This window comes from Paramormyrops kingsleyae, unplaced genomic scaffold (genome assembly GCF_048594095.1).
Source record: "Paramormyrops kingsleyae isolate MSU_618 unplaced genomic scaffold, PKINGS_0.4 ups141, whole genome shotgun sequence".
In the NCBI taxonomy this organism is placed as follows: domain Eukaryota; kingdom Metazoa; phylum Chordata; class Actinopteri; order Osteoglossiformes; family Mormyridae; genus Paramormyrops; species Paramormyrops kingsleyae.
Window position 1 is genome coordinate 10943 of NW_027326079.1, and position 65824 is coordinate 76766.

The window sequence follows — 65824 nt, forward strand, 5'->3', positions numbered from 1 at the left end:
GAACCTGGTTATTTTACGACTCTCCCAGTCGAACCTGGATATTTTACGACTCTCCCAGTCGAACCTGGTTATTTTACGACTCTCCCAGTTGAATCTTTAGAAAGATACCGCAACAATTTTCTATTCCACAAAATTTGTCCTACCTTTTAGTCCGGTCGGAGTGACGCGGGACCGCAGGCCTCAGGAACTGCGATGGGTCAGGCTAAAATTCTCTGTCCTCGACTCCAGACGGGTACCTCGTCGTCCTTCTAGGACTCGCGTCCTTCTGAAGGTCCTGGCAGTCCCCGTGCAACCGAATCCCGGACGAGCCCCCAAGTCTGTTATGGAAATTTGGAGGTAGGAAGGAACAGATGAGTCCAATGGTTTAGCTTGGTTTCATTTATTGAGATATCTTTCTATGCGAGCTCGGGGAGACTCTCCGCAGACAGTTCTGAGAAGTTCTCCAAATAGCAGACGCAGCTGCTTTCATTTTATATTGACAAACAAATGACCCTTCTCTGCAACCACAACCGGAAGACCCATGTCTGCTTTTGCACATTCTATGCTCAGGACAAGCTTTTCGTCTAGCACATGCATCTTATATTTACCATATATGGAATAAAAATTCATCTCTTGTCTAGCTTAACATGGGTAAAGTCTAAAACCCCCTCCCCAGTCTCTTACATCTGTTCTTCAAGCATAGCAACCTTATTTTGCAGCCTAACTTTCTTAGTAACCATTGGACATCATGCTTGGTGGTAATTTTCCACTACACAATCATGACCATGACTTTATCCAATACTCCGACATTAATTGTATATTGTTTACAAATGTACTGATTTTTAATCAATTTGTAACAATAAAACGGTGCAGAAAATGACCGAACTATTACAACTACCATGGCAGCTCTTGCGTTATTGGAAGACAGCTTATGGAAAAATTAGATAGAGAGCGCATATTCAGGGATCATAGTGATTTCTTGGCCCATGATGATGACTGGCTTCTAAGTCGATTCATATCTCCAAGAGCAATCCTTTTGGAGTTGTGTGCTGAACTGGGGCCAGTATTACAAAGACAGAGGATGAGAAATTGCGCTATACCTGTTCCTTTACAAGTTCTGTCCACTCGCGGGTTCTTAGCCACAGGTGCTTTTCAGCGAGAACTTGCGGACCGATCGGGTATTTCTCAGTCAACACCAAGTCGCGCCATGGGACGGCATAATCCTCTTGTCACCCAGATACAGTGGTACCTCAGAACTGGAATTTAATCTGTTCAGAACTAGATTTTCCCCATAAGCAATAATGGAAAACCAATTAATTGATTCCCGGCCCCAAAAAATTACACCTAAATATGTTTTTTTTTAGCATTTAAATACAAAATGAACAGGATAAAACAAGAAGAGCATATACTGTACTAAACATATCTAAGCACATTTATCAAAACAGCAATTTGTAAAGTAAGAAAATAAATGTATCCAAATAATGTGTCCTGCCCTGATTGTCCGCTCCTTCGTTGTGCTACGCCCCCTCGTTAACCTCGTGTGGAATCCCTGCGTGATCAGCTGTTTCTGGTTGTTGTCATTAGTCCTCTTTATTTCAATTTGTTTCCCCAGACCGGTCATTGTATTGTCCGTCTGCGTTTTACCTGCCTTACATGTAATTAAACCCCGTATTCCCCAATACCCTGACGTCTGCGCCTTTGTCTCCATTCCGTCCCTGCTCGGTACGACAATATTATTATAATTAAATGTATTAATGGTTTATTATTAATATTAAAATAATGAATAAGAAATCTTTATTTTTAAATGTATTTTATTATATAATAATTACTGTTACTGTCTATCATTGTCTAAATGTATTTTTACTGTCTAAATACAGTATAATGTTAGGAAGGCTAACTTCAATTGTATGAGATTAAAACTAGAAACTGTGAACTGGATGGAGTTAAATAACGAAACTGTTGAAGAGGCATGGGAATTTTTTAAAAGCACATTATTGCAAGTGCAAGAGGACTTCATAACTGTTTCCAGTAAGAATAAATCTAGGAAATTGCAACCTAGGTGGTTTACTAGGGAAATAAAGTATAAAGTAAGGAGGAAAAGAGCTTTGTTCCAGAAATGGAAAATAACTGATGATGACAGAATAAAGCAAGAGTATCTAAATCTACAGGCTGAGTTAAAAAATTACATTAGACGAGCTAAAAGGAATGTCGAAAGGAAGATCACATTGGAGGCTAAGAATGACGTTAAAAGTTTCTTCCAGTATTTTAACTCTAAAAGAGCTCTAAAAGCTGAAATTATTAATCTGCAGGATAGTAAGGGTCTTATAATTGAAAACGACATTGATATAGTAAATGAGTTCAATGATAGTTTTGCACGGGTATTCACTGTTGAGGACACTAGTAACTTACCAGTTCTTATTACTAATCCAGCATCGTCTATAACTAATATATATATAACTGAAGCTGATGTTTTGCAAAGCCTAGCTAAGCTCAAAATAAATAAATCTCAGGACCCTGATGGCATCTTACCTATAGTGTTAAAAGAGATGAGGGATATTATTTGCCGACCCTTAACTTTACTGTTTCAAAAATTCTTATCTGAAGGTGTGGTACCTTCTGATTGGAAGCATGCAAACAAATCTGTTGGAGTTTTTTGAGGAAGCTACTCGGGAAGTTGATGATAAGAAGGCCTATGATGTCATCTACTTAGATTTCCAAAAGGCTTTTGATGTTGTCCCCCACAAGAGGCTCTTACTTAAACTCAAAGCAACAGGTATTTTAGGAACTGTAGCAACCTGGATTGATAACTGCTTAACAGATAGGAAGCAGCGAGTAGTTATAAGAGGCACAATGTCATAGTGGGGTACCGCAGGGTAAAATTTTAGGACCACTATTGTTCCTAATTTACATAAATGATATAGACACCAATATATACAGTAAACTGGTGAAATTTGCAGATGGCACCGAGGTGGGTGGTGTAGCAGATACTGAACTAGCGGCTCAGCAGCTACAGCGGGATCTTAATTTAATTAGTGACTGGGCCGATACCTGGCAGATGAAATTTAACATAGACAAATGTAAGGTACTCCATGTAGGGAGCAGAAATATAAAGTACAGGTATTTTATGGGACCTACTGAAATAAAGGTAGCTGATTATGAGAAAGACCTTGGTGTGTATGTTGATGCTTCCATGTCTCATTCTCGCCAGTGCGGGGAAGCAATAAAAAAGGCCAATAGGATGTTGGGGTATATCTCCAGGTGTGTGGAGTTTAAGTCAAGGGAGGTAATGCTAAGATTATACAATTCCTTGGTGAGACCTCACCTAGAATATTGTGTGCAGCTTTGGTCACCATATCTTAAAAAGGACATTGCGGCCTTAGAAAAGGTGCAGCGTAGGGCCACAAGAATGATTCCTGGTCTTAGAGGAATGTCATAAGTTAAGTTCTCCCCAAGTGAGCTCGATGGGCCGAATGGCCTCCTCTCGTTTGTATAGTTCTTATGTTCTTATGGAACAGTACAAGGTGGAGTCGTACAATGTCTGGCGCATAGTCAGAGAGGCGAAACGCAGGTACCGAGAACAGGTGGAGTCCCACTTCCAGCTTAACGACCCACTTGTGTCACAGTCTGCGCACCATTACAGACTTTAAAGTTAAAAACTCCACTGCTGTGAGTGCTGTCTCCGCTGTCCACCAACAGCCTGCCAACGCAGCGCGGGGACACCAGGGGTGAACTCCCAGTGTTTGTGACGCCACGCGACGTGCACGTGGCTCTGCAGCAAGTAAACACCAGGAAAGCTGTGTGACCGGATGGCATCTCCGGATGTGTACTGCGGAGCTGTGCTAACCAGCTAGCTGATGTGTTCGCTGTAGTCAGGGGCGGATTAACACACAGGCTAGATATGGCTTAAGCCTAGGGGCCCCACGTGTGCCAGCCTGCAAGGGGGCCCCCATTGGCACGGAGGGGGGCACGGTTCGGGGGCCCACAGACTACTGTAGCCTAGGGGCCTCTGTACACCTTAATCCGCCCCTGGCTGTAGTATATGGATCTGTTTCTTTAAGTGGATTCACTCCGGTAGTCATTGGTTTATCCTTATTGGTGATCTGCCATGCGCATGGATACTTTTAAGTTGTAACAAGTAAAAAGCGTGAATAATGGTTCACGAGTTCACCTGCCGCAACTGTGTGCGTTTTTTCTTAATATAAATATAATGTTGTGCAAATACACAACAAATTGGCGACGAGTAATTCAAACCTAAAACAACGATACAGAACAGGACGTTAACTGGAGTGAAGGAGAGACAAGAAAACAATAACGGCATTACTAGAGGGAAAGCGGAAACTAGCAAAAGACCCGTGAGTATCCGTGCATAGCATACAGTGAAACTACGCATAGACAGCAGCTAAAACAGGGGATGTCGAGTCTGAAATGGCTTTCGTCGGGAAAGTAGATGAGTTTGATAGCGCCAGTGAAGACCGGGAATCTTATATTGGAAGAGTTGAGCTGTACTGTGAAGCTAATGATGTGGAGGAAGAAAAAAAAGTTTATGTACTCCTCAGTCTGATGGGAGCAAAAACACATCATTTACTTCGAAATCTCGTGAGCCCGGACAAACCGTCCAGTAAGACATTTGAGGACATTAAAAATACATTAAAAAACCACTTGAGACCTAAGCCTCTAGTGATAGCGGAAAGATTCTGATTTCATAAGAGGAATCAGTCAAAATAAGAAAGCATATCTGAATATATGGCTGAGTTACGCCGACTCTCCCAGTATTGTGAATTCAAAGATGGACTTGGTTTGCATTAAGGGACAGACTAGTATGTGGCATGTATTGTTCAAGCACAGAAAAGTGATTACTGTCTGAAAAAGAATTGGATTTAGACAAAGCATTAGCAATAGCTATCTCAATGGAAACTGCAGCTAAGGATGCTATAGAGCTACAGAAGAAAAATACAGACTATGAGATGCATAAAATGTCCTTAATTAATTGGAAAAAGAGGAAATGCCACCGATATCATCTCATGATGCAAATGACTCTTGGTTTAAAGTAAAGACCTGCAGAAAGTGTAACAAGCAAGGCCACATAGAAAGAGTGTGGAGAACAGATGAAAAGCACATACAGACAACACAAATACTGATGAAAATGACCTATCACGTCTAGAGTTGCATAACATGACGGAAACGGACCGGAAAATAATATGGATAACAATAGAGGTGTCTGGTGTAAAACTGAAAATGGAGCTGGATACAGGTTCAGCTTTGTCTGTAATTTCCGAAGTCGACTACAACAGACTGTTTTCCAAGACACCCTTAGAAAAGACCTCAGTGATGTTGAAAACATACACCGGTGAGAACATAAGAACATAAGAAATTTACAAACGAGAGGAGGCCATTCGGCCCATCAAGCTCGTTTGGGGAGAACTTAACTAATAGCTCACCTAAAGACAAACTTAAGGTAAATGTGACCTATGGTGACAAAACACACCAGTTAGAGCTCTATGTGCTGAAAACAGCTGGACCAGCTCTTCTTGGACGTGAGTGGTTAAGAAGAATTCAGCTTGATTGGCATGCAATCAAAGCACTCAACAAAGAAGCTGGCCTCAAGAGCTCCAGTATCAGCTCTGATCAAAAATTGTCGCAGCTTTTACAGGCTAATGCACAGGTGTTTGAGAAAGGCATTGGTAAACTTAATCACATAAAGGCTAAAATTGAATTGGATTAAAAGGCAATACCTAAATTCCACAAAGCACGCCCAGTGCCGTACGCACTGCGTCCAAAGATAGATGCTGAACTGCAGAGCTTAGAGACATCCGGCATTCTCTCAAAGATTGACTGGAGTGACTGGGCTACCCCCATTGTCCCAGTGATTAAGAAAGGCAAAAGTGGAGGTGTGCGCATATGTGGAGATTTTAAGGTGAGCATCAACCCGGGCAGCGCACAATGCAGTACCCCCTGCCACGAATCGAAGACATCTTCTCATCTTTAGCTGGAGGGGAGAAGTTTTCTAAGATTGATTTGTCACAGGCCTATCTCCAAATGGAGGTGGAGGAGTCAAGTAGGAAGTTCCTGACCATCAACACACAATAAGGGTCAATACAATCGCTTAGTGTTTGGCGTTGCATCGGCTCCAGCTATTTGGCAGAGAGCAATGGATAAGGTGCTCCAGGGTATACCTCAAACACAATGCTACCTTGACAACATAATCGTGACAGGAAAAGATGACACTGATCACCTTCAAAACCTCAGCATGGTGCTCACCAGGCTAAATGAGTACGGCTTACGTGCAAAGAGAGACAAATGTGAGTTCTTCAAAGAAGAAATCTCATATTGTGGATATATCATCGACAAACATGGCTTACACAAATCTCAAGAGAAAATTGAGGCAGTGCTAAAGGCACCTAAACCAGAAAATGTGTCTCAGCTGAGATCATATCTAGGTCTGGTAAACTATTACCATAAGTTCCTCCCAAATTTTGCCTCAGTGCTGTATCCACTGAACGCACTGTTGCAGATAGGAACCAAATGGCATTGGTCAGACAAATGTGAAAAAGCATTTACAGAAACAAAAAGATTAATAACATCTGATGAACTACTTACCCACTATGATCCATCACGGCCTATTCGACTGGCATGCGATGCATCCCCGTATGGCATCGGCGCTGTCTTGTCACATACTATGGTTGACGGATCTGAGCGTCCAATTGCATTTGTTTCAAGGTCTCTGACAAGTGCAGAACGCAATTATGCACAGATAGACAGAGAGGCCCTTAGTCTTGTGTGAGGCATAAAGAAGTTTCATCACTACCTTTATGGCCAAAGGTTTACTTTAGTGACAGACCATCAGCCCCTTGTATCTATTTTTAGTCCTCAGAAAGGAATTCCTGTCATGTCAGCCACCCGATTACAACGTTGGGCACTGTTCTTAGGAGCCCATTCTTATCACATCAAGTTCAAGGGGACTAAGCAACATTGTAATGCTGATGGTTTGTCACGCCTTCCACTGTCAACAACTGAGGAAATAAAACCCTCATATCAGTATCCAGCAGAAGTGTATCATACTAGTGGACCAACTGCCAGTAACAAATGCTATGATACAGAGAGAAACACGAAATGACTCATCACTGTCAAAAGTTTATGACGTCACTTCTACAAGGATGGCCAGCCCATGGGAATCCCAATTTTTCTACGAGACGTGAACAGCTGTCAGTTTGTCAGGGAACTCTGATGTGTGGCTCACATGTGGTAGAGCCTTCAAAGCTTTGTACCAGAGTGTTAGAGAGCCTACACGAGGGCCACCTGGGCACTGTAAAAATGAAAAGCCTAGCCCGAAGCTACTTATGGTGGCCAGGAATAGATAAACAAATTGAGGACATAACCAAAACATGTACAGGATGCTATAACATTCAGAATGCACCCCCACAGGCACCCCTACATCCATGGGAGTGGCCATCTGCACCCTGGAAAAGACTGCATAGTGATTTTGCTGGGCCATTCATGAACTCCATGTTCTTAATAGCTGTGGATGCCCACTCAAAATGGCCAGAGGTCATACCAATGAAATCCACAACCACAGAAAAAAACATTCCAGTTTTGAGGAACATTTTTTCCAGGAATGGTCTGCCTGAGCAAATTGTAAGTGATAATGGGCCACAATATACATCCGATGGGTTCAAATTCTTCATGAAGAAGAATGGCATTAAACACTTTAAGTCAACGCTACACCACCCAGCTACAAACGGTTTAGCGGAATAGTTCGTCCAAACCTTTAAAAAGTCAATTGAAGCAATGGCAAAAGAAGACATCCCTCTGCAACACAAAGTAGACAATTTCCTTCTTGTGTACCGAAACTCTGTCCATACAACGACCAATCAAACACCAGCAATGCTGTTTATGAACAGAAACTTGAAATCATGCATTGACCTCCTCAAACCAAATTTACGGAGGGAAGTGCAGAACAAACAGTTCAGGACATTGCCAAACGAACCAGCAAGGAGTTTTTATGTAGGACAACAAGTCTTAGCACGTGGTTATCGGGAGAAAAAGTGGACACCCGGACGGATAGCCACCAAAAGCGGACCACTGATGTACGAGGTGGACGTTGGAGAGCATAAATGGAGACGTCATGTTGATCAGATACTGAATGCTCAACCAAAGACCCCTGAGCAGCCGGCCTTCAACAAACCAGGCTCAGCATGTTCCCCAGAACCTCCACCCCAAGTTGATCATGGAACTAACACCAGTGTGACAACCCCAAGTAAGAAGGTGCCCTCTAGTGAGAGCACTCCACAAGTCTTAAGGCGTTACCCTGAAAGAATCAGAGCACCACCTAAAAGACTGGACTTATGAGTTGTCTCGCTTTGTAGTTACATGTGTTAGCTACAACCAAGCTATCAATGCACTGTTTAAAAAAAAATTTAAAAAAAATTGCTCTTGAAGATATTGCAAAATCAGTGTGTTTTGGATATATTGAAGAAGGTTATGAAGCTGAGTATTTTACTGTTTACTCAGGTGTGTAGCATTAATCTATAAGGGGAGGAGTGTGGATTCACTCCGGTAGTCATTGGTTTATACTTATTGGTGATCTGCCATGCCCATGGATACTTTTAAGTTGTAACAAGTAAAAAGCGTGAATAATGGTTCACGAGTTCACCTGCCGCAACTCTGTGCATCTTTTCTTAATATTAATATAATGTTGTGCAAATACACGACATTCACCAGTGTTAATTTTGACAGCAAATTTTAATTTAGTTTTAGTCATAGTCTTTTGATTAAAATGTAATTTAGTTTCAGTCATAATTTAGTCATCTAAATAATTTTAGTTTTAGTCGGCTAAATATCACAAGATTACAGTTGACTAAAACTACAGTTGATTTAGTCGACTAAAATTAAAAGTGCAAAGTGTCATGTTTAAGGTCTCCCTTCAATTTCTGAACGTCATTATGTTCACCAAGATAAAATGAAACCAATGTTAAGGAATGGTGTTAAGGTCTGACTGTGCAGTACACAAATACAGAGATTTCACTCTTATTTGAAAATATATTTACCCGGAAACTGAGTACTGTAAAATCAGTAGTGCCATTAGTGCAAAAATAAAATCACTTCAAAGAAAAAGTGCATAGGCTACAATGCCACCAGGCATGCTCTCTCTGAATATTAAAATAAATATTTGTAATATTTTTATTTGCTATTGTTCACTGTTAAATGTTTCACCTGAAATTCTGAAATATCTTCAAAGAAAAAGACCAATAATGGTCTCAGGGATTTATATAGGCCTACCCATTATCAAGAAAAAAATATCCAAACATTGAAAACATACTTCTCAACGGCTATCAGTATAGCAGGAAGTGCAATCATTCTATTTTAGCATTTTCAACAGCAAAATAATTACCTCAAGGCTACAATTCTATTAGTGTATAGAGCCAAAAATCAACTCTCCCCTCTTTCAGGTGATTTCATGTTCGTTGAAGTTTCCGCTTTTTAACAACTGTATAAAGTAATGTTATTTGTTACATAAATCAACTCAGGTGAAACAAAAAAATGTACGTTTTCAGGGTTGCCAAATCTCAAGCTTCTGGTATGATACGCTTTCAGACTTAATCTTACGGCAAATCTATTTTATTCCATTATACACCTAAAATTAGCTGCGTCATAAGTGTACACGGTTAAATACAAAAGCAGACTATTTACATGGTAAGAACTGTTACATATGTGTGCAGACATCTCGAATTGAAAATATCACTCCAGCCTGTTGGCCGAAGTTGGCAACCCCGCGTTTTATTTGAGATGAAAAGTAAAATGCTCTGTTTTCGCCTGAAACGGCTCGTCATTCCGTTTGCATTGTTACTCCGACAAATATAAAGCTAATATGAGAAAAACATGTCACGTTTTATAATATGTTTCGAAGTAATATGACCGCCCTTATCCTGCTCTAATTTGCATTTGAAGTGATAAGTTTGTATTTATTTATATTAAAATGAGACTTTAATTTTATTACCGGTGTGGGATTATTGAAACCAATACTAAAATCCATGAACACTGAAATATATGACATAGAAACGATTGTATTAGGGTTTTACGGTTTAAGTTAAGCACTTTATTCAAACATGCACAATTTTCACAATTTTATTATATCTCATTTTGAAATGCAGCCCTACTTTTAAAATGTCCTTTTAAAACTAGTAAATGAGAAAACATTATCCGTATCGGCAGTCATACATATATGTTCAGCTTTATGTCACGTGACAATAAATATTGTCAAGAAGTTTTTGAATTGTACTTAATTAATTTGATTTGACAGGTATTTATTATATGCAATGCTGATCCAACTATAATAGGCTACTTAATAGCCTATCACACTAAATAGTTAGACATTACGATCTTCCGGATCTTTGCATCAAGAAATATTCTCTAACTGGACCTCTTTAAATGTTAGTTGAATACCCCTGCCTTACGCGAACTGCATTAGATCTGATTGTATCTCATCTCTGGCAAACATTTTCGTCTCGTTTTTATTCGTTGACGAAAGTGTCAATACACTTCCGTCATAGTCTTAGGCCTCGCAAAATCATTTTTATTTAGTTATTGTCTCGTTTTAGTCTGAAAATAAAGGTCGTTGACTATAACGATAATGAAAATTTTTCGTTAACAAAATTAACACTGGTGTTCACCCATATTTTCAACTATTCTCTGGCTCAGTCTGTCGTACCAGCGTGTTTTAAAAAATCCACAGTCGTCCCGATTCCAAAGAGTATCATGCCCTCGAGCCTCAATGACTTTCCTTGTCATGAAGGTGTTCGAGCAATTTGTTAAGAATTTCATCTGTTCTTCCATCCCTAACTCCATCAATCCACTGCAGTTCACCTACTGCACCAACAGATCTACCGGGGACGCCATCTCTCATATCCTACACACTACCCTAACTCATGTGGATGGAAAGAGGGGGAATTATTATGTGAGAATGCTGTTTATAGACTACAGCTCAGCATTCAATATCATAGTCCCTCTCAGACTGTTCACCAAGCTGAGGGATCTAGGACTGAGTGACCAACTGAGCAAATGGATTCTGGATTTTCTTACAGGAAGACCCCAGGTGGTGAGAGTAGACAACTGTGTATCCAGCGCAATCACCCTCAACACAGGAGCTCCGCAAGGCTGTGTTTTGAGCCCATTGCTGTACACCCTCTACACCTACAACTGTGTAGCTACACTCAGCTCAAATTCCTATGTGAAATATGCTGACGACACAGTAGTGTTCGGCCTCATCTCCAACGATGAGTTGGCCTACTTGAAGGAAGTGGAGAACCTGGAAAGGTGGTGCCAGCATAACAGCCTCCAACTGAATGTCAGCAAAACAAAGGAGCTGATTGTGGACTACAGGAGGCAGTAGGGCTCTTACACCCCTGTCCACATCAATGGTGCAGTGGAGAGGGTGAGCACCTTCAAATACCTCGGCATCCACCTACAGGAAGACCTCACCTGGTCCACACACGCACGTACTCTGGTCAGCAAGGCAAGGCAGCGGTTCTTCCATCTGAGGCAGCTGAGGAGGTTTAAGGTCTCTCCTGCTGTCCTTAAGGCCTTCTACTCAGCTGCCATAGAGAGCATCCTGACCATGAGCATCACATCATGGTTCAGGAACTGCTCTGCCCTGGACCGGAAAGCACTGCAGAGGGTGGTTAGAGCAGCTGAATGCTGCACCAGATCTGCCTTGCCCTCCCTACATGACACCTACAACAACCGTTGTAGGACCAGAGCAACAAAAATCTCCAATGATCCATCCCACCCCAATAACTCTCTGTTTTGCCTGCTGAATTCAGGCAAATGCTTCCGCAGTCTTATGACCAGAACGGAAAGGTAAAGGAGCTGTTCCCTCAGGTCATAAGGCTCCTAAACCAGGACAATACTCAATGCCTCTAGCTACTGCTTTCATACTGTCCAAATTGAGGCACATACCTCAGGCCTCTTGCACAGCAAAATACCTCTTACTTATCACTTATGTATAGATTATGTACAGCTGAACATTTCATATATATATATATATATATATATATATATATATATATATATATATATATATATATATATATATATATATATTATATTATTATTATTCCTTATTTTTTCTCTATATTTTGTTATCATGCACAGCTGCTCGGAGTGACCAGGGTTACATTCCACTACATGTTGTATGTGTACAACTGTGTATGTGACCAATACACATCTTGAATCTTGAATCTGTTAGACGTTTCTTGTAGTTGGTCCCCAGGTTTGCACATAGCACAGCAAAAATTTCAATCCACTCCTCTTTGCAGATCTCTTCCAAATCTTTGTTTTTAGGCTATCACTTGGATGCACGAAGCTTGAGTTCCCTCCACAGGTTTTCAATGGAATTAACTTCTGGAGACTGGCTAAGGTACTCCATTCTTCTTGAACCACTCATTTGTTGCCTTGTCCGTATGCTTAGGGAAATTTTCATGCTGGAAAGCCCACCCGCAATGCATTTTCAATGCTCTGGTTGAAGGAAGGAGGGTCTTATTCAAGATTACGATACATGGCCCCATCCATCTTTCTTTCGATGCAGTGCAGTCATCCTGTACCCTTGGCTGAGAAACACCCCCCAAAACATAATGCTTCCACCTCTGTTTGACGGTAGGGATGGTGTCCCTGGGGTTATAGTCAGCATTCTTTCCCTCCAAACACAGCAAGTAGAGTTGATGCCAAACAGCTCCATTTTGGTCTCACCTAACCACATCACATTCTTCCAAGCCTCATTAGAATTAATCAGGTATTCGTTGTCATACTTCAGACTGGGCCCTCTTGAGCGGGGTTCCTGCGTAATGTTACCAATGATTTTTCATCCCTACCATTCCTTGGTAGTTGGAATGCTTTGGATCGTTGTCCCATTGCATAATCTATTTCCATCCCAGCTTCAACACTGACTGATGGCAGGAGTTTCTGGTCAAGAATTTGTTAGGCCTGGGAATTCATGGTTCCCTGGATAATATGAAGTCATCCAGGTCCGAAGGCAGAAAAGCAGGCCTAGACCTTCATATTGTCACCACCATGCTTCACTGCTGGGAGGTTGTTCTTTTCTTGATATGCAGTGCTGACATTTCTCCAAACACAGCACCTGTGATTATGGCCAAATAATTCAATTTTGTACTCATCAGTCTAATGGACTTCTAGAAGGCCTCTGGTTTGTCTAAGTGCTCTCTGCCAGTTTAAATGGCCAACTTTGTTCTTGAGAGGCTTTATTCTAGCAACTTTCCCATGAATGCCATGTCTATTCACTTTTTACCTGATTGTAGGAACATGTATTTATCCCAGATGCTGCGAGAGAGGTCTATAACTCTCTGGAGGTGATGTGTGGGTTGGCCTTTATGGCCTTTCTGGCGCTTTTCTGGTGAAAGCTTTGATGGCCGTCCACTTCAGGGTAGAGTTGCAGTGATGCTGAATGCCCTCCATTTGTAAATGATTTATATTGCAGGGGATGGATGGAGCTGGAATCTTTTGGAGATAGTCTTGTAGCTTTCCCCAGACTGATGGGCTGTCACCACCTTCTTCCTGATGTCCTCGGATGTCTCCTTTCCTCTCGGCATTGTTGATCTGTGTGCTTTACGGCTTGGCACGACAGTGGTTTGGTTGGTTTCCTCTCTTTTAGTCAGTGCCGTTCAAAACCTTTTCTGACGATGTTTCATTTGATCGATCTGCTTAATTGACTACTTAAGCACCCACATGTGTTTCACCTATTACCTATTTGACTTCACCAATGCAGCTTTTACTTACTTTTGAAAATACTGATTCCATGTTTCAAGTAGTCTGCTAGCTACTTACAGTTCCCTCAAAAAAGGTACATGGAATTGACAAACATAAACGTGACATTTCATATATAAACTGGTGATGATAAAAGATGAAAATCATGGTAAAAAAATCTAAACTGCAACTTTCAAGCAACACTGTATGTCCATCCTTAGTGAACTGTCACCGACTGACTTCTGATATGAAGTGCAAACCTTGTAAGGGACATATATACGTTTTCCATTAATATGAATTACGGTACTTATTTTCCCATGTTAAATTTAACCACACTTTCAAATAAACACGTAAAATCACATTAGTCAAAGGGCTTAATGTTGTTCCAACACTGAATATCAATAAATCAGAGATTATACAAAGTTATGGAAAGAGCTATACATTAACAACAAAGGGATATCCATCAAGTTTTATTTTCAGACTCGAGTCAATTCATCTTGTCAACACAAATGAAAGAAACTAGAGCTTTAACAAATGTTGCTGAGGACATAAACATGTTATGTTGTTCAGTTTAACTTCATGCTGTGTTGAGACCCAAGATTTGCTTCAGAGGTACTGATGAAAATCAAAGTAGTTTGGATTCATGTATACTATGTCCTAAGCAGAGGCTAGTACAGATTGCGGGACTCATCTGACCAAAAACAATACCACCAGAAGTTTTAGATGACATAATACTGCACTGAGGAATCAACAATCTTGGGTGAAACAACGATCTTTAAAAACAGCATGACAGCAAAAATTACAACTTTCAGAAATGGTATGAATAATCATTTATATTTAGACATATACTGATGAATTCAAATACAGTGTTCAAGTACAACAGTACTTAAAATACCACTTTATATTGGCACTAGTCTCTCTCTCACACACACACACACACACACACACACACACACACACACACACACACTTCATTGACAATTAAGTGGGAGGGGTGGCCATCCTTCTGGATCCCATTAGGCAAGACACCTTGAAAAGAGGAAGAAAATATGTTAATACTGCAGCAACAATGACAGCTTAAATTTTTTAAATGGAACTTAAGGTGTTACATGCCTTAGTTTATACTTTCAAAATTTAATATAGAAATTAGGGTGAAGTGACCCTACAAACTAAAAATTAACTAGAATTCATTACTTTACATTTTATAAGAAATTCCCACATTTACATTCAGCTTTAAGCTAAGCAACCTATAGCCCTCCCTTATCTGCCACACTATACTGAAATCTAACTGATCTGTACAGAACATGCATGTCACACTCCATTTACTTACCTTCATCATACAAGACACAAAAACACCGCCTCTTACCTTGCAAAAGGGTACCCAAATTGAAGACTGAAATGGATTTTTGCTCTTTCTGTGAGGAGGGGGGATTGGGGGAATTTGAAATGGTCTTTAATTTTTTTTTTCCTGCTTTTTTTAAATGCATATTTTCTCTTTTGCCATTTCCAATGTTTTTTTTTCCTTTTTAATTTTTAAGCAGTTATGTTAGACCATTTCAATTTTTTATTTTCACATTTCAAAATAAAGCCAAGTGACTAAATCAATGCCATCATACAAATCATTAAAATTCATACATAAAATATATACACAAAAGCAACTACCAAAGGTTAAAGTACACAAAGCCTACTTATGCAGCTCTAGTAACTTTACCAAAAAAAAAGTCCAAAGGTTCTTTCAATTTCTCATATTCATTAAGGAATTCAACATATCTATTCCATAATATGGAACCATGACTAAAAACAAATCTGGTCATTTTTTAGACCAAATTAAAAATGGAAAAAACGTACCAATTCAGTTCAACAGTTTCACATTACATAAAAGCTGTACTTCCTGTTATTACTACAGTATAGTGAACACATTGTTTTTTGGAAATATTTTCCAAGGAAATTTGCATTAAATGTTAAATTCTAAGTAACTAGTTGTTAAAAACAAGCATTTCAAGAGAAAACTGTTATATAAGCCTCCCGTTGACTGTCCACAGTGGGCGCCCAGAGGTCTTCATCTTCTCCAGGATCGAGGTTCATTGTCATCGTCTTCTTCGTCATCGTCCTGCAGCAATGCATTATCCGCAAGTGGTGTATCCTGAAACTGCATGCAAAGATTTAAATGACATTGTAATTCATTCTCTTAATATAAAAAGCTAGAAGGCTACAAATAAAGTAATAGCACAACTATTACAGAGTCAGAGGCACCATTATAGTCAATCTGCAGTAGAAAACTAGAGGTGAAGACAATTTTAATTAAACCTCTTCACACTACTACTGGCAGAGGCCTTTATAAACCTTAGATACAAAAAGGCTACAGCCACTCGAAGACCAGACCCACTACCTATCAATCATCTGACTAGCTGGTTTTGCCCCCAGTTCGCTAATAGTCCATTATAATGTACCTGCCTCTTAATTTTAAGGTCAATGCCTGTCTATGGACTAGGGGTGGGTACTCTAATTACTTCATATCGTGCTTGATCTTAAAGATGTACTTTTCACTGGATTTTTACCATTCTCTGTACTTCTGGTCTTAGTATCGGAACTGGTATTCGGCAATGGAAGATGAAGTAAAACAGACACAAAACACAAGTACGGTCAAGTATGCAGGGTAAGAAACACCCCATAATGTCTAACTAAGGCTGGATCCCACTGACCTCCTCATCTTCTGGCTCCATGTCTTCAGCATCTATAGCACTGAGAGATGCCGCAGGTTTATGCCAGGACAACTTCAGGTCCTGGTTGTTGAACTTCACCCCATGGACTGCAGCCTACAACAAAACTTGAAAAGTGAAGGCAAGCAGTAGCAAAAGAACCAACGAACTACCAATCTGATGGACCCAGGTCCAACAGTCATTAAAGGGTATGGACCAAGTTTCAGTGAGGGTTCACACTCATACCTCTGTACAAAATCCTGTAACAATGAGCTATAGGATATAGGCAAAACTGAAAGGAATTCTTGATAACAGCACATGTCTATTGATACAATGAATGTATTTTGAGGAATATACTGAAGAGTCAATTAAGACTGAAAAACCCAGCAGATGCTCAGTTCCTTTAATATATACCATAGGTTCTATTGGGTCCATGATCTAAAGAGATGAAGTGAAATAAAAGTACAGTATCTACTTGCCCACACTCACTTCAGGACACATCCAGCCATGCAAAAGACCTTACATGCAGTACTTACTGTCTCGGCCTCTGCCCTGGTCTTGTAGGTGATTACGGCACTCTGAGCACTCTCGTTGATCTGGCAATCTTCGATTTCACCAAATTGCTTGGCAAAACACCCATGCATTGTAATTAAAGTTTGACAAAACACACATACCTTAACTTTCAGCATTGTTTATTCACAGTAGTATCTAATGTTAATCGTAACAGTGTGACTGTTCTCCAGTAGCTTTCAGAACATTATTTAACAGATCTAGTAGAGATTGTTCAATTACACCATTTTTTAAAAATAGCTAAATATGGGGAGAGAGTTAGACTTACTGCAAAATGGGGGAGGAGGTCCACCCGGTCCTGTTCGGTAAACCCTGAAATCTCCAGAGCCCGTGGGCGATGGTCTACTACAGCATGGATCAAGACCCCTCTGCCCCGGCCTCTAATCCCACGTCCCCTGCTCCGCAGGGACCCACGACCACGGATATGGGCGCCTCGGCCACGGCCTGAGGCCAAGATACCTCTTTTGGCAGCCTGCAGAGGAAAAGAAAAAAATAAAAAACAGGGCAAGATTCTGCAGCATTAACTGTTGCACCAAGAATGTGGGACTCTCATCAATGCAGCAGAAAAAGGTCAGAAGAGTAACTATGTATTAAGTTCTTGAAAGAACACAGTACAGTGGTACCTCAGTTCTCGAACTCATTAGAACTCGAATTTCTTAAATCGAACCAACCAGTTCGAGAAAAAATTACCTGGAACTCGAACTGTATCTCAGAAGTCAAACTAAGTACTTGTATGCGTGGGGAAATGAGTCACGCGGCACGTCTCTCAGCAGAAACAAAGGGTAACGCTTCAGTCTCAGCCTCATATTCACTGTGATAGCATCGTTTGTTGGTGATACGCAATACTCGTACAAATGTTACAATCTAAAAGTTTGCGATTTACGAACAAATTAAGAAATACAGAGTAATAATAAAAATTAACAATGGACCGCATGGCATAGTCTAGTGTTGGCGCAGTGTTGGGGCATGGCTTGGGGTTGTCACAATCTGCCGAGCTGGGACCGGGGAAACAGGGACAGGACTCAAGCGATCGGGAAACACGGGGTTTAATTGAGAACTGGCAGAACAACACAATGACGTTACAATGACCGGACTGGGGAAACAAACTGAAACGCGGACTAAATACAGAGGACTGACTAATGACAACAACCAGAAACAGCTGATCACACGGGGATTCCACACGAGGGGGCGTGGCACACAGAAGGAGCGGACGATTGGGGCAGGACAGGGGTAGTGTTGAGGTACATTCTTTATAGTTTTGGAAGCCATTAAGAAAAAATTTCTTGTTTTATCCTGTTCATTTTGTGTGTAAATGCTAAAAAAAAAAAAAAAAAAAAAAATTTAGGTGTAATTTTGGGGGGCTGGGAAACAATTAACTGGTTTTCCATTATTTCTTATGGGGTAAATTCAATCAGAACTCGAACTTTTTAGGATTTGAACCCAAGTTTCGAAGGGATTAAGTTTGAGTTCTGAGGTACCACTGTATATGCAATTACAGGTTAGTTTCAGCAATACTTGTCTTCCATTTCAAACACTTGTCACATCATGCTTGTGTTATTATACACCAATGGGTGCAGAACGCCCCCTTGTGGCGTGAAATATAAACTACAGAAACAAGAGAATGTGGAGTTCAGATAGTGCCTTTTGAGGGGGTACCTCTAGCTGTAATTGTGTGTATTTCTTCCTCAGCTGCGCAGTGTCTTCCCCAGCTTGCATCTTCTTGTACAAATCCAGCTCAGTGTCTAACAACTCCTTCTGGGCCTGTAACGCAATTACAAACCACATCATGGCACCAAGCTTAGTCAAATGGCTCTCAGATTTTGCAAGTGTAGCCAAATTATCTGTAAATCTAGAGACAGAAAGCATCCTCAAAACTCACCTGAGCTTTGCTTTTAGTGGTCTTCATAGGATTACCACTTGAAATGGCTTTGATCTCAGCCTGCAGCTTGGTGATGTTTTTAGTAAGTGTGGTCAGCGTTTCCATGATTTGAGATTTGTCCTCTGGTTTGATGGATTTATTTTTCTCCAACTTGGATATCAACAGCTATAAAAAAAATTTAATCACATTGCTATGTTATGAAAAAGATTAATTCATTAGTAAAATCATTAGAGGTGTTTGGAAATCTCTCACAACAGGTATTTTGCCAGTATATTTTCTTAGTTTTGCTTAATATGGAAGGAAATCAGACCAAATTCTCTGCAAAAAACAATGTGAAGACGAATTACTTTTTGTGTTTCTATATGCTTCTCCAGGATCTCCTGCTTCTTCTTCCGGACATCTTGCTGAAGCTTCAAGGCTTCCTGTAAGAAATACCACATGTGCAAATTTGATCAGTCCTTCGCACAGGTAAGGGACCGCACATTTCAACCCAAGCCAAACGGCAGCCTTTCATCATGGACTGCTGTACCTGCTTCTTCTTAAGAGCCTCTGAGGCAGCACCTGGGCTGAGGAAAGGCAAAGCCTTCTGGGAAGCTTTTAATGCTGCTGGATTGTACACCGTTTTGGTCAATCCCGTTGAAGTTGAAAGAACCTGCAGGTCATGGATTAATAATCAGGCTTTCCAATTCCTGGAACCTTCAGAAGGACATCTAAAACTTTCAACAACCTGGATCATTTCATTTTCATATAATCTGACAGAATATACCTTTCCTTCAGCAATGGCCGGTTTTATGGAAAACCCCAGCCGATCCTTTACTGGAACTTTAGCTGTGTTCTGTTGGAAAGGATAAATGAACACCGCTACATCAAAACCATACAAGACAGGGTAAAACACTGAAGCAGGAAGTGAGGCTGAAACCCACCTGAGAGGCAATGCCTGACTCCTGGGGGGGCTCCAAGTTCCCTGTTGGAAGGGGGCCCAGGCGATCTTTAACGGACTGCTTGAGGGCCATCGCTGGGGGCTGCTGAGAGGCCTGCATAGCCTTATTCAATGACAGAACCATACCATTACAGGTGAGTGACCTGGGCTCTGACTGAAGTTTTCAAAAAGCATTAATATGTCAACTGCCAGGGCACTGACCGTCTGTGACTGTGGTTGAAGCTGGGGACCAGCGTCTTCGCGGTGCCAAAACACCTTGATAAAGCGGTTGTTCAGCACAGCCTCTGTACTCAGAATAGCTCGTTTGGCCTCCTCGTGTGTTGCGAACTGGATGAGTGCTCCTTCAGGGTCGTTCTGGTAGGCAACCTAAAGGGCAGAGTGAATGGCCTCAAATTATATCCCAAGACCACTTAAAACCATACAGAAAACAAAAAATATAACCAGCTACCATCCCTTCAAACAATTTGTTTAGGACCTCTCCCAGCACAGGAACTTTTTTCAAGAACCGGGAAATTTTTCAGGAACTCAGGAAATATTCTGACCTGGCTACAGCTCCCGGGAAGTAATGCCTGAATCTTTTTTAGTCCCTATTCTTGGTAAGGTACTACTTTGGGTTAGAACTACTAGGGTTGGACTCAGCAATACACTACTGATTGAAGTGTGAGGAAAAAAGATGACGAAAATATTTTTGCATTTAAATTACATGAAATGTATTAATGAATACTAGTTTTTGGTTGCATCTCCATGTTTTTGCCTTGAAAAATTCAGTGTCCATAATTCGACATGAAAGTGCTCTGGCTCACTTTTTTTTTTTTTTTTTAGCAGCAGTACAACGATAATCAAATTTTGAGCTATACCAATGTATTTACGTCCCATATCACAGATACTGGGGAGGGGGATGCTTTTTTTTTCCTGGGGAAAACAAAAGCCAGATTTAATAAACATGTTGCGGGCAGTATAAAACTATCAATGGGCCAGTATTTTAAAACCTTGTCTGTTTAGATCTGCCATCCGTCTCATTTTATAATATAATACTGTGTTTGGTGTTGAACCAGTATGACACACAATTTGACCTGTATTTTCACTGCAAAGTTTAACCATGATACTGTGAAATACTTTTATTGCCACTGTCAGTTCTTAAAGTTAAAATCATTTATCACAACGAGGGAGAATTCCTCCCTTATGTGTAGGACATGGGGAGAATTTAAATTTTTCAGTGGGAGTGCAATAAACAAATGTATCATTATGGGAAATAAAGACCAATTAAAATGTAGCATTATCCAAAGCATTTTCAGTGGAATCTGTTTCCCTCCTTCTCATGACAAATGCTGTTCGTGTGAGAAAACAACTCTGGCTAAGTTGAGATCATCAGAAAAATAAGTCATAATCTAGACACAAGACAGAAAGAGATAATGATTGATGTCATTTATGGACAATACAGAGTTGCAGTGAAAAGAAGTTGTGTTCACATGAATGAGACGTGAAGAAGTGAGAAGTTCCTTGCTTTGAGTAAGTTCTTTAAGTAATAAATAGCAAGCCAAGTTATATTCATCTATTCTTTCTGATTCGAAAAAAGATGCGATTGGTGACTCAAATACTGTGATACAAGCGGAACTGTGAGTTTTGTGATCTTTTGCACCCCTAAACAATACCTACACCAAGCTACCTACTGAACTCACTTCCTACACCACACTGCTACTAGTGGCACATTATGGGTTTCCAGCACAGCTGTGGGTGAAATACTTCTCACAGATAGAGAAAAATCAGTAGCTATGTATAACCCAAACTTGACAAACATGGAAGTGGGAGCTGGTTATGGTTAAATCAGGAAATGATACCGATTGGTTGTCCATGTTGACATTCTGTGCGATAATATTTTTATGTAGTAGCTACTAACTACGGCGCAACTTAAGCAGCAGTGGTACAACCGACAAAGAACACTGCCCTAGTTTAAAACTAGCTAGTTTCAACGTATGATTTAATGTATACTTTGCATCCAACCTTGTGATCAAACTTACACTTGGTACAGCTGGTACAACTCACTGCTAAACTTCATTAGGAAAGTGCCTTATATCGATAGGGTCACAAATTTTGTGCAGAAAAGTACAGAAATTTTAGACAGTGATCACAACAAATCAACTACAATATTTATTTGCTTCGACTTAGATATAACAATAAAAGCTGAAGAAATCCAGCCTTACCTGCAGGTTAACAATGGTCCCAAACTTACTGAAGTGTTCATTGAGTTTGCTGATGTTGTTAAGCTCTTTAGGAATCTGCCTGACATCCAGCTTTGCATTTGGTGAGCCAAATGGCATCTTGTGAAACCCCTGATTAGGTTTGTTAAAACTGTGCCTGCTTAAAATAAAAGATAAGCGTATAAAATTCAATCAAAGTAACAATCATTCACTATACACAGAATAGGACATCTCATAAGTTTTAAGGTCTGTTTGCCCACATGTTTTTTTTTTATTTTACACATCACTGCCACCAAGAGGACTTTTGAGGAACTTGAATTATACATTTGCAACTACAGCACACCAAAAATTGACTGGTGCAACACTTTTTAAAAACACATTTGCAAAAACACTGAATACATGCCATGAAAGGAATCTGCTATTCCATATGCATTTCTGAAATCCATAAGCAGCATGCCAAACATAATGGGGGGAAAAGAAAAACATGCAATTTCTAACATACAATATAAATGTTTTTAATTAAGAAGACAGTTGCGTTGTAAAACCAAAAAAAAAGAAAAAAAGAGGTGAATCAGACTTACTTGTCAAACCATGGCTTCTTTGCTGGAATTCCATCATTTAGGCCCGCTGATCGTTTTCTGGAGTCTGACTCAACAACAATCCTGACACTATTGCTGTTTGAAAGTTTTTCTGCAGTGATAAAGGAAACTCAGCGTCAACATTTCTGGCTTAACTTACTAATTCAAAGCAACATATTAAGAGAGGTGGAAGCAAGAATTTCCCTGTAGACTGAGATAAGCATACCCCGTGGGGGCAGGTCCACCTCCCCCATAGTCAAGCCGATGAGATTTGGTCTCTGCGCATGCACTCTGTGCCTATACACAGGTCTGGAAGAGTTGGTGATACTGGGAGCCTCAGGATTGTACATGTCTGTCTCAAAGGTGTCTGAGTGTCCAAGGGAGCATGGAAAATACAAAGCTGTGTCAATCAAGAGCTGGCTTAAATAAGAACTCGCCTGACTGAAGACTAATGTTTGATACAGTAATATCATAAACCTGCCTATATGCACCACTGGTTACTTCCATATACTTTTAATCACAAGTTCTGCATTTATACTGAAATGCATTATTGAAAGAAGATTCAACCGTGAATTAATGACATGTGAATGCAGTCAGTCATTTTCTACTTTACACAGTTACTTAAGTTTTACATTAGAATTACTGCAGTGATTACTCAATTATTTAGCTCTTAATTGTTCAAGGGCAACAAAACAGAAAAACTGAATATTGAATAAATTGAAAATTTACATTTTAACTTTGCGCCTTTATTGAAAAAATCTTTTAATTAAAAGCCCAGTAAGGCAGAAATTCTGTGCACACTGAAGGAGGTCCAGGGTCAGGGAAACATTGATAGAGCTTACTGCTACACAGAGCAGCTCCTTGGAAGCCATACCTGATGTAAATAGAGGTGTCGGGGTCTGTGGTGGGGGGAGGCGGATCCCTGATGTGACAATAGTCGGCACAGAGCTGGTGATGGAGTTCGGGGGGGCATCCATTCCCGAGGGTTGAAGAGGGGGGAGTGGTGGTGGCGGACCTACATGAAGATCATCATGCTCAGAAGCACCTATGACGAAGGCTATTGACCACCTTTGTTTTACATTTGCAACTACAGCACACCACACAATCAGTTACTGATTTAGTACTATGCTTATGGCTGGCTGTACCTGCTATAGGAGGGAGGCTGGGCGGCAAGGCCCCTGGTGGAGGCACTTGCGGCCGCAGGTTCACGGGTGGTGGTGTCATGAGGGGCGGAGGTGGTGGGAGACCTGGAGGTGGCGCTGCCTCCACCACGGGGAGGGGCTGTGCTTGAAATGGAAGAATGCTGGGTAGGTTTACGTCCTCCACAACCACTGGGTCGCTGCCGTGGTCAAATGGGCACATGTCACCGCGCATGCAGAAGCCTTTCTCTGGAATGGAAAAGACAGTCATCAGTGCCAGCACTCCATCCAATCAGAGAGCTGTATGCTGATATTTTGATCAGGTGTATTAAACATGGTAACAGTGCAGCTAACTGTAACCATGAAGCTGTTGATAAACCAGAACAACTTAATATGTAAAGTTACCCTGCATCAATAGTAATTGACAAATCAGTGAAATGGGAATGTTAGCCTCCATAGTAGCTAAGCTACCTTCATAACTACTACTAATCATGATAAACTAATAAGCCACTGCTAAGCACACACATACACATGTTTTTATTTATATATAAAAAAAATGAGCGACACTCCCATAGGGGCATATTGTAAAAAAGGTGGAGGAATTTCTGGTATTCACAGTCCCGATGCCGGAAATTCCTCCACCTTTTTTACAATATGCCCCTATGGGAGTGTCGCTCATTTTTTTCTACCAGTCTGCTACACAGAATGCAGTATAAGCATACAGTAATATTCCTTCGTGTGAAACACGGTGATCACTGGGCAGTACATAGTCTTGTGGATTAAATGAAGCATTGAATCAAAGAATTTGGATCAAGGATTTTTTGTAAGAGTTATTCAAGTTACTCAATGAATCGTTGCAGCCCAGTATGCACCTGAATGTGTAAAGATTCTTACTTCAAGGACTACAACCCTGTTTCCAAAAAAGCTGGGATGCTGTATAAAATGTAAATAAAAACAAAATGCAATGATTTGCAAATCATATGAACCCATATTTAACTGAAAATAGAACAAAGACAACATATCAAATGTTGAAATGTTATGACAAATATGAGCTCAATTTGAAATTGAAGTTGTGTAATGCTAAACAAAACATCTGGTTGAATATATCATAGGTAATTTTAGATTAACTGGCAACAGGTCTATAAGATGATTGGACAGTAAAAGAGTCTATGTGGAGTGAAGATGACAATGTATTTTCCGAGCTAAAGAGGAGAGGGGACCGTCCCAGCTTGTTATCAGAGAACAGTTCAAAAGTGAGCATCCATGATGGTATGGGGGTTGCATTAATGCTCATGGCTTGGGCACCTTGCACACCTGGGAAGGCACCATTAATGCTGAACGATATAAATACAGGTTTTGGAGCAACACATGCTGCCATCCAGACTTCTTTTTCAGAGAAGGTGTATATATTTCAGCAAGACAATGCTAAATCACATTCCGCGCATATTACAACAGCATCGCTGCATAGTAGAGTCCAGGTGCTAGACTGGCTGGTCTACAGTCCAGACCTGTCACGCACTGAAAACATTGGGTGCATCATGAAACAAAAAATTCGACAAAGGAGATCCCAAACTGTTCAGCAGTCGAAATCCTGTATCAGGCAAGAATGAGACATTTCATTTTCAAAACTCCAGCAGCTGGTCTATTTGTTCTATTTTCAATTAATTATCAAGTTTCATAAATCATTGCATTCTATTTTTATTTTCTTTTTACACAGCGTCCCAACTTTTTTGGAAACGGGGTTGTATATGATTTAATTCTAATCACCTTGAATCAAGTACAGTAAAATCCCGTTACAGTGGACTCACTAATAATGGAACCTCGTCTATAACAGACGAGGTCTGCTGGACCTTTAAGAACATGCAGAAAAAGCATCGAATATAGTGGACTCGCATATAATGGAATTTCGCATATAACGGACAAACAATTTGGTCCCCAGGGCTGCTTTAAGCTGTAGTTTTGATTGGCTATAACGGACATACAGGCTTTGCCTACAAGGCACATGGCGTGCCGGTGATATCCAACGCAGATACGTAGTCGGGATTATTAATAGTCGCGCATCTGGTCAGGTAAAGTTGCATTACTACATATACAATATAATAATCTATACCACAAGTGTATCTGCTGGGGTGTGGCATGAGTAAATGGTGTCCTGTAGTTGTGTTCTGGGCATACAGCAACTCTGGATATAATGGACTGTTTTGCCAGGCCCCTTGAAGTCTGTTATAACTGGATTTTACTGTATACAAAACTTGTACAGTACAGTGCAAGAGTTTTGGGAAGTCTAAGGAAATGTGTATATTTGCTCAGAACAAAAACAATTTAACATTACAAATTTGCAAATTAAGAATACCACAAAAACTAACAAGAATATCTTGTGCTCTCCAAAAAGTAACCGACATCTTGTTGGATGGCTAGAAGGACACCTCTTTCAGACATCTCTCCTTACGGGACCCCAGACTTTCCATGTGTTTAAGTCAGCTGACGGTGAAATTTATTTCACGAGTTAAATAAAAGTCAACGAGGTATTGATTTGTCATACAAAGTTTGATAGTAGGCAAACAATGCACAGGTGTACTGGATGATTGCTGCAAATATTGGGGTGACTTTTTTTTTTTTTTTTTTTTAAAGAGGTTTTTAAATTCACACTCTTACGGACCAAGTTTTTGACCAATATGAAGACCATGTTAATATTTTCTTTGACTGTTAGAGAGTTTTGCACATTACTGTATGTCATGTTGAATGTAAAAAATAAGTCATAATAAAAACCCAATATGTGACACGCATACTGTTTCTCAAACACGTTACCATCATAGTCCCTGCAACGTTTCCTCTGCGGTGCCCCCTGGCCAAAGGAGCTGTGGTCCAGTGTGTGTTCCTCGTGGAATTCCGACCAGCTTTCCGTGGTGCTGTTGCCGTGGTGTGTGGGAGCGATGACCGTAATGGTGCTGCTGAGAGTAGGCACTGGGAAATGGCCAGAAGAGATGCCAGGCACCAGTGGTGCAGGAGTGTAGCTCTCCGGGGGCTCTAGCCTCTCCACACGGTCGTGGTCATACTTTGATTTGACAGTGTCCCTTTCTGTGATTAAAGGCAGATTAAACCTTTGATTAAAAATGAATTCCAAAAGGTGGCTGTTCAACACATTATGTTTCATTAGGAAGAGCAGCAGCTTAACAGAAGACATGTTGTTGACCTCGACTTTTAGTCCTGCTCTGGCTCCTGGAACGACTTCTGCTTCGGGACCTGCTCCTGCTCCTGTCCCTATCCCGATCGCGGTCCCTGTCTCGATCTCTCTCGCGGTCACGATCACGATCCCGCTCTCTGTCGCGAGGGCGGTCCTTGCTCCTGCTGCGGCTGTAGCTCCGACTGCGGCCCCTTCTCCGGTTATACCGATCCCTGTAAGAGTCCCGCCTGGGAGGCACGCGGTCATAGTCACGCTTTCGGGAGCGGTCATCCTTTTTGCGATCATCACTCCTTCTGCGTGCAACAGATGAACACGAAACACTTCATCAACAATTAAGTTTCAAAACTAGTCAATTCAATCTAAACTTCATTTTAAACACAAATATAAAAACTTGCCTTTTCCACTGAACAGTAACACTCAAAATACTCACTGCAACAATCAAGGAAGCTCCATAAGCAACAACACAAAAACAGTGTGGGGCAGGGCGGTTATTTTGAAAATCAAATTGTTTCATTTAAGGTAATTTTATTTCGACAACAAACTATGTCATTGCAGGGCTTTTTGGCACTATATAGACCTCATTAATGCCCACAATTCGATCAGCATATTAGTAGTGCGCCTAAAATATTAATGAGAGGCATACTGTGATGCCCCTAAGTTAGTAATCTGCATAAATTCAAAGCATCCTCAAAGTATGCTGCTGTTGTTTTGGTATATTCTGGAAGCGATAAACTTTTAAGAGGATATATTATGGATAAAAAAAAAAAAAAAAAGGTTGGTAGATGGTGGTACTTTTTACAGTCAAGTCCAAGATGTTTCCCGGTAAATATAGTTTTCATTTACAAGCCCAACACGCATGAACACACACTGGCACTATCAATCAACATAGCATATGTACAGATTTCAGCCTAAACATTTCCTCACTTATTCAATAGAGATTCTAAGGTGGCAGGCAGATAATTTTATGGCTTTATTAACCCTCTGGGGTCTAGGGGTAGGGAACACACATTTACTGACTGGGGCATGATCACACATTTCTTTCAATATCATAAACTTAATTCAGGGCAAATAAATTATTTCTTATATATTTGTGTTGGCATTAAACTAATCTTTATTTAATGTACTTTATAAACATGTCAGATTTATGTTAATTTGTAATTTTACATCAAAGTATACACATTGCAAAATGCAGTTTGAAAAACTTGCAGAAACATTATAAAAGTACATAGTTAGCAATGGTAGCAGTTTGTTTTTATCCCAGATATCTGATCACCAAAGTTTTGGCTACATGAAGATGACTAAATGGTGTAGTTGCAACATTCAGTTGGATAAATAAGAAAAAGCTAACATGTCACTATTTCTGGCTCCTTTCATTGAATATGTAGCAACTTTCATGTGTATGAGCAAGCCATTGACACCTGGCCACATCCCTCCCCCGCCTTTTATGGCGCTGATGGGGATGTATCTGGATCGCGTTTCACCGTTGCGCTGTTCATCTAATTACCATGCGAATGCAATTTGAATACGAGGTAATGCAGCTATTTTGAATGTGAATAGTGATCTTTGGGTGATAGTGGCACTACATGCCCCTGATGCAGGTAAAACAAAGTAAGGTGACATGGTTTACTTTTTTGTCGATTTAACCTAATTTTAAAAACTTTAATACTTCCATCAATGGACGTTTTGAAAAGACGACAAATTTTGGATTTAGTCAGCGTTTTTTTCATGATTCTACATAAAGATTCCAGCAAGATAAAAACTGAAATAGGCGCGAAAAATACGCTGCGTCATCGACGACACACTCGACCCCAAAGGGTTAATTAGTGTATTTAGCAGCTACAAGAACAAAAGTTATTAAAAAGCCCTCCATACTAATTGTAATTTAATATACAATATTTAAGGTGGCTTTACCTTTTCTGGCGGTCCATCATCCAGAATAGCACCTGTGTGTTTTCTCTTCAGGTGCTTGTGTATAGTGCTAGTGCTGAAACTTTGCACAGTGTAAAACCACGTTTTTGTTTTCTGATAATTTGAAAAACTCCCACAATTATGTAGTGATATTGAAGGAAAACATCTGTCACAATGAATAAGCATTTTAGAAATCAAAGACTTCATTAAAATTAAAAAAAAAAAAACAAAAACAAAATTAAAAATATTGAAGTTCACGCATTTTCACCGCCAATGTCATCGACTGACAACTAATTGCGGTAGCCCTAATTCGGATATTATGCAACTAAATGACAAAGCTCTCAGCAGATAATACATACATGCCACTCTGTACATAGCGACATGTACGGTCGCCTCCAATAGTATTAGAATGGCAAGGTCTATTAATTTGTTGTTGCTATACACTGGAAGCATTTGAGTTTGAGACAAAAAGATAAACGAGACCAGAGATCAGAAGAAAAGGTGAGTAAAGCATCCTTAGACCATTCATGCATGGGGTTGCTTCTCAGCCAAGGGAGTGGACTCGCAATTTTGCCTAAGAACACAGCCATGAATAAAGAATGGTACCAAAACATCCTCCATCTTGTTGGGAGAAGAACAACTTCTCCCAACAATCCAAGAACAGTTTGGTGACAAACAATGCCTCTTCCAGGATGATGCAGCACCATGCCATAAGGCAAAAGTGGTTTGGAGAAGTAAACACCTACATTTTGGGTCTATGGCCAGAAACTCCACAGGCTTTAATCCCATTGAGAACCTGTGGTCAATCCTCAAGAGGCGGGTGGACAAACAAAAACCCACAAATTCTGATAAACTCCAAGCATTGATTATGCAAGAATGGGCTGCCTTCAGTCATGATCTGGCCCAGTTGTTGATTCACAGAATGCCAGGACCAACTGCAGAGGTCTTGAAAAAGAAGGGCAAATACTGCAAATACTGACTCTTTGCATAAACTTAATGCAATTGTCAATAAAAGCCTTTGACATTTAAGTACATTAATGTAATTATACTTCTGTATACCACAGAAACATCTGACATAATCTTAAACTGAAAACCAATACTTTAAATTATCACACTCTTACTGACATCAGTTTTTGACCAATATCACTCTCAAAACTTTTGGCCATGGCTGTACTGAGCAACAGACATCCAACAGGTTGACCAAGAATTACAGCAGTTAAAAACAGAAACACTGTAGAGCTTAATGAAAAAGCCAAAAAATAAGTGTCAGCATCATCACCAACACCAACAGGGATGACCATTTTTAATTCAAAGAAGACATCAAGAGCAAACCACTTCAGCAGTAAGAACTGGAAAGACCGGAATTTGCATAACTGTAGAGGTGAGCTACAAGAGTACTGGACTAAAGTTTTATGGATTGATAAGACTAATATTAGCCTCTACCAAAGTGGTGAAAAGGAAAAATCATGATCCAAACTATCTGTGAAGCACAGTGGACATAGTGTTAAGGCTTGTATATCTGCTTCTCAAAATGGCTCACTAATCTTTATTGGTGATGTAACTCATGATGATAGCAACAGAAAATTCAGTCTACAAATACATTTTTGTCTGCCAACTTAGAGAAATTAGGGCTTCAGACTGCGACCAGAATGGTTGCATATGTGACCTTTTGAGTGCGCGTGATTTTAAAATTCACTTGGTCACATCGTTTGGAGGCTTTGCTCCAGCATGGGTACCACGTTAAATTGGGACTGAATTTTTTTTTCTTTTTCCCCAGTTTGGCGTCTCAATTTATTTATTTAGTGCCAAGTTCTCTCCCTATCTGCACGTGAAAGTACGTAAAGATGCACCAATAATGAAAGGTGCTGAGCAATCCCTCTAGCTGTGGTGCAAGAAGGAAGTGGTCTATAGCTGATTTTTTAATTTTTTATTTTTTAATAGAGAAGAAAAAGGATGAGGCTGGTGGTAAGGGGGAGCCAAAGAGAGGTTCAGAGTAAAATGTTTTGCAAGAACAGTAATTTACCCCTTTCACATTTGCGGTTGTCATTCGCAAGTTAGCTGTGAACACTTAAACGCAAATATTTTTGGAGCTTGCCGAAAGACTGCAAAAACTTAGACGATGTGTAAACTAAAAACAATACTGAAATTTAGATTTTGGTAACATGAAAATCATATAATTATCAGTAATAATTAGTAATACATGATACAGTGGTACCTCAGTTCTCAAATTCATTAGAACTCGAATTTCTTAAAAGTCAAACCAACCAGTTCCAAAAAAAATAAAAATTACCTAGAGCTCGATCTGAATCTCAGAAGTCAAACCGTGAATGCCGACCTAAGAACTTGTACGCGCGGGGAAATGAGTCACGCAGCACGTCTCTCAGCAGAAACAAAAGGGTATAGCTTTAGTCTCAGCTTTGTATTTGCTGTGATAGAATCGTGCATGTTTACACTAGCTGAATACATACAGTATATTTAGACAGTAAAAATACATTGATAACGATACAGTAACAATAATTATTATAACAAAATACATTTAAAAATAAAAAGATTACTTATTCATTATTTTAATAATAATAAACCATTAATACGTTTAATTATAATAATATTGTTGTGCCGAGCGGGGACGGAACGGAGACAAAGGCGCAGACGTCAGGGTATCGGGGAATACAGGGTTTAATTACAGGTAAGGCAGGCAAAACGCAGATGGACAATACAATGACCGGACTGGGAAAACAAACTGAAACGCGGACTAAATACAGAGGGCTAATGAAAATAACTAGAAACAGCTGATCACACGGAGATTCCACACAGGGTTAACGAGGCGGCGTGGCACACGGAAGGAGCGGACGATCGGGGCAGGACACATTGTTTGGATACATTTATTTTCTTACTTTATAAATTACTGTTTTGATAAATGTGCTTAGATGCGTTTAGTACAGTATATGCTCTTCTTGTTTCATCCGGTTCATTCTGTGTTTAAAGGCTAAAAACAACATATTTAGGTGTAATTTTTTTAGGGCCGGGAAGCAATTAATTGGTTTTGCATTATTTCTTATGGGGAAAATTCAATCAGAACTAGAAATTTTTAGGATTCAATCCAGAGTTCTGAATGGATTAAATTCGAGTTCTGAGGTACCACTGTACTTTCTTTTTCTGGCAAGACATTTTTACATAATATACAAACTATCTAAATTATGCACCTGTACATTACAGCTGGGCAGTATGACCAAAAATTTATATCACGGTATTTTTCAAAGTTATATCGGTTTCACGGTATATGACGGTATTTTTTTTAAAGTATGACTGGACGTTTACCACATTTTACAGGACACATTTTTGTTTTACGTTTTTGTATTGTTCCCACATCAACTATATTATTTTATTATTGGCCATTGCACCTATCCACTACCTTAATGATAGACAGCTAACATGTTTGTGGGCTAACTGCTTATAGATAAACGGCTAATGTTAAGGCTTGCGGCAGCAAAGTTAACATTTTTGATAAATGCCTTTATTATATTATAAAAGTATTATTTGAATTGTCACATTTGTGGGGATTTTCTGCCCCACACCCTAACTAACATGAAGGGTTACTGTATAAAGTCTTGAGTCACTGTCAGCCTTTCATCAATATAAAAACCAGGTTATGCAAATTAGGACAACTATTCATTAGCATGCAAGGTGAATGAATAACACCATGATGCACTACAAAACAGGGCGCACCCAAATCATGTGCTGGTGCAACCAACTGGGAAAGCTGGTATCATTGGAAAAGCAAGTCTGGAGCCCAGAAAATGCATCCAAACTAATGTGGACAAACTTCTTCAGGCAGCAAGACAATGATGCAAAACACACTACCATCTCAATAAAAGACTTAATCTGGGGGAAAAAGTTGAAGGATTTAGACCGGCCAAGTCAATCACCAGACCTTAACTCGGCTGAGCATGCACTGCACCTCCTGAAGGGGATATTGAAGGGAGAAACCACCCCCCAAAACAAACAAAAACTAAAATGAGACTGCAGAAAAAGAATGGAAAGCAATACAAATAAAGAAACCAACAAAGGATACACCACTAAATATTAAAGGTTATTTACTTTAAGACTCTGTTCCTATACTTTTGCTCACTTATAAACTGAGTGGTCTGATACAAAAAGTGCCATGTTTTTGATGCTTAATACATAGATGCACATACAAATGAAAGAGTGAAAGGTCAAATTCTGAACTTTTATGCCAAATTCATCTTTTGATTACAAATCCAAATGTCTTCAATATATAGCAAAAACAAATGAATCAGATTCTTCTTTTTTGCTGTTCCAAAAGATTTGTTTCAATTCACTTCAATTCAATTCAAAATACTTTGGCCCCTGAGGGGCAATTCAAGACAAGCATGTAAGCAATAAAATGGACAAATTTCATTCACACAAACACACACACACAAAAATACTAACAATTCTCTGACAATATACTGACGTTCTAAGACAATCTAAAAAAATACATACATACAGCTGCAGAAAAAAACAGAAAGACCACAGCACAATTTTTTGTTTTACTCATTTCTTAATCTGAATCTGTTAATATATATTTTCTTGTAAACTCCAGCCTAGTTCTTCCCTGCTTCTCATTGATGAAGGGGTTCTTCCTTACTTTATGGGACTTCAGTCCTACTTCTAGGAGCCTGATACACACTGTCCTAGCAGTGCACTTCACACCTGCACTTAATGTCTCCCATTCCTTCTGAAGGTCACTTGTTGTCATCCTATGATTCATAAGAAACTGTCGGACAAGTTAACGGCTATCTCTGGCATTAGATTGTCACTTCTGCCCTTTACCTGGCTGGTTTCTTGTCGTTCCCAGTGTCTTCACCTTATTCTTGTGTACTGCTCTCTTAAATTTTGAACCTGGAAGCAACTTACTGCTTTGCATAGCCTTCTGCCAGCAGAACTACGATTAAGCCAGGATTTAAAATGTGGATTTAAGAATATAGAGTGGTCTCAATTTTTTACATGGCTGTACATACATAAAGATTAAAGTGCAAGTTAAACTGCAAGTGCCTTCATCAAGGTAAACTGACTCTCTCTTGCACTGTTACTGTTCACCAATTTGAAGGCTTCTGGAATAAACCTAAACTTCCTCCTATTTGTTTTACATACAGGCTGTCTGAATTGCATTCCTGACGTACACAGCTAGAAGTCATCATAGAGAACACGTGTGGGGTCATTGATAATCTTATATGGTTTTAAGGCATATATTTATTTTGTCAAAATAAAGCTGCACTAGAGATCTTTGTGTTTGCCCAATAATTTTTGAGCTGAGGAGGTAACTGCAATTTCCAAAATAAGACTCATAAGTCATATTAATAAGGCAAGATCAGTACAAAAAATATGGGCATACGGGAATATCAATTCAGCCATTCTCAACATAAACAGTCCATGTTACAGATGCAAGCCACAAGAACAGATATGAGCTGACAGATTATCCTGCTATGCCCTCACCTGCTGTCTCTGTACCGTGAAGTGGACTGGAGAGGGCTGTGTGTCACCCTCCGTGAGAATTTTTTCTCCCTGTCATCTTCTTTGTTGGGCTGGAAAACAAGACCAGAACATGACCGGTGGATTCTCTGAGTTAAAAAAAAAAACTAACATATCGTAAACATAAATAAATGCAGCACAGCGATCTGGGAGACTATATTAGCAATAATAATATCCCAACTGCTTTCACTACAAGTTATACCAATTTAAAAAGCATTTAGATATACTAATATAACAGCATGATACTATGTTAAGCACAAAGGTTACCTCTTCTTTCTTCTGTTCATCTTTTTCTTGCCGCTGGTAAGCTTCTGTTTTGACGACTGTCGATGACTGCTCAAATTGAGGTAGATAACTCTTTGTGTTCACAGCTTCAAAAAGTTTATCTACAAAGATCTGTGTTTCTGAGTACAAAATGGATTTGTATCATATTCCTGGATCTAGGATTCAGTACCTTTTATCAAAAAAATTCACTTTCAAACAATAAAACACTTAATACATGTACTGTCCTTTGTGAACAATAGTTTAATCTCCTCCTAACAGAACCCAAGCTAACAGACATGGTAAAGCCTTTAGTGACCAATGCACGTTCCAAGACCTGAAATTATGGTGACATCTCATGCATCATAATAAAGAAGCAGGGATGATCTAAGATCATCTACACTTACACAGAAAACTGCTTCACATAATAAAGCTGGCATCTCATAACCATGTAGGTGTTTAACAGGATTATCAATTCACAAACCTGTTTTGAGCTGTACACAACATCCCATCCACATTTTAGGCATTATACTTATGACATACTTGAAAAGGAGCAAAGGTCCAACATGTGCAAGCATGAACTTACCTTTCTGGAGAAATACATCCAACTGGTCAATGCATAGTGCTTTCAGGTCTTTCTCTGATTTATCTTTCTTCACCAAGGCTACAACATATTTAGCCAGAGCTGACGGGTCAGCATCACATCTAAAAGGCAAAAGGAAATAGTCACACTTCACATGATCACACATACAAAACAAACTAGATTTCACCATCTTGTACACTGACAAAACTGAAACCACAAGTGCTTAACAGCAATGGAACTCAAACCTAACATCATCTACCAACAAGCTGACAACTCCACAAGTTTACTCATGCGAAAGTCTCGTACTCAATCCCCTCCATTCACAAATTCTAAAATGCTAAAACATCTAAACACAAGCCTAAACTGATTACATGGATGTGATTATCTGCCAAGCATTTGGATTCACTTCTTAGCAATTAGTTCAGCATAAAAAAATTAGGCAATCTTTTTTACATACACTACATAAAATGTTCAACTGAACCAGTATGTTCTCAGCTCAACTTTCAAATTACAGAGACGTGATGTTAATGTTTAAACTTAAAGTGTTTAGATTAAAGTGCTGCACGTTTATTAATCAAGGGTGCGTTTCCCGATAACGATGACTCTTAGAATCGAAAGATATATCTTACAAAAGGTATTTCTTATCCTATGTCTGTTTCATGAACAATCTTAAGAGACTGCTTAAAGGAGAGCTTCTTCAGTGCAACCTTAAAAGGCGCCGAACTCCTGATTGGTTGACATCGATGGCTCAATAATTAATTATATATACATTTACAGCATTTGGCAGATCCCCTTATGCTACGTTCACACTGCGAGCGGCGAGAGCGTCAAAGCGACCGGAAGTCATTCATTCTCTATGGGAGGGAGCGTCGGGAGGCGTTGAGAAGCGGCGCGGCGCGTCACGATCTGGGCAGCGGGAGAGTCAGACAGAAGTTGAATCACAGTCAACTTTATGGTAATGAGCTGTGACGCGGTTGGGCGGCAACCAATGGGAATGTAGAGATGCTCCGCTAAAGAGAGCGCCGCAGAACATAAGCGTGTAAACTTTTGTTCCGACCCAACCGTTCCTAGGCACAATGGAAGAGAGACTTATTATTGCTGTGGCCGGGTACCCAGTTATATATGATGTGTCTCTGTTTGCATACAGGGACATAAATTTTTTAAAAAAATGAGGCATGGACCAGAGTGTCCAAAACAATCGGTGTTCCAGGTGAGATGGTGAAGTGCATAATATATTTTTTTGATCAGTAGTAATTTAGGCGCCATAGCAGAGAAAACAGTGCAAATTGTCGGTAATGTTAAACCTATTTATAGCATTAGTGTTTGTCAAAACATAATTATGTGTTTTAGAAGCTGTCATCATACATTTTAAGTACTATTTATGTTAACTAAAGAAACAAAGCACAAGCAACTACTTGGCGATCATCCATTGTGAGAAGGTAAATTTTAAAAGCAGCGCTACACTATTTATAGGTAACATTTTCCCTCCAGAACACTTGATTTTAAGCGGGAATGCAAATAACTGGCTCACAACAATATTTATTTGACAAATTATGTCCTATCAGGAGTCGGCGCAAAGATATAAGCTACACGTTTGTTTGTTTTGCGGCCCCTTTAAAAAGTCCTCAGAGCCTGGCATTCTGAGTGGCCTTGTCCCCGCCCACTCTATGACATCAGAGAGTGTCTCCGGCGTTGGCTAGCGTCGCGTTCAGGGCGGCGGGAGCGACGGCTGGCGTCTTTGACGCTCGCGGTGTGAACGTAGCATTAGCCAGTGAATACATTCTGAATTATTCCCTCCATGTAGCAACTGCTTGACTGCCGCATGAGGGAAAGTGGTGTTATTTGTAAATAACATTCCAGGAATCTTTCAAAATATTGCATTAATAAGAACTGGGCAGAACATAAAAATAAAATGCAAAATTAAACTGAATCATCTAACAGTAAATATGATTTTCGCTGACTGGGTGCACGAACCCGCCTCCCCAGATTTTAGTATCAACATTTTATTTTTTGTTCTATAACACACCTGCATGCACCAATGTGTGTGCATATCATTAATATTGGGATGAGCTATGGCAGGATAGCCAAAAGAAAAGTTGCGTTACCATCTTAAAATAAATCCTATGTGCTTCAGTATTGATTACTAGGGACTATACCAGGGTGCTTTTTGGGGGAAATACAACAATACATCCCCGTTAATAAATAAATACATAACCAACAAACGCGTTCCTTATCTTTCATTATGAATCTAAGCATTAGTGAGGCAAATTGGCTAAGCATTCAGGTCGCAAGGACGAAATCTAATAAAGATTGTAGTCATGTATCAGAAAAATCATTTTATCATATGGATCAGTTATTTTTTGTGTTAACTGATGTTTGGTTATGATACTGTACCCTTAACGATGTTAGTATTATTTTAAATGAAGCGTGTGAGCCGACAACGGCGATAAGAGACAGCTAAGAGCGGCTCAGGGCAACCTTAACGAAATATCTTACGGAAGATATACTTAAGAACGTTTCTGGGAACACCGTCGGAACGTAAAGAGACAACTTAAGGCAGAACTTACGAACGACGTAGCGTTAAGAAAGTTTCGGCAAACCCACCCCAAAGCATTTATACTTGTTTACAAGCTAGGAAGTCATCATTCTGGAAGGACTGACTGCGTAAAGTGAAGATAAATAGATAAATTGCTTCGCATTTGCTATGCAGTAACATAGAAATAGCAAAACGTTGCGTCAGCAACGCTAACGGTTTGTCAATGTTGCAGATTAACATTTAGCTTGCGACGCATAATTCCGTTATATGTATCAACTAAGCTTTAGCAACGACAGCTGAGGACACTGAACTATTAGTTCAACTTGATACAAATGTTACTTGAACAAATAAGTCCAGTGGGAATTAATTTCACTTGCAGCTCCCAGTTGAAATATTAAGATATTCCCCGTCATGCAGAATTTAACTGTGATTAATTAGAAGCAGAGGATTAAATGTTTCATGGTGCAAAGCAGTCTAGGTATTAGACAGACAGAACATGTTATATTTCGAAGTTAGCAAATTAGATAGCTAGCTGGCTGATTTCACTCAACGGGTGCTACTTACATTGGTTCAAGGGTTTTCGAGAGCCAGGACTTCAAGGCATCAAGGTTCTCTATAATCATTTTTCAGAAAGCAGTCTACCTTCCCAAATACAGTAGGGCTTAACCCTTACAAGGGACAGGATGCTAAATAAACCGAAAGTAGCAACACACGCGACGTGCAGGCAGCCTTAGCTACCGCCTCTAGCTCAAAGGCCGCACGGAACCAAAGACGTGCTTAACTGTGCCAAAGTACACCCTGTTTCACCCAACTTGCTGTTTCTAAAGGGAAAGGGGGAGATTCGCAGGTACAAGAACGAGTGTTCCGTGATCGGCGTGAAGCATACAGCTAGTTGAACACGCAAATATATTGGAATCTTTTCCAGCAGTTTTCGCCCACTCTCAGCCCCGCTCCGTAAACATGGCGACTGTTGACTCCCGCGAGAAACATCGCGAGATAATGTACGCGTCCCTCGAGCATGTCCTACGTCAAGTACGTTCTACGCACTTCAAACCGCGATGTGAGAGCTGTATGTTGTGATTAGGCACCTGTGATTTCTGTGGGATAGAAGAGGAAAATGCTATACATATGTTTTATCATTGAGTATACACAAGATTATTCTGGATAGATATACAACAGTTTATCAAGAACAACTTAAAAAATGATATAGTGATTGGTCTAAATATTGATATATTTTTTTATTTTAAAGGTAGTAATTTGGTGCTAAACAATCTATATGGTATTAATATACTTTTATTAGGTAAATTTCATATACATAAAGTAAAGTGGGCAAAAACCAAAACAAACCACATATTTTGATTGAATTATCTTTGTCTATATATATGTGTGTGTGTGTATATATACACACACACACCCCTGGCTGTTCGTCAACATAGTGCCCCCCCGCTCTGATATTTCATGTCTGTATTAATGAGTTTCTTGTTTGTATTTATTTTAATTGTTAAAAGTATGAATTGACCTTTAGAAATGGCGAAAATTGCCCTGACTAAATCATAGCATTTCATTCTTAGTAGTTCCTTATTTGTGTTAACGTGTATAATTTGGAAAAATCGTAACTCGATAAAGATGAATATAATCGTCAACGTATTTTAAGTGGTTGTATGGATCGCAAATCTGTTGTCTTAATAATAGTCACGCTCCCGTACAATACTGTATTTATACAAAAATGATTTTGAACTGGCAAAATTATCTTCACCCCTTCAAAATATTAAACTGAAAATCCATAACAAGAGACCAGTTATCTTAACTGATTTTCCCGCGTTACTGCATTCCAAAAAAATTGCGCTAGAATTCCACCTTTTATTAATTACTTTGAAAAAACTCAGTTACATAATTTATTGAAAATTGAGTTTAATCCTTATTATATTTATGACATGGTGTCTGTGTAATGTAATGAAATGTGCGTTGAATATGATAAATGCTAATAATTCTTACTGGTGACTAGTAAATTATTACCTCGCTCAGCAATAAAAATCTTACATACTTGGATGGAGGTTTTAAAGCTTCATCGAATATCACTGATTTTTGACAAATGCGCGCTATAACAAGGAATCCTGCGAGCTGTCCCAGCGGCTAATTACTACTGAGCCGAGCGAAGCCGAGTGAAGCCGAGGCGGGAGTCGTCGTCATAGGACGTCACGGAGCCTCCGGTTGTTTTTTTTTTCTCTGTATTTTATGATTTTTTTTTTATCTCACAGCTCTCTGGGTCTGAGTGCCTTATACGATGTTCTTTGGTCTAGAAAGTCGCGTAGGCACCATTTACGCAATTTAAACAAACCATCTAATCCGAACGGCGTGGGCGCCAACCGCAGCGGGAGAAGTGGTTTAGCTGAGTAGCAGCGTTTCATCTCGATTTCCGCTAGCCGTCTTCGCTAGCTTAGCCGACGCGATGGACCATCACCAGGCGGCAAGCCGATACCGAGTGGTGAGGAAACAAATCGATCCCCCGAAACAACGAGTAAACCAGACAATATACATTAAATGTAACTCAAGGTGTGGTATATGATATAAGCGTACGAGAAATATAATAACTACCTGAACATCGTTATTATCCACACTTCCGCGTTTTTAGCTTGTAAGATAGCTAGCCGTGTGGGCGTACGTGCCAACTTGACATCGCTACCCATCGGCCCTCCATTTCCATGAAACGTAACCCTTTAATTAAACCTATTATATATGCAGGTATGAGACGTTTACTGTTTCTTCTCGGTGGTTGTTTAGACGTGGGCATAAATGCGGTGCACAAGCACGGCTTTATTGCGGTGTGACCGGCCGTAGTGCATGGGAAAGGGCGCTTATGTGTTAAGTCAGTGTAGGCAATTTGAGGTGTTGTATATACCATTCATCGATGAGCGTCTATGGTACCTTTGATCCTGTCTTATCAGTGTTTAATACAGGCTTTTATGGAGCATTTTGCTCTCTGCGTGATGGTAGATTGACACATGATGAGAAAACCAACCAGCGGAAAATCAAAAACATGTGATTGCATTTTGAACACGTTGATCTAGTTTCTTGCAATCCAAAGATATGTAGTTGGGCAAACTGGCAGTTATTGATTACCTACAGTGTGTAATGTGAAGTGTGATTGTGAGTTTGTATGTGCTCTTGATGGACTGGCATTCCATCTAAGGATGGAATAGAAAATATGTATAATAATAACATAATCATCACAAACAGCTGAAAGTATTTTAGCTAAAATGCATCTTTAAGTGCAGTTAAACTTTCTTTTATAATGAACTGATGTGAATGCAAGTTTTTGTGTATGTAATAGGCAAAATGGCAATATTATCAGTAATCTGCAGTCTCTGGTGTTTGTCTGATAGTGATTCTTTGGCAATTATCACCAGCAAAACAAGATATCAGGGATGTATGTATGGAAGTATGATTAGGTTTTCAGTTCAGCCTTCTACCCTCCCACACACACGCATGCAAACACACACACACCTTCTTCTTTGTATGCGACATATCATAATAGCTTTTGTATATCCATCTAGCAACTGCATATCTAATTCAAGATCCTATTGGTGGCCTGGAGCCTATCTCATACAGGGCATTTGTAAGTCATGTGCATTGTTATACTACCCAAAAATAAAAATATCAGTAACTACAGAAATCCAGTGGAATCATTTGGTAATTGTAAAAGAATACTTAATGCTCTCTAGAACAATATTTAAATGGCTGGATTAAGTAGTTTAGAACACCTGCATACATTAGTGTCATTGAATCTTTAAATCAGAACTAGATAAGATTTTAACAACTCTGAGCTATTAGTTAAGTTCTCCCCAAACGAGCTTGATGGGCCAAATGGCGTCCTCTCGTTTGTAAATTTATGTTCTTATATTCTTATGGATTTAAATGGAGTTATCCATGAGTGGAACATACATAATACCCTTTGTTATACATCCTCAGAGAAAACACTTTTTAACAAAACTGTTACATTCTGTTGGTGTTGCTAGCTCTATTGTAAGAAAAACTTGTTCCCCAAGCCACCAGATTATCTGACAGTGGCAGCTGGTGTAATCATCTGACTCTATCTCTACCCCATCTGGAGATCATCTTACAATGGTATGATTCTTTCCCGCAAGAACCATGCTGTTTACAAAACTGGAGACCAGTACCATCCTAGTTTGTTTGCATTTCTACTGCTTTAGGAGTAGATTTGGAAAGTAAATGTATTAATTGATTCCCAGGTAATTGGAGTGATGATGGGCTGGGTGTCGTAGCTGCAGATAAGCTGTTGTTCTAAATTCACCACAGATTTTGCATAAAATGCTTCAAAGTGTATTTTAAGCCTTGCTTCTAAATATTTTATTTGCTGTGAAATTTTGCAGTGACATTTACGCAGTGAAATGAATGCTGCCAGAATATTGGCAGATGCTTTTTAAAGTGGTGAATGGCAGTATGCCTGTTTTGAAGGACAACATCAAGAACACATCAAATGTGGATGTAATGTTGACCAAAACTCTGCTTATGTTATCATTAAAGTAGATCAATGTGGGCTTTCCAACATTAATCAAAGTTTAGCGGTGCCAGAGTCGTGCAGTTTATGGCATAGGAATTTGCTGAATGATCCTTTATAAACACATGTTCTTAATGGGCCGTCTGAGAGCTGTAAATGTAAAAAAAAAATGTTAATCATCAAAAGAAATGACTGAAGCAAGAGAGCATCTTAGGAACTTAGGTGTTTTAGTCTTTTTTTTTCCCCCCCTTTTCCTTGCCTCTCAAAAGGGATACATACTCGCATGAAAAGAATACAGCTGGCTAATCTATAAATGCTTCTTAACTTTGATAACGTGTAGGTACTTTGTCTATTCCATTTATAATTAACAGTGCACATACTATGTACTAGAGGTCGACCGATATATCGGCCGGCCGATATATCAGGCCGATATTTAGCATTTTTTAATGTATCGGCATCGGCCGATATCCGAGTGCACTACGCCGATTTCTAGACAGGCACGTCTGCGGGCAGCCCAGTGTTATTGTTGCTGTGGAACACGTGACCCATGCTGCCTTGTGCAGGACCACAGCCAGAAGTTTTGGAAGAGTCCTGGGATAAAACGGTAAGGCTTAAATTCTGATCTTTCAATGACCTGTTTATTTAAGTAGTTTGCTATGAAATGTTGCTTTAAAAGAACGCAAATTACGCTATTGGGAACTGGGGTAATGATAATGAGCCTTCAACCAACTGTAGCTTACAGGTAACATTAAGGATCATTGATTCTAATAGAGTTCGTTTTGTGCGCTTATTGGTGGGCTCACAGACGTTTAATCGTTAAAATTCATTTTAATTGTTAACATTTTAATTATTACCATATCAGCGCGATGTTATCAGTTATGTTTTTTTTCTTGTGTCGGAGAGTTTCACTCTGTGAGTGTGTGGGGCGGAGCAGGCAGCTCTCAAATACTGCAGCGTGTGTGAGAGTTGCGTTACTCTGCCCTGATCACAGACAGCGCCGTCCTCGGAGACACAGAGCTGCTAAGAACAATGCATGGCGGAGAAAAGTGTTTGTTCGAAAGCGTGGTTACCATTTACTTGAGCTGATACTGACAATGGTCCTTCTGTGCAACTTTTTTTCATTTGAGACCGGAGATTCAAACAATTTGTCAGACGTTTAGATAAAAAGTGCATGACTTTGCGCAGTTAGTTTCCTCATTAAACATGTCTATCCTTTATACGGGCTTATACGTAGACAACGTCACAATCACTAGGGGCTTATGTTGTCCTTGCATACAAGGCTGTGCAATACGACAGTTATTTTATTTTATTTTCCGGGATCACTAGATTCTAATTGTGAATTTGGCTTTAAGCTATCTGTCTGCTAACAACAGAAACAACATGTTAGTGTACACTACTCATCATACCATGATGCACTTAGTGTTTTTTTTTCTTCAAAATGTATTAGAGTGTAATTGTTTTAATGTGCATGGAATACTGGAATTGTAGAATGAATTGAAGATGAAGGTACTATAATAAAAATTCTAACCTTGCATTTATTCTTCTGTTTTAGTAATTGCTGTCTGATGGCTGAACAAGAATCTAATCCTGTATGGCAGCATTTCACAAAGCCAACACCAGGAAAAGCCAGGTGCAATATCTGCAGCAGACTGGTGAGCTTGGGAGCTGAAGAATGAGTTTGCTGCTAAAGAGATTCTGATGCTGCTATCTTTATTGTTTATAAGTTGTATTGTGTTTTTGTTATTTAAGTTTATATTTAAATTTACACAAGTCAGTATTCAATAAATGCTAAGTTGAGAAATTTTGTGTATTGTTTGTTATTATTAATGTGATATTTTATCATGCAAATAGAGGGGAAAACGTCCAATTTTCGGCCAAAAAATATCGGCAGCATATATCGGCCATCGGCTGACCCTGACTCCTAAATATCGTCATCGGCATCGGCTATTGAAAAACCCATATCGGTCGACCTCTAGTATGTACAGTACATGTATATGCAATATTAAATAAAAACAAAAACCCAGTGTAACATCAAGTGAGCTACCTGCCTAAGTATTCTGGGTTGGCATTCTCTCTAAGCTTTGACAACCTTGAAGTGATTTGCTCTCTCTAATTTATATAAATGGGACATACTTGTATAGGCAGTATTAAATGTAAAAATAACACAATGCAAAATTAAGTTGGTACCCTAATGAGATGCCTATTTCTTCATGGTGAGGTTCATTGTAAAAAGATAAGCATGTCAACACTCTCTGAAGCAAGGCGACTGCTACCAAATCTTATGAAGAAAAATATTTTTAGTTGAGAGGAACATATACACTCACCGAAAGGATTATTAGGAACACCATACTAATACGGTGTTAGACCCCCTTTCGCCTTCAGAACTGCCTTAATTCTACGTGGCATTGATTCAACAAGGTGCTGAAAGCATTCTTTAGAAATGTTGGCCCATATTGATAGGATAACATCTTGCAGTTGATGGAGATTTGTGGGACGCACATCCAGGGCACGAAGCTCCCGTTCCACCACATCCCAAAGATGCTCTATTGGGTTGAGATCTGGTGACTGTGGGGGCCATTTTAGTACAGTGAACTCATTGTCATGTTCAAGAAACCAATTTGAAATGATTCGAGCTTTGTGACATGGTGCATTATCCTGCTGGAAGTAGCCATCAGAGGATGGGTACATGGTGGTCATAAAGGGATGGACATGGTCAGAAACAATGCTCAGGTAGGCCGTGGCATTTAAACGATGCCCAATTGGCACTAAGGGGCCTAAAGTATGCCAAGAAAACATCCCCCACACCATTACACCACCACCACCACCAGCCGGCACAGTGGTAACAAGGCATGATGGATCCATGTTCTCATTCTGTTACGCCAAATTCTGACTCTACCATTTGAATGTCTCAACAGAAATCGAGACTCATCAGACCAGGCAACATTTTTCCAGTCTTCAACTGTCCAATTTTGGTGAGCTTGTGCAAATTGTAGCCTCTTTTTCCTATTTGAAGTGGAGATGAGTGGTACCCGGTGGGGTCTTCTGCTGTTGTAGCCCATCCGCCTCAAGGTTGTGCGTGTTGTGGCTTCACAAATGCTTTGCTGCATACCTCGGTTGTAACGAGTGGTTATTTCAGTCAAAGTTGCTCTTCTATCAGCTTGAATCAGTCGGCCCATTCTCCTCTGACCTCTAGCATCAACAAGGCATTTTCGCCCACAGGACTGCCACATACTGGATGTTTTTCCCTTTGCACACCATTCTTTGTAAACCCTAGAAATGGTTGTGCGTGAAGATCCCAGTAACTGAGCAGATTGTGAAATACTCAGACCGGCCCGTCTGGCACCAACAACCATGCCACGCTCAAAATTGCTTAAATCACCTTTCTTTCCCATTCTGACATTCAGTTTGGAGTTCAGGAGATTGTCTTGACCAGGACCACACCCCTAAATGCATTGAAGCAACTGCCATGTGATTGGTTGATTAGATAATTGCATTAATGAGAAATTGAACAGGTGTTCCTAATAATCCTTTAGGTGAGTGTATGAAGTTAAGCATAGCACTTTTAAAAAGTAACCACAAGCAATAACAGCACAGTAAGAGTAGATAGATAATCAATATTACAAACTCCACACCCAAGAGAGCGCAGAATGTTTTTGATGCAGCAGACCCACATAAAGCGGGCAAAAAAAGTATTGTGGCGAGTGGTCAAGTCATTTTAATAAAGAAGATGACAACTCTTAAAATTAAATATTCTTTACTCTCTCTTCTCTAAAATACTCTCTTTAAACCACTATTGGTTTAATTAATACTAGCAGCAGCACAGACAAGCAAACCAATAGTTTACATGACACTGACAGTTACACCAGTGGTTCCCAAACTTTCTCTGCAGGGCCCTCCTTTGCTAGATAGGAACATTATTGAGCCCTCCCCCCCCCCCCATTCAAACTACACAGGTTCAAGATTCAAACTTTATTTGAAATACAACTCCCTTTTCTAATTGAGCGAAACAAATGCAATTACAAAATACAAATGGTGCAATTTCACCACTGTGGGAGAAAAAAGAGCAATCAATTAAAAATAAAAGTCCAGCATAAGTTTGAAATTATGCAAATGCAGATTTAACATTCCTTTTAATATTCATTGGCGTACACATTAAAGTTTGTCTTATGTTTACCGCATTTTGTTTTTAATGATAACCGCAGGTTTCAGCCTATACTATAGCACGAAACAACACTAAATCATACCCGTTCATTGATAGTCTCCCTGCACTTCATGTAGAAAATTTCAAACCTCGTTTTTCATGATATGATTTTTTGACCGGCGCTGTAAAACGTCGTCACACGTTACCATGTCACATGGTACAACAACCTTACAAGAGCAAGACGACTTAAGACAGATCGTACAGCACCTCTCAGTCGGCTGAACAAACTGGAACAGCCTCCGTGACGACACAACTTTGCCCTTATTGGCTGAAAAACGTGTCGTTTGTATCCCAGGAAGTTCCGATGTGTTATCTGCTATTCCTCCCGAATATCACGTAAAGCAGTGAGAACTGGTTTTCAGTTAATTTACCTGGTAAAATAAAGTTTAAATAAATTACATAAATGCTCTAATAGTACACGTAAGTTAGTGGTTCATTTATTGTTAGTTACTGTAATGTTGGGCTGCTTTATTTGTTTAATCATCCAGTCTGTGAAGGGATTATTTTAGGGTGGCACATGCCCCTGAGGCTATCCCATTGGTGCGCTCCTCCGCAATACCTCTGCGCCCCCCAGTTTGGGAACCACCGAGTTACACGCTAATGAAACACACACATTCCACAGTAAACATTACACAGTAATGACATTTACAATTAACTATAATTCAGGAATACACATATAAATTTGCACCATTTAAAGATTAGCACGGTACAAAGCATGCTGGGTGCTGACCAATCCCAAGGCATCACATTATGTCAGCCAGTTGTCAATAGTGGGTGGGATCAACCGAGGTGAAATCAGTTTTAGGTTGGATATTCGACGGATATTCAGATCCACACTCTCCAGACTTAGCGGCGGGGCATCACGCACGCTAGCTGGCATAAGACGGTCGAAAGACGGCCAGATCAATTCACAGCCCGCTGACTTAGGGACCGTCAACGAATTACTGTCAGAATAATAAAATACTGATTGCTTACAATAACATCAATGCAATGGGACCCAGTAACTCCAAAATGAGTGCATATTCTGCAACTACCTGACATGCACAGGACACAGTGAACTTTACTCGTTTTTAACACTTTATCATTCTAAAAGGGAAAAGTGGGTAAATAGATTTCTTTCAATAGCTTCTAGGCCGTAGGAGCCTGCGACCCAAAACCCAGTACCAATTGTAGTACTACCGAAGGCCTATAGGACACAGCAACTTTCATTCAAGTTTAACCCTTTGTTTAATTGATATGATTTTTTTTCTCTAAAATTAGGCCTTTTCTTTTAATAGCTTCTAGGCCGTTGGAGCCTGTGACCCAAAACTTAGTACCAATTGTAGTACTACCTCAGGCCTATAGGACACAGCAACTTTCATTTGATTTTAACCCTTTGTTTAATTGATATGATTTTTTTTCCTCTAATATTAGTCCTTTTCTTTCAATAGCTCCTAGGCCGTTGGAGCCTGTGACCCAAAACCTAGTACCAATTGTAGTACTACCTTTGGCCTATTGGACACAGCAACTCTCATTCAAGTTTAACCCTTTGTGTACTTGACATGATTTTTTTTCTCAAAAATTAGGCCTTTTCTGTCAATAGCTTCTAGCCCGTAGGAGCCTGTGACGCAAAACCTAGTACCAATTGTAGTACTTCATGAGTCCTATGGGACACAGTAACTTTTGTATCACTTCAAGCGCTCTATATGTATTTTTATTGTGAAATTGTCACCCCAATCATGTTCAATGTTAATAAAACCCAGTATATAGCACCTCTAAGAAATTTTCAGAAATTTACTGTCACATCCCAAACGGAGGAGGAAAAACACCGTTTTAAAAAATACCCATGTACTTGTGGACAAGGCATTAATCTCAGCGGAAATCATTCTATGGGCCAGTGTTTTTGAATCTCATCAAATCTTTCATGAGCTTATAAATAATGACACATGAAAGCTAGGTACCAGTTGCTGGTAGCACTTGTGCTGCAGATACATACAGTGTCAAATACATGGCACTCCTGAAACTGAATCCCATGTTGCTTAAAAAGTTTAAACATGTTGCTGGTGTTTCCACCCTTGAAATAATCGACATTACAACTAATGCTGTTATCGTCTTTCTTTGTGAAATATAGCCATGTTTTGGACCACTTCTTCCTCTCTGCTAAGGCAACACAAGACACACGTGTGTGATGATAATTTGCAATCAATGCACACCTGCTGGCATCAGTAAAGGAATTGATAGAGACGTATGATGCTGATGCTTTGGAAAATTTGAAACCAGTCCTCTAGTGGCACCGGTTCTCGATTTCCATCCCTAATTTTTTTTTCCCATTTTTTCCTTCTTTCCTAGTTCAGTCTGTGTGTGTTTTTTTTTTTTTTTTTTGCTGAGTTGGTCTTATATTACTTGCACTCAGGACTATGTACATATAGGTGCGCTAAAGATAAAATGTTTACAACCGTGGCATTAAAGCAAAACTGTGGTGTTAACGTGTTGCAAAAATTAAGTGGTCCATAGCTTATTCTATTAAAAAAACACAATTCTGAAGAAGGAGCAGGCTGGAGAGGGAGAGCCAAAGAGCAATCTCGAGACAGACAAGTGGTAATGAGAGTCATTAGAGTTAATGTTCAGATTAAAATATTTTCCAAGAAGAGTAATTTACCCCTTTCACATTCACACATTCGACATTTGTGGTTTTGGTCATTTGCAAGTTAGCTGTGAACAACTGAACGAAAAGATTTTTGGAGCTTCTCGAAAGATTGCAGAAACTCAGACGACGTGTAGGCCAAAAACAATACTGAACATAATTTGGGTCCCATAATGGGTGATATAATGTATACATTGTATTAATACATATTATTTGTTTGTGTAAGTATGTACTGAAGGTCTTGGCTTGGGTACGCCATGTGTCTTTGTCTCGGTAACCTGCCTCATTCATGTAGCTGTCTGAGTGACTGTGGAATCTCTCGTTTCTCTCAAAACTTTTAAACTTTTCATTACAGTTAATTTTACATTTTTAATATAATGAAACATTTTTAATTTAATAATGAGTCCAAACCAGAGTGCTTCCCGTACATTCAATAGTAATTTTGTACATACAGGGGCATAATTTAGATGGTTTGTATATTACATATAAATGTTTTGATAGAATATGACAAAGTAATTTGATGTGCAATGTGTACACCACTGTCTGTTTAGAAATTTGTAATAAATAAACTCATCATTCAGGCTAGCAGACTGTTATGGGTAGTGGTTAGGGGTGCCCCCCATAACCCTCACTAATGTAATGGGGGTATATTAAGTCTTAAGTCACTATCAGTCTTTCATCAACAGAAAAAACAGGGTATGCAAATAAGGACAACTATTTATCAGCATGCAAGGTCATAGATTAACAGGGTTTCCGCGGGTCTTAAAAAAGTCTTAAAAAGTCTTAAATCACTTTTCCGTGAATTAAGGCCTTGAAAAGGTCTTAAATCAGACCAGCAAGTCTTAAATTCATATGATCATGGCATTAATTTTTGTGAGGGATTGTTTCCTCGTGTGTTTTGATTTTAAAGAGAAGCGAAAGCGTAATTTCTGTGCTACATGGCTTAGATCGCTCAATATTCATTGAACGGTAGATGGCGTTATGTGCTGCTTCATCTGTCAGTAACCCGAAGAAGAACTTGACAAGCATGCGCAGATGAACCCTTTCTTCTAAAGCGCGCTATTTAGACATGTAGTGCGATTGGAAGGCCGAAGAATACGTATATTCTTATGATTCTTATGATTATAATATAATATCATAATTCTTATGATTATAATATATTCGTATGAATTTCCCTACGATATTTTTTTTTTTCCTTAAATTTTCTTTATTTGGTCTTAAAAAGGTCTTAAAAAAGTCTTAAATTTACTCTTAGAAAACCTGCAGAAACCCTGATTAATACAATACTTCACCAAAAAGAAGGAGGTGTTCAAATCATGTGCTAGTGTGACCAACTGAGAAAGCTGGTAGCCGCAGTGCTACTACTGGAGCCCTGGTCTGGAAGGTTTCAAGTCCTGGGCTTGCAGAGTAATCATACCACCTGAGAAAAGCCCTTAACCGCAGTTGTTCCAGGGATTGACCCCAAACATGTCACTTAGGACAAAAGATTCTGCTAAAAAAATTAACGTAATGTAAATGAGTTGTCTCAGTACCCCTATACTGGATGCAGGCTTGTCTCATTAATATATATGTAAAAAATCTTCTCCTATGTGTCTAGTTGCATAATGAGGATGACCCCTCTGAAGCTTCCTCCAGAGCTGAGGCTTCCACATCCAGTCATGAGCCCCCTCTGGCAGAACCCACTTTGTCAGTTGATGTGGAGGCCCCGCCCCCTCCATATGCCAGCATTGCGACTGGAGCAACGGCAGCACCAGGTAAAATAATCTTAGGGTGGTCTATTGAAATTGATATATGAACTTTGTTCTCAAAGTTTATCGCTACCTCTTAGTAAACTACACTGTCTGCTCTAAAGCATTTTGTTGGGGTAACTATGCATAGCCATGTAACTGCCTGTCCAGTTTGCTTCAGATATGACAATGTGTCTTTTGCGGAGTCTTTGCTAGTCAGAAAAATGCTGGTTTGCGCAGAGCAGTGCTATTTCACTCTGTACCTTGCCACACTGGGCCATTTCCTTAGAATGACTTGTCCTATAAAGCAAGGTAGGTTGTTATATTTAGAAAGCTGTACCATGGCAAATCCAGAAGATGGTTGGGTGGATGATCCACACATCATTATTTTCACTGCGAAGTACAGCCTTCTGGTATGCAGTGTGAGGAGGTGCAATGATCTCCTTACAAGTAAACATGAAAGATAATCACAACTATAATCCCTCAAACACAATCAAGGTGCTTTGTATTTTCAACTTCAGTACAAGCTTTGCCCTGGTGCTTGTTTGTTCATTCATTATTTATGTTTTTTAATCGACATATCAGGTCACAGTGGCTTCAGAGGGCACTGACTGGGGAGAGAAACACTTTCTCTGGGTTAAGTTTCGTTTCATGTAACAGCAATGCAGTGTATTTTTCTTGAACTACCTAGAAGTCGCAGAGAAACCGGACTAAACCCATTAGTCCTCTCTGTTTCCTCCAATACAATGTCCTCTAACATAAGGCTTCTGATTCTGGAAAAAACGTCCTTTCTTAGTACTTGCCCTCTGACAAAGGGCATATGGCTTGCAAATGCGTGAACCCTGTTGTGTTTGTGCCTACCATTTAATAATTGACCAGCACACTGACGATAAGGCCTTTCTATTCTCCAATGTCCCACAGAGGTTGGCTTTCAGGGGGACTTCCCGGTCCCTCCCCCATACAGTGTGGCGACCTCCCTCCCCACCTACGATGAGGCAGAGAAGGCCAAAGCGGCCGCCATGGCAGCAGCAGCCGTGGAGGTGGCACAGCGGGTAAACTTTTAGTGCTGGCTTGACCTAGCTACATGGGATCGGAGTGGAAGGGGAAAGCAGTGTAAACAGGGCATAACAGAGCCTCTTTCCCCACACAAGATTTTTGTTTGCACCAAGAGTGCTAAAATAAGTCGCCTTTATTAAAGTAAATAATAAAAAGGTCATTTGGGGCAGTTCAAGGGCAACTACCCTTGGTGGTTCTGTCTGCTTTCACTCTGCTTGGCTGTCTCAAGTACAGATTAAGGAAGTCCTTTATGGACAGATGCGGGCAGCAGCATTCACATCAGGCACTTGTCTGTACCTGATTCTATTGAGCACCTCTTTGATGTGATCTTTGAATGGTGTTACCCCTTGTTTGAGCGGTCTCTTGTTCTGTGAAGTGCATTAATATGGATATGCTGGATGTGTACTAGGCAAAGAGGATTATTTCTTGTTCCAAGTATTGCTTTTCAATGAATTAATTGATATTCGGAGGAAAACATAATAGTGTTATTGTACCAGCAAAACAATATGACATCCTGAAAAAAGGTTGCCAGTGATCAACGCTTGCTGCCATTCTAAATATTTAAAGGTTCAGTCAAGCACTAATGAAATCTCACCAGCCCGTAGATATGAGTAATCGATTGTTGAAGTACTTCAGTGTTGTTTTCATAATACATTTGGCAGGTAAGTGGATGTTAATAATGTTGCACAACATTTATGTTCTTCCAGGGTCTTGCATATATCTATATCTAATTCTTGAAGTATTAAAAAATTCAAAACACACACACGCACAGCCTCAATTTAGTGACTATGCTCCTTAATTTTGCTTCCCGTCTGTCCCTTGGGAGTAATGCATTTCTCTTTCTGAAGGAGGAGGAATTTTCACCCCGGGAGGATTTCAGTGATGCCGACCAGCTGAGAGTTGGCAACGATGGGATTTTCATGTTGGCCTTTTTCAGTACGTAACTTAACTGGATTTGCTTTTTAACAAAATGTTTATGATGTACAAGACAATGAATGTTCACAAAGGTGTAATATACACCTGGTTGTGAAATTTCTGTAGTGACTTTCCAGAGATTGTCAGTAAGAACAGGCTGAAAATTTAATATTCATGTGTCCTGTATCAGTCGATGAAATAATATACATTGCAGCCTGTAATTAAATATAGTGTTGGAGTTAGGATTGAAACGTTTAATTAAATTGAAACATTGTAACTAAACATACAACCACCAGGGGGCATCTTCCGCTAAGCTGCCATTATGAATATACCCTGCTCAAAAAAAATTAAAGGAACACTTCTTAATCAGAGTAAAGCATCAAGTCAGTTAAACTTCTGGGATATTGATCTGGTCAGTTAAGTAGCAGAGGGGGGATGTTAATCAGTTTCAGCTACTTTGGTGTTAATGAAATTAACAATAGGTGCACTAGATGGTCAACAATAAGTCAACCCCCAAAACATGAATGGTTAACAGGTGGAGGCCACTGAGTTTTTTCCCTCCTCATCTTTTCTGACTCTTTTGTCACTAATTTTACATTTGGATGGCGCATCAATATGTGATGGCGCATCACAGACTCAATGGCATGGGTGAAATTCCAAGAGACAGGCAGTTACTCTAGCAGAGCTGGACAGGGCCATAGAAGGTCCTTACCCCATCTGCAGGACCGATATCTGCTCCTTTGTGCAAGGAGGAACAAGATGAGCACTGTCAGAGCCCTACAAAATGACCTCCAGCAGGCCACTGGTGGGAATGTCTCTGACCCAACAATCAGAAACAGACTTCAATAAGGGTGGCCTGAGGGCCCGATGTCCTCTAGTGGGCCCTGTGCTCACTGCCCAGCACCGGGGAGCTCAATTGGCATTTGCCATAGAATACCATAATTGGCAGGTCCACTATTGATGCCCTGTACTTTTCACAGATGAGATCAGGTTCACTTTGAGCACATGTGAAAGTTGTGAAAGGGTCTGGAGATGCTGTGGAGAACGTTATGTTGCCTGCAACATTGTTCAACGTGACCAGTTTGGTGATGGGTCAGTGATGGTCTGGGGAGGCATATCCATGGAGGGACGCACAGACCCTCTACAGGTTAGACAACGGCACCTAGATTGCCATTAGGTATTGGGCTGTAATCCTTGGACCCATTGTCAGAACCTACACTGGTGCAGTGGTTCCTGGGTTTCTCCTTGTGCACGACAATGCCAGGCCTCTTGTGGCGAGAGTATGCAGGCAGTTCCTGGAGAATGAAGGAATTGATACCACTGACTGGCGCCCACACTCGCCTGACCTGAATCCAATAGAACACTTGAACATTATGTTTTGGTCCATCCGATGCCAACAGGTTGCACCTCAGACTGTGCAGGAGCTCAGTGATGCCCTGGTCCAGACCTGGGAGGAGATCCCCCCCAGGACACCATCCGTCGTCTCATTTGGAGCATGCCCTGACATTGTCAGGCATGCATACAGCATGTGGGGGGCCATACAAATTACTGAGTACAATTTTGAGTTGCTGCAATGAAATTTGGGCAAATGGACTAGCCTGCTGCATTTTTCACTTTGATTTCAGGGTGTCTTTGAATTCAGCCCTCTGTAGGTCGATAATTTTCATTTCCATCAAAAAATGTGGCATCCTTTCATTCCTAACACATTACTCAGTCCATATCAGTATGCACTGTGTGCAGAATTATTAGACAAGCACTATTCCTGGAGATCATTTTTAGCAAAAGGTGGCCATAAGAATGAATTTTGAAGCTTTTTTGTGCACGAAGTAAATTTAGAGAGAAAATGTTACATTTGACTTTCACAAACAAAAATAAAAGAAAAACGCTTGATTATCAGTATGCAGAATTATTAGGCAATCAGAAATTAAATGGATTTTCTCTCTTCACCATCAAAAGAAATAATAAGAAACAATTTTTGTTATTCAGTGTATATATAAGGAATAACAAGCTATCAGCCGTTCAATACAGTCAACCCAGTTTAATGGCCAGTATAGCCAACTTTCTTGACCATCATGAGCCTGTTTCCCACTGAACCAATCAGGTTTTTGATTTGATCCTGTCCTATATTAGCTGAGCTAGCTAGGACCACCACCGAGAAGTTGCTCTGAGAAGGGTACTGCTTGCTACTTTGGTAAATCTCACACTTTGGTAAGGCCCAGTAGTTCTCAATGGGGTTGAGTAAGGCAATGAAGGGGGGCAGACCATAATTCAATCACGTTCTAAGCCTTTGTAGACCAATCTATGAAATACTTTGATGCATTAGGAGGGGCATTGTCTTGCAGGAATATCATAAACTTTTAGAAAGCTGCTGACTTCTTGTGCTTGAAGAAGGTATCTTCTAGAAATTTGCGGTAGACCTTGTGGTTATTTTTTACACAATCTGCAAGTCAGAAAGGTATGACAAGTTCATCACTGACAATTGCAGTCCGTTCTCTCCTCCACCACCTTGTTGATGCTTAAAGAGGATCTCCATCCACTGGCCCATCCATCTGCTCCATCAAGAGTCACTTTCATCTCATCTGTCCCCAAAACCTTTGTACCATCAGTCTTGAGATTTGTCCATGCCCATTCTTAATGTTATACCTTACATTCCTTATTGAGTGGAGGCCATGCTTCAGCGTTTATGACCTTAGGAATGTCACGTAGCACACTGCACCTAGAACGTCTGGAGATTCTGTTCAGATTGCAGTTTTGAAAAATTATGGCATTTGATGCTTAAGAGTTTCTGGAAGTCTCCCCTTTAATTTGACACAGAACTTTGGCAGTTTATGTGTGTTATCTTCTCTCTACAAGCCTCTTCAGTCCTCTTTGGCTGTTGGCAACAAAACACTTGATTGTACAGTAATCACATGTCAAATGTCTGGCAATTTCGATCATTTTGCATCCCTCTTACTGGTATTTTACTATTTTGTTTTTTTTTCCTGCTCTCTGTAAGGTCCTCTTTGGCCAGTTCTAATAGTAATAATAATTTGCTTAATAATTCTGCACTGGAAAGTATCCATGCTTTCTGGTTTTTATCCAAACAGAAAGTATTCAGACCAAATACTGAACATTTTGCTGTTTTTAAACAGTTGATTCTTAATTAGATATTCATCTGGACTCAAAGTATTGGTCGGTTGAGAAGATACAAGTGAAATACACACTTTCCTAACAATTCTGCACGCAGTGTAGATATCCAGCATGTTTTTTCCCATTGAGATCTGATGTATTTTCAAAGTGTTCCTTTAATTTTTTTGAGCAGTGTACATGGGCCTTATTGTTTTGTCTTGTATTTTACTTGCTAACTTTTGTTAATAAATGCTAGATTGTTAATGTCAATGAATATCGGTTTCTCTCTATCTTTCTCTCTCTCTCTCTGAAACAGTGGCTTTTCTTTTCAACTGGATTGGGTTCTGCTTGTCATTCTGCCTGACCAACACTATAGCAGGCAGATACGGTGCCATCTGTGGGTTTGGCCTCTCTTTGATCAAGTGGATTCTCATTGTGAGGGTAGGTGTGGCAGGACAGCTGTGAGTAATTGTTACATGGACTTGTTTGTAACCCTGGAGCATAAAAAGATTGAATTTCAGTTTTTTCTGATGCCTTTAGATGGGATTCTGCAGTTCTTTATAAGGAATGGTATGATAATTGAATGTGAGGCGGTGCTCTTGTTTCATTTCAGTTTTCAGACTATTTTACTGGATACTTCAATGGGCAGTACTGGCTCTGGTGGATTTTCCTTGTTCTAGGTGAGTAGATATGTCATCTGGTTGCCTTTAAAGAAGGTGGGATCACTGCATGGTTTATGAATAGTATTGCTCTCAGCTGCATTGATACAAAAGTGCACTTATCACAATGATCCTTTGAAATGTATGTAGTGGTTATATCTATATGTAGATAGTAAGATAGTTTGATGTAATTTAGTAAGACTTATAGTAAGGATTTAAACTGTTTATCTGCATACGAGTACATTTAACCCATTTGTGACATTGTGACATAGCAGGGGGCAGCTAATTCAGCACTTGGGGATGGTACCTTGCTCAGGGTACCTCAGTGGTGCCTTGTGGTCGGGGATTCAAACCAGCCATCTTTCAATTACAAGTGCGCTTCCCTTACCATTAAGACACCACTGCCCTCTGTACAATTTGCTGTACAATATCCCATTCTGCAGTGACTTTTATATACATTAAGATGAAGCAAGAAATTCCAGCAATCCTGCATTGAATTCCAAGTGCTGCTTTAATTAACTACACACACGCATGTCTGATTTCAAATGCCACCTTGTACGTACAACATTAAAATAGGATCTCTGAAAGATGTTAGTGTAAGACTTCCTTGCTCCAACATCATGACAGAGCGTGAAACTGGTTGTTCTCTCATCAACTGGTCAGTGATTATCATCTTCATCCTCCAAAGCAAACAGCCAATCATAGGATTCAAAGTGATCAATCGACGAAGTGAAGAAATCAGCCACTGTTCCCACCTCCATAGTCTCAAAACTCAGCCCGTTGAGTGAGTGAGCGAGCGTTGTGTACACACAAGCCTGTAGAGATGGCCCAGCGTGCCCGAGCACAGAGATATGATTTGAGAGAGGTTTTCTGCTTGCGAGTACATACGTACGTGGGGTTAGGGTTTTGAAACTAATTTAACACCAAGCGAGTGTCATGCAGACACGAGTGCATAGGGAGGATGGGTTTTCTGTTCATGAGAGCATACGTGTTGTTTTTATGTGCGTGAGTTTTGAGAATAATTAAATACCATAGTTTTATCCATTTACCACCACAGTGGTTATAAACCTGCCACAGGGAATGTCCAATGTGTGACATTCTTGTCTGCTTTCACCAGCGGTCGCGTACAACAACGGTGAACTCAGGCTTTCGCCTCAATTGCACGAGTGCTTTTTATAGCTCAGCAATTTCATTGCAGGCTTGAAATTACTCATTATGTATGCTCAGAGACAGGGACCGTGCTAGTCATTTTTTTTTTTTAAGAATATGCTCTGTTTAACTATGCTTTGTCAAAAACATAGGAGATGTGACTTGTAAGTTGTATGTGCTGTGACTTATGTAGGCAGGATATTTGAAAACAAAGTTGACGCCTTTTTATAGCTACTTTTGGTGTTTTTTCCATACCTGAAATCTATGCTCACTTAACTTGTGCTGCATCTGAGGACCTATATTTCCCTCTTGCATCCCTCTTCGGTCATATGGCCTCACCACTTCACCTTTGGGCACCCGCTGGACACTTCTGTCCCCAGCTGATCACCTTCAAACTTTGCTGCATTCCACTGCACTCCCCTACCCCCAACATGGATTTCCCTTCAAACATGTTTCCCATATCAACCAACCGAGCACACACTGCATGGCCCTGAAGGGCAACCTATTGCTTTTCAGTCTGTTTGAACGCATTTTATTTTTTTTTTGTGTTTCTACCACTGGAACTGTGCCCCTAGTCAGTACATCTGTTATGGGATTTACGTAAAATTCATCTCCTGTTAAGCAGTTTGTACAGGGGACCTCTCTATCTGGCAGTAGGAGTGGTATGTACATCCTGGACATGAAGCTGACTGGGTCATGTTCACATCTGAAGGCTGCCGAATCAAAGATTAACCTTCAGATCCAAGTTGCTGTGATGTAAGTTATGTTAATTTTTAGTTTTTTTTTTAATAACACATTCATGTCCTTTACGTCTTCTTTTTCAAGGTCTGCTGCTTTTCTTCAGAGGGTTTGTGAACTATCTCAAAGTGCGTAACATGTCTGAAAGCATGGCAGCGTCCCACAGAACCCGTTTCCTATTTACCTATTAGAGGTAAGGAATCTGTTCAGTCCTGTATGTTATGAGCCATGGAGGTGTTCACCATAGAACCAAATGTGTATTTTTTTCTTAGTTTTTTTTAACAATAGTCTGTATGTTTTGAGAATGGCTTTCATTTTGAAGCCTTTCATATGATTATTTTATGATTAAGTTAAACTTTATGATTTTCATTTTTAAATTGGTAAAACCTAAATTGAGCAGAGGTGGTTTTTGACTGTGTGAACAGATGGTCTCTGGTTCAGATCCCGTGGCTTGCAAAGTGACGTCACATTTGGGCAAAGCCCTTAACCCAGTTTTCTCTAAAGATGCTGGCTGACCCTGATCTCTGTGCGTTGCTTTGAACAAAAATGTCTGCCAAATAAATGTAAATGCAATGTAAATAAATTGATACGACTAAGGGCACTCTTAAAAGTAAAAAATAGAGTAGAATTTTTAGATTTGTTCTTTTTTTTTTTCCTTTTCTTAGTACTTGGTATGAGATAAGTGTAACACCATGAGTGAAACAATAACTTCCTTATGTATTGCAATCTTTTTCTTTTAAGGTTGGGCTACCAGATGTCCCCTGCCCCATAAATGTCAAACCTCATGATAACAGAATTTAAAATATAAGCTGTATCCCAGGCTACAGGAACTAAGAAATGGCGCTGTGAACCAAAAACACAAACTACTAGAATACATAGAAAGGTCTTGTTAACGCTTCTTTTAAAAATCCCCACCGATCATATTTACTTTCTTCCCCATGAGGAAAAAACAAGTCTGCCTCATTTCAGAAAGCAGTAGTTGGCATGTTAGCAGCATCACGTGTATTTAAAATGTTTCTTCCATGCCCCCTCCCCCCGATATAAGACAAACAATGAAGCATTATGTAGTCATCAGAATGAGTTACACAACACAGTTTTGCCACTTTTATTTTTCAGTCAAGATTTTGGAATTTGCTGACTTTGCACTGTATATCTGATATTTAAAGAATATTCACCTTTATTAATCCTCGATCTGAGTTGTGTCAACTTAATTAGCCAATCCATATTACAAATACACTATTCAAGAACTTATTTTTTCCTTTTAACCTGATGTCTGACATTGTGGTGTGTAAATGTACAGCTTTGCCAATTGTTTATTAACTGGAATTTGTACTTAATCATGATATTTGCATTTCTGCCTTTCTTGCAAAAGGGAGTTTCATTTGAATTTCAGATTTTAATATGTAGCGTAATATGCACAATACAGAATATCTGACATTTGAACACTAGCTCCAAGGATGACTTTCTTCCCAACTTGTCCCTGGTGCTGTCCATCGCTTGAAAATATTGTGGCAGTTTGAGTCTGATCTGATCTTTACATCCCTCATTTTATTGTGGACAAAAACTGACCTGACACACACTGGGACATATGCAGAATGTAGGATGCATGCACACCAGGGGTGTCTCTAGAGCAGATGCTTTTGTCACTTCATGTTATGCTTCATTCTGTGCGAAGGCAGTAGATGGGGATCGGAGATTCCCTTCTGGAAGTGTCATCAAGCTTGGAAGTTGGAATTTTTTATTTGAAAACATTTATCCTTTGTTATAATTAGCTGTATTTTTTTTTCTGTTTTCTCCCAGATGGAATGTATTTTCCTAAACTGTGCCATGTCTTGGGAAGTTGATTTCATTATTATTATTATTATTATTATTATTATTATTATTATTATTATTATTATTATTGAGCCCTTCTCATGTCATTCCATAAGACACTGTTTAGCAATTTAAGGTCTTAGAATTAAACAGACCACAAATGCATGGTAAACTTGATTGAGCTGGCTGATATAGTATAACAATGCAATATTAGTGTTTAAAATATACTTTTTTAAAATTGGAAACACTTCTGATTATCCATATGTACGTTTAATGTAAATTGTACCAAGTCAGCAGAACACTAATAAATTTTAAAATGCATCTTGTAAATGATTCAATTTTTATTGACTGCTTTGTATTAATCCTTGGATACCTTCTGCATTGAGGTATTGAGCACCATAAATTGTAGAGTTTTTTTCCATCTTTTGTGAGTTTCTCAACATCTTCATAAATGGTAATCTACAGTATATATTACTTATGATAATGGTAATTGTCATAGAGGTGCTCTCTGCATATCTTATCCATGTCATATTCTAAATTAGCTGATTGTCTTAACATTTTTTTCTCATTGTGCAAACATTGTGGGACGTATGTATTTTACAGCTTATGGAAAATTATTTTACATGTTTATACAATGGCAATATCAGAAACTCTGCTAACCTCTCCCCCTTAACTGTGGCGTCATCTACTGCTACATTTTTGGAAGTACAGTGGTGCCTGTGGTTCACGAACGCTGTGGTCTACAAACAATTTGGTTCACGACCAAAAATTTCATGAAAAAAATGCATTGGTTTGCATGCAAAAATTGGTTGACGAACAGATTCCTTGACCAGGTTCCTCTTTTTATGTTAGAGTAGCACCAGCGGGGAGCATGTCCCATCATGCCCCGTGTGCAGTTGCAAATAGAAGGATCACAACAGCAGGGGTAGAATTACTTTGTTCGGGGGGCACAGCAATGTTTGCCTTTTATCCCCTCAAATATAGGAGGGCACTAAGGCATTTTCCCGTAGGTTCGGAGGGCACCAAGGCAATCAAGAATTACTGGCCAGGGCACTGAGGCAAAAAGGTATATAGCCGGACACATGAAATATTTAGCATTCTGACATTTTCAAGGGCAATAAATGCATTAGCACCCTGTGAAATAGTGTTAGACTAGCTATTGAAAAAAAGATGCCACTACGAACTGTCCCGCAACACTTCCGCGAGCCACTACGAACTGTCCCGTGACAGCAGCTGCAGGACAGTACAGTTTATGCTCTAACTCCTTCTCCGTTTTCACTTCAATTCAATGCACATCTGGTATCAATTATTTCAATCTTCTATGAATTATTACAGTCTATTATAAATTATTACAACGTCAAGTAATGACAGATAATTTCCATAACAATAGATGCGGTATGATTGGGAAAGACATGCATAACCAGCGAAATTACCTAAAAAATTTGGTTATTTTCAGGGTCTTAGAAGCAGCGGCCGTCATTTCAGCCTGCTTTCTTTTTTTCACCCGATCTTTGGTAGGCATTTTAATTGGAACTTTGTGGCCTTATAACAGGTCCTTAACATGTATTTGTCGATGTAAATCGATGATTGTTCACGTGCCAAAAATACCACCAATACAGCCTCACTTTCAAAAGAACTTCTAAACCTTCTCACCCTCCCTATTCTATGAACATGTTGCTATTAGTTTCGGAGGGAGGTAAGCATGGGCTAGAATAGCCGCTCTGAATAATTTAACCATGGAGGCGTGGCTAACGAAAAATTATCGGATGCGCTTATCAACCCAGATATCATGGACATGGCGACAGAGAAGTAAAAAACGGAAGAACTTGTTCTTGATTTCATAAGTTTATTGACTTTATTACGATCTAAACATACACAATAGGGCACAAAGGCAACTGAGGAAGAGGGCACTGCAAGTATCTGCCGGCAAGAACTTGTAAATATTCAGGGCAGCAAAATTGCTAAGGCACGGCGGCTTTTGCCGTCGATGCCGTCGATAAATTCGATCCCTGCAACAGGCACCCAACAAGCACCGAACCCAAATACACAGACGGGAAACACAAGGTTGTAAGATGCCGAACTGCAAGATGCACACACGGTGGAAGATTTACACACGCTAAATACACACAAGGATCGGACCAGGTACATACAAGACATGAGCAAACACATGCGTGACAATAGGGAAATGCAACCATTAACATTAACATTAAATTGTCTACTTGCAATTGAAGCCCTTCCTTGAATAACATACAATTCTGGAAGTGTTTCAGTCCGGGTTTAAAAGTCGCGACAGCACTGAGTCGGCTCTGTTAAGAGTTTTTATTTTTTTGTAATTCAGTGTTTTTATTTGTTTTCAAAGTAGCATATAATTTACATCAAACAAGAAAAAGTGTTAGACAATTACTACCCCCCACACCCTCCCCCCAACCCTCTCCCCACCCACCGCACTTCAGGAATTGTTACAGGTATATAAATAGAAAAACTACAATATTACTAAAGATGGTTTAAATGACCAAAATCTCTCTAACTGAATAGAAACAGTACTTCCACATAGATGAAATAATTTTCAAATGGATAAACTGATGGTTGGGGTTTGTGGATGCACGAAAAGTATTATCCCATACTTTTTCCCATTCAATTTTTCTACTATTAAGAATCAATTCGGATAACCACATTCTTGCTTTTGGAAAAATCTCCGCTTTATGAGTTGCAAAACAAAAGTAAAACTAAGAAACTGTTCCTTTGTTTGGCGCATTGTTAATCCATTTTACTACCGGATGAGTTTGAAGATCAGTACCCCAAGGTACCTTGCATGCCTTTAATGCTGCACGTAATTTAAAATATAGAAATAACGTATTCTGAGAAATATTAAACCTTTTAATTACTTCTTGAAAATCTAGAATTGATTTTTCTCCTTTTATGTCATTTAATATTAGAATACCTTTTTCTGCCCATGATGGCTGTACAAAGGGTTTTCCACCAGAAAGTAAATTTAAATTATGCCAAATAGGGGTATGAGTATGCCATACAATTTTAGAAGAGAGGAGACTTTCTATTTTCTTAAATATTTGAAGAGTGTAAGACAAAATAGAACCATAGTATAATGAACACTTCCTGTAAGAGATGCCGGAAAATAAAAAGTCTTGCAGACGAATTGGTGAAATTAAATCTTTTTCTATTTGTTTCCATGAGGACTGTGAACAAGGATCAAACCACTTCACAACTGGGAGCAAAACGAAGGACCAATGATACCATTTGAAGTTGGGGCAGCCCCATCCACCTTCCGATTTGCTTTTTTGAAGTGTAGACCACTTAATGCGTGGACGTTTTCCATTCCACACATACTTTATCAGTAAGGAGTCTAGCTTTTTCCAATAATTTGCTGGTGGGGAAAGAGGAACCATGAAAGAGAGATGGAGAATACCGCTTTTGTCAAAATGACAGGTTCGGTCAAAGGTCAAAAAGGTCACATAAATCAAAAATGACAGGTCTTTGAAGTGAGCCATGTGACGCAACTAGTGTTAATTAAAGGTAAGATAAATCAAAAAAATGACAGGTCTGGGCTGTGAGCCAGCAACGACCAGTGACGTTGGGAGAGGTTTAATTATTATTATTTTTTTATTGTTTATTAATTATTTATCATTGTAATATTTATTATTTTTTTATTTATTATTTTATTATTATTTATTTATTATATTATTTGAGGAGAGTGAATTGTGTGCTTATGAGTGGGTTTTTGTGGGAATAGCCCCGTGCTACGAGGGTGCCGAGGACGGAGCTGAGGACGGGGGCTGAGTGGGTCGATTACCTGATGGAGTGTGAGCGTACGGTGCCTGTGGAGCGGTACCTTGGGAAGGTCCAAGGCTTTGGAGAATCCGCAAAGGACTCGGAGGGGGTGCCTGTGGAGCGGTACCTTGGGAAGGTCCCGGGCTTTGGAGAATCCGCAAAGGTCTCGGAGGGAGCGATGCTGGAGAGCTGTGAGCTGAGAATTGTGCTGCGCGAGACTGAAAGAAACCCTGTGAGAATGAACAAGTTGGAGCTAAGAATGAGAGGAGGAGGAGGGTCTGGGTCTGACGCTATCCTCCTCCAATGAACGCTTAGCGGCAGTTTGGGTGTGTGTGTGTGTGTGTTGACACCCCGTGCAGCAGCAGCAACAGCTTGGCTTTGTGTGGTAGCGGTTTTCAAGTTTGTGTTTTTCGTCATGCAGCCGTTGTATTACATCAGCGTAGTTCAAATCCCGGTCAAACTGTAATTTGGGCCACACATCAAATTGGACATTTTGTATTTCAGTAAATTTTGTTTGAAGTTTTGTTTTTTCCCCGACTCGCCCGTTATGTACATCGTCTATGCAGTTAAAAGAAAAAACGTACATCGAAATAGACTTAAGACTTATAGACTTATTGACTAGACCGGCGCTATGCGGTAGGAGTGGAACGAGACTTCACGAGACTTTCGGCAGTATCCAACATGGCGGCGCGCTTCTAAAACAAACTAACAAGTAATTAGATATCTTCGCCAACTTAGAATAACCTAAAATTAAGTGAGTAAATAAGTAAAAAGTATATAATTAATTGCAGTTCATTTAAAATCTTCACTCTGGAGGAGTCTGCGGACGGATTGGATAACCTATTTACTTTCATCGACGAGTGTTTTGACCGGATTATAATGGGGAAACCAAAGCCTCTCACCGAGACTCCGACCACCAGCAAAACCGCTTCATCCACCAAGAGGAGCAGACCCGAGGATTCACCCGAGGCGGCCTCCCCACGTAGGGAAGACCTGGCAAACATTCTGGACTCCATTGATAAGAGGCTATCGAGCTTCGACGCACGTATGTCCCTATTAGAAATTCTCCATAGGGAATTCCAGGCGATGCGTGAGTCTCTGGAGTTCAGCCAGAAACAGGTGGAGACGCTTGCTAAGGAGAACGCAGCTCTCAGCTCTACTGGAAAAACCAGCTAGACCAGCTCAAGCTGGTCAACCAGCATGACCAGCTCAAGCTGTGTTTTGGAACATGGTAGCTGGTTAGACCACCCAATTCCAGCTTAGCTGGTGGCTGCATTTTTCACTGACTGATTCAATTGATTTTTAGCTAGTTATTTATGAAAAATTATTAACAATTGTTTTTTAATAACAGCTTCCAGTTACAATACATCTCCAAAGACTGTTCTGCTTCATGAAAAGAAAAAAAAAAACACATTCAGGAGGAGAATTCAGTTTATTTATGTGAATCATTCAACAATGTTTATCAAAACACATTTTGTTTTTTTGTGTCCTTGAATTGATATGAGAAAAAATATTTATTGTAATTAATTGGCAGTAATAACCCTAATGAACATTACTGAACTAAAAAGTCCTAACAATTTTCAGCAGCTTACATCACATGCAAATTCACTTTTTTGGCTTAAGTTTTTTGTTGATGTCTTGAATTTTTTCTGTTATATAGTGCCCAAGTTTTCCTGCTCTGGCCTTCAGCTCTCCTTCATCCAAATTTTTGCCCTTCAGCCACTTTTGAAAGCAACCTAGGAAAAAAGACATAGCTGATCAATCAATTGCACAGCAAATACAATCAACGGATT

General features: G+C 39.7%; 2 protein-coding genes across 6 annotated transcripts; one reads left to right on the plus strand and one right to left on the minus strand.

Annotated features, from left to right (window-relative positions):
• Positions 1–14185: 14185 nt before the first annotated feature.
• LOC140587053 (RNA-binding protein 26-like) lies at positions 14186–38549 on the minus strand. Of its 2 annotated transcripts, none has more exons than XM_072708579.1 (22): positions 38303–38549; positions 35206–35324; positions 34626–34762; positions 34323–34411; positions 26928–27211; positions 26543–26812; positions 23741–23983; positions 23470–23610; positions 22822–22962; positions 22599–22707; positions 22021–22174; positions 20021–20185; positions 19803–19922; positions 19646–19714; positions 19409–19531; positions 19227–19301; positions 18880–19044; positions 18657–18761; positions 17269–17472; positions 16967–17053; positions 16434–16547; positions 14186–15880 (listed from the first exon to the last, which is right to left on the minus strand). In XM_072708579.1, exons 1-22 carry the CDS (start codon positions 38359–38361, stop codon positions 15791–15793), a joined length of 3063 nt encoding a protein of 1020 aa, XP_072564680.1. In that variant the 5' UTR covers positions 38362–38549; the 3' UTR covers positions 14186–15790. The 2 variants fall into 2 exon arrangements, with proteins under 2 accessions (XP_072564680.1, XP_072564679.1); XM_072708578.1 differs by having other exon boundaries at positions 22021–22177.
• A 1364-nt stretch (positions 38550–39913) lies between these two features.
• Positions 39914–60566, plus strand: LOC111851090 (NEDD4 family-interacting protein 2-like). Of its 4 annotated transcripts, XM_072708575.1 has the most exons (10): positions 42497–42861; positions 43810–43909; positions 45173–45229; positions 50679–50835; positions 51730–51860; positions 52713–52800; positions 56204–56328; positions 56501–56567; positions 58521–58626; positions 59175–60566. In XM_072708575.1, exons 1-9 carry the CDS (start codon positions 42704–42706, stop codon positions 58622–58624), a joined length of 987 nt encoding a protein of 328 aa, XP_072564676.1. In that variant the 5' UTR covers positions 42497–42703; the 3' UTR covers positions 58625–58626; positions 59175–60566. The 4 variants fall into 4 exon arrangements, with proteins under 4 accessions (XP_072564678.1, XP_023681396.1, XP_072564676.1 ...); XM_072708577.1 differs by lacking the exons at positions 42497–42861; positions 43810–43909 and adding an exon at positions 39914–40223; XM_072708576.1 differs by lacking the exon at positions 45173–45229 and having other exon boundaries at positions 42498–42861.
• The last annotated feature ends 5258 nt before the right edge of the window (positions 60567–65824 follow it).

What these genes read in the sequence shown, in the direction of transcription:
- LOC111851090 (XM_072708575.1), top strand. Translation starts at nt 42,704, where the DNA reads ATGTATCGGCATCGGCCGATATCCGAGTGCACTACGCCGATTTCTAGA. An exon ending in TTTCATGTTGGCCTTTTTCA is followed by an intron (nt 52,801 to 56,203) that starts GTACGTAACTTA and finishes TCTCTGAAACAG; the next exon opens with TGGCTTTTCTTTTCAACTGG. An exon ending in AGTGGATTCTCATTGTGAGG is followed by an intron (nt 56,329 to 56,500) that starts GTAGGTGTGGCA and finishes GTTTCATTTCAG; the next exon opens with TTTTCAGACTATTTTACTGG.
- LOC140587053 (XM_072708578.1), bottom strand. Translation starts at nt 38,361, where the DNA reads ATGATTATAGAGAACCTTGATGCCTTGAAGTCCTGGCTCTCGAAAACC. An exon ending in TCGAAAACCCTTGAACCAAT is followed by an intron (nt 35,325 to 38,302) that starts GTAAGTAGCACC and finishes TTTGCCTTTTAG; the next exon opens with ATGTGATGCTGACCCGTCAG. An exon ending in AGCATATAGAAACACAAAAA is followed by an intron (nt 19,045 to 19,226) that starts GTAATTCGTCTT and finishes TTTTTTTTATAG; the next exon opens with CTGTTGATATCCAAGTTGGA.